This window comes from Felis catus, chromosome C1, assembly GCF_018350175.1.
Source record: "Felis catus isolate Fca126 chromosome C1, F.catus_Fca126_mat1.0, whole genome shotgun sequence".
NCBI lineage: Eukaryota > Metazoa > Chordata > Mammalia > Carnivora > Felidae > Felis > Felis catus.
Genome location: NC_058375.1, coordinates 110,510,571 through 110,579,879, shown reverse-complemented (window position 1 = coordinate 110,579,879; position 69,309 = coordinate 110,510,571). Strand labels below are relative to the sequence as shown.

The 69,309-nt window shown below is 54.5% G+C and overlaps 1 protein-coding gene across 1 annotated transcript; it reads right to left on the bottom strand.

Moving 5' to 3' along the window:
- Positions 1 to 9,350: 9,350 nt before the first annotated feature.
- HS6ST1 (heparan sulfate 6-O-sulfotransferase 1) lies at positions 9,351 to 55,968 on the bottom strand. Its single transcript, XM_023259197.2, has 2 exons — positions 55,142 to 55,968; positions 9,351 to 12,882 (listed from the first exon to the last, which is right to left on the bottom strand). The coding sequence occupies exons 1-2, from the start codon at positions 55,666 to 55,668 to the stop codon at positions 12,174 to 12,176; spliced, it is 1,236 nt and encodes a 411-aa protein (XP_023114965.1). The 5' UTR covers positions 55,669 to 55,968; the 3' UTR covers positions 9,351 to 12,173.
- Between the last annotated feature and the right edge of the window lie 13,341 nt (positions 55,969 to 69,309).

Here is a 69,309-nt window from a genome sequence, read left to right as displayed (position 1 = left end):
TTTCAAGCACCAATTCTCAACCTTGACAGTCCATAGAGAGAGGAGACTACATCCTATTTGAAAACCTGGGTGCCTGGGCCTCCCACTCAGGCTCAACCTGAATCACAGGCATCCCTACTTTTATAAGCTTACTATGTGACTCAAATAGATGATAAGAATTAAGAACTGATGATTTAGGGGCATCTTAGTGGCTCAGTTGGTTGAGCATCTGACTTCAGCTCAAGTCAAGATCTCACAATTCATGAGTTCAAGCCCCACATCGGGCTCTGTGCTGTCAGCTCAGAGCCTGGAGCCTGCTTCGGATTCTATGTCTCCCTCTCTCTCTGCCCCTCCCCTGCTCACTCTCACTCTGTCTCTCTCAAAAATAAATAAACATTAAAATAAAAAAAAAAAGAACTGCAGAGAAGTTTTGAAACTAAAGTGAAAACAGAAGAATAATTAGTGAGTTTGCAAATTGATCTTTATGTTTCATATATTTATATATATTTAGGGTTAGTATGGTGTCCTCATGATGTCTCAGGCTCCTTTTATCACATGGCTTCCCTTCCCAAGATCACCTCATTGTCTAAGATGGGTGCTAATGCACCAACCATCACATATGAGCTCCAGGCAGCAGGATAGGAGAAAGAAAGGTGAGGAACCTACCCTATCCCTTTTAAGGAAGCTTCCTGGAAGTATTATATAACATTTATGCTTACATTTATTTGGCTGAAAAGACCCCAAAATACTAACCAAAAAATAAATAAAAATTAATAATTTAGATTTTATTAAAATTGAGAACTTCTCTTCATCAAAAGTATTCATCAAGAGAATAAACAGCCAAGCTAAAGACTGGGAGAAGACATTCAGAACACATACATCTGACAAAGAATATCTATCAAGAAAGTATAAAGAGGAGCGCCTGGGTGGCTCAGTCAGTTAAGTGTCTGACTTTTGATTTTGGCCCAAGTCATGATCTCATGGCTCGCTGTCAGCGCTGAGCCTGCTTGGGATTCTCTCTTCCCCTGTCCCTTTCTCTCTGCCCCTTCCCCACTCTTAAAATAAATAAATAAACTTAAGAAAGGAAGATGTAAAGAGTTCTTACAAATTAATAAGAAAAAGACAACCCAATTTTAAAAAATGAGTAAGAGATACATTTCACAAAAGAAGATATCTCGATTGCTCATAGGCATCTGAAAAAATACTTAACATCATTAATTATCTAGGTAATACAAATTAAAAACCATCTGAGATGCTGTTATTTAACTGGTAGAATGACTAAAATTGAACGAAGGTTGGCAGGGATGGGTAGCAATGGAAATAGACATCCTCTGCTTATGACGGTGAATGAGTTCAAAAACACTTTCAAAAAGTGCAAGTTTGTTATAAAGTTACGATGTACTTTTAAATGGCCCAGAAATTCCACTTTTTGCTATTTACACAGGAGAAACGAAAACATAAACAATTTAATAGCAACTGTTTTTATAAATAGCTAAGAGTTTGAAACAGCCCAGTGTCCAACAAGAGGAGAATGGATGAGCAGATTATGGAACAGTCACAGGTCAGAGACATTAAAAGAACAAAGGTCCACTGCTGTGGGCCATGCTCTCATCAGGCCCAACTTTCTGCACAGCTCAAGACTCTGGGCCTGGCCTATGATCTTCTAGCAGCACTTGGCGGGCATACTCCCTGAGTTGAGGGAGCTCAGAGCTCGAAAGGGCTCGGTCCGCTGCAGCCAGCCCCACCTTCTCCTGGGACTGGACTCACCCAGCCAGTGTCTGCAAGGACTTGCATGTGACACACATAACACGTAACACATAACACACATATAGTATAAACTGTGCATAGCAAATAATTTATAGCATGTGCACATGTATAGCATGTAACACAGTGAATAATATTGCAGCATGTAACACACATAGCATATGGCATGTATCACATGTGACACGTAATAGAGTAATGCTATATGCTACACACAGTATATAACATGCACATAGCATGCGGCATACACACCACACAAACACGTACACACTTATAGCACATAACGTACATTGCGTCTAACATGTATAGCATGTGACATATGTGGCACAAGACAGGCACAGCAAGTGACATAGACAGCATGAAACACGTGGAACAGATACAGCATGTAATGTGCACAGCATAAGCCCACGGCTATGGTTTGCCCTTTCATGAGGGATGTCTGCTTTGGATGAGCTGGCCTAAAATGGGAGCAGCTTTGTTAGCGGGCGTAACCAGGCTTGGTTTTCCCTTCCCCTCCCCCTCTACCCTTTCTTTCCTTCCTGAGAAGAGGTCTGAATAAGCGGGGGTAGAGAAGGACCTTTTGTAATGCAACTACTGCCCCAGCGGCCCCAGAGGCTCCTTCTGCACTAGTCTGGGAGCCATGCAAGGTGGCCGCTGCTGGCATCTCCACACCTCTGGCCGCCTTGCAGGCCTGCTCCCAGAGCGAGTATGTGAGGCGGGCTGGCTTTCCTCTCAACAGCCTCCAGGGGGCCCCACGGTGGGGGAGAAGCAACACAGGAGGTGGGCGTCTGGTGGGTGCCCCCGGGTCAGGGTCTTCTTCAGGTTCGTGTCCCCAGAAGCAGCCCTGGGTCAGGGATTCAAGCGCAAGCAGCATACCCAGGTCGTGATCCCAGGAGGAGGGCATGTAGGGGTCACAGTCTCTGGGACCCTGGGACCTGCATCCCTTCCTTCTCCAGCTCCAGACACCGTGTCCCCGGGGAGTCCAGCAGCTGTTGGCTGCTTGCCTCTGAAATGGAATCCAGCCTTCCTTTTACAGCGGGAAAACACATGCTTGATGAAGAGTTTGCCTTGAAACCGCTAAGTGGAGGAGCTGGAGATCGCATTTCCACACTGGTTACTAGGCTGGGAAGCTCAGGACCCAGTGATGGCCATGGGTGAGGGTAAAAGGGGGGTGCGCAGAACTGCCTGAGGGGACACATGCAGAGCCCCTTCCTTCCTGATCCGCCAGGGAGGGAGCAGAGGCGGGCTGTGGCAGGAGCCTGACTCGGTTCCCTCCTGTCACTCCATCCTGTCTGAATGAGGCCCCGGGGTTGCCCAGCCCTGAAGGGAGACCAAGCCCCTGCAGGAGAAGCTGGCCAAGTACAGCTCACACCGTGGCCTTCCAAGGAACAGGTCCCTTAAAGGAGCTGTAGAAAGGACTGAGGGAAAGGATGGTGGCCGTCTGGCTTCTCGCCCAGGCACTCGGTCAGTTGGTGCTGGCTTGGCGAGGGTGTCGTCAGTCCTCCCTCTGGCAGGGGGGTCAGGCACAGGGCATCAGGAGGGCTGGGGCCAGAGGCTGGGTGGCCCCAGCGGTGCTTGCCGGGCTGTGCTGAGTTGGTGTTTGTTGGCAGAGGGAGGCAGCGAGGGCTCTGTCCTCACCCCAACTTTCCCAATGACTGTGCCTGAGGTCCATCTGTACGAACACGTAAACTGTTAGAAAGCTGAAGTTCCTGGATTCCTCCAAGCTGAGTCCCACCCTCCCTGTGTTCCCTGAACTCTGAGAAAATCACTGTCATGAACGTACCTCTTATCTTCCATTTTGCTTTTGGGTTTAGTTTCAGCCAGCTGTGTTTTGAACAGGTAATTTGTTCATGCTTCAAAATTCAACAGGTACAAAAGGGTACACAGGAAAGAGCCCCCGCCCTCCGCATGCGTATGAGTCAAGAACAGCAGGGGGCAGTCTTGAAGCAGTGCATCCCCAGGAGTGTCTGGAACGGAGGTGCTGCCACTTGGGTTGCAGACTCCAGCTGGGTTGCCTTTGCAGAAATACCACCTGTAGTGGCTGTGCCATGTAGCCTGTTGTTAGATTAGGTTCAGGTGAGAGTGACAGAAACCCCAGGCAGCTAAGAACTTAAGCAAAGGACTTGTTTATTTTTCTCTTACACATCTTGAGGTAGGCAGCCCAAAGCTGGTAGGGTGGTTCCATAATCATCAGGAACCTATCCTGTTGCTTGACCATCCTCAACACGAGGCATCTACTTCATGGGCCAAAGTGGCTGCTTGACCTCCAGCCATCACATCCTCATTCTAACCATTAGGTAGGAGTCAGGGAAGAAGAAATGTCCACTACTTCTCTTTCAAGATTGTGTCCCGAAGCTGCAAGCATCATCTCTTGCATACCATTGGCCAGAGTTTAGTAGTGTGGCCACATGTCATTGTGAGGGGGCTGGGAGCATGGTCTTGATCCCAGCTGGCTGTGGTCCCACTGATACGTGGAGGTTCTATTACTAAGGAAGGAGGGGAAGACAGATATCGAGGGACAGCTGGCAGGCTCTCCTGCGATGCCGGAGTTTAAGACTGTTTTTTCTTTATTTTGAGACAGAGGTAGCATGAGTAGGGGAGGAGCTGTGCTGCCAGCACAGAGCCTGATGTGGGGCTCGAACCCGTGAATTTGGCATCATGACCTAAGCCGAAACCAAGAGTCAGACACTTAGACTGAGCCACCCAGGGGTCCCCAAAATCCTTTGAAGTGAACAAATCACTTTCCACATGGAGTGCCAGCTGAAAACCAGCAGGACCTCCAGGCCACTTCCCGAGGGCACCTCTCAGCATGCTCGGGAACAACAACGTGAGAGTGATCCAGGCAGGTCTCGGTTCCTCTGGACACCTTAGTCCCCTGGAAGCCCTTCTTGCCAGAGCCACTTAGAACAGCCCTTGTGAGTGTGGCTTTGTCACACAGCGGGCCACTCCCTGGAGATAGCTAGGCCTCTCCAGGCCTCTCCAGGCCTCTCCCTGGAGACAGTGCCACTGTGGATCTCTTAGGCTCATGTGCTGGGCTCCTTACAAACCATGTTGTCTGGAGCTCCGGGCTGAATCCTGCCTCCTGACTCCTGGGGAAGGGCGGGCACCACCCAGAACAAAGCAGACTGCCGAGTCCCAGCCGCAAGGCTCCAGGCCGGCTCCCTCGAGTCTTAGAGAGGCTGCGTTCTGAATGCTTGGCTTTATGTTTGAGAAAGAAAAGTGGCTTCTTTCCCTAGGCTTCCTTTCACTGAGAAGTGTCTAGGGTTTTGATGAGCTATAGAAGGGGGTGGGAGGACAGGGCTGGTGAGGACAAGCCCATTAGAAGGGAGGGTGGAAAGCTACTGGGGGCACTGGGGTGAGGCGCCTCAGGAAGAGAGGAAGGGGAAGGCACCCTAGGTCGCAGCGCTCTGTGTTCACGGCCTTTGTTGGGTCAGGCACTGAAAACATAGTGGATGGGCTGAGAGCAAAGCAGAAAGGGGGACCATGCCCAGCCTGCTTGGGACCTCAGAGCCATGCATTTGCAAGAGGGGGCTGCTGCAGGGGAGTAGAAATGGCTGTGTGGCAAATTTAGACAGAAAAGCAGGCTTCCTGTGGCTGCTGGGAGGGTAACCTGTCTGGTGGGGGTGGGGGTGGTAGTTAAGCACTCCTGCCTGCTGTGGGGATGGGGGTCCCTGCAGCACAGGGTGGGGGCTGGAGAGTGGGGTGACAGTGCTGGGAGAACTGAGGGGGGTTCATCAGCAGATCACTAGAGGGGACACACTGGCTCTCGGGAGGGGTCTCTGTGCCTCACCTAAGACATGAGGCTAGATCCTGTGTCCTGACCACCCTGGCCACCCTGCAATGGAGCTGGTGAGGAAAGAGGCTAGCTGGTCCTGACCAGGGCCTGCTGGCCCTCTTGACAAGATAGCTGGGGGACAGTGGAGGGGGAGCCTGTGTGAGCACCCTGCCACTCATCACTTGGGGACAGGAGTGTCCTCTGGGCACGCAGAGAGGAGGGGAAGCAGAGGGGGGACAGGGAGAGCCATAACATGCTGGTTCTAACCAAGAGACACTGTTAGCTTGAATGGACAAATTAAGAAAAATTAAACCCATGTCAGAGGGAATGGAGACTTGAAGTCAGGATGTGAGCAATTTCTTTATAAAAAGCATGTTTTGGGAAAGGTCTGGGCAGTGCTGTGTAAATTCAAATTCCTCCTCTGAGCCTGCCCAGGAGCCTGGTCCCACCTAGAGCCTAGGGCCACAGCCAAGAAGGCCCCAGGACTGGGTGGGCTGTGCTGGGGAGGGAGGGAAGTGAGGGGTCCAGCAGGGATGCGACCAGGAGGGTCTTTGTATTTGTTTGGCAAGTAGAGAAGGCAGGGTGGGTGACTCACCCAACTTCTAGGAGCAGGAAACAAGACGGCGCTGACCATGTGGGGATGGAAGGGGCTGGTGGGCAGGGACCTGGAATATTGTCACGGTCCTTTAGGGAAAGAAAGGGAAAGGAGAGAGCAGGCCACAGTAGAGGCTATAGCCCTTGTGGCTTTGCTCTTTGGTGGGCAGCGTGGTGGGTGTGACCGAGCTGGTGGCGGGAAGGGTCAGGTCTCTGTGCACCCTCCCCTTGTCTGAGGTCAGAGCTGGAGCTGGGGATGACGGCCTAGTGTGTGATGTGTACTGCCTGGCCCATTTCACAGAGAAGGGCTGACAGCAGGTCAGTGGGCCAGGTGGAGTCCCAACTCTGATCTGACAACACGCAGTGCTCCTGAGAGGTTCTCTGGTGCAGCAGCGGGGACGGGACCCAGCGCCAGCTCCTTGTAGCAGGGGGGATCCTGGCACGGGGGGGTGATGCCCTTCAAGCTAGGCCATGTTGAGGGGGCTGGGTGCGCACCCTGATGCACTAAGGCGGGAGGATTTCGTGGGGAGGGGGCTGGTCAGCCAGAAAGGCAAGGGTCCCCGTGACACGAATGGATACAGCTCCCTCTGACGGCCTCCTAGTCTCGAGGTCCATGCTCCTGGGTGGGGACTGTGGGCTGCCATCCCCTTGGGTTGGATTTAGCTCTCAGGGAGCCCGTGTACTTGGGGCTGGGAGCACATGGGCTTCTCCCTGTGCCACTGAAAAGGGGACCGTGACTGGGTGGAGTGAGTAGGGATGACTTTCCTCCAGGAAGAGAGAAGAGGAAGCACGCAGGCCCTGGGGCAGGATGAGCTCTAGCCAGAAGGTTTTGGGGTGAGAATCCAGGTTTTGGGGTGCGAATCCAGGTAAAGCACGTGAGTAGCAGGCCCACCCCAGGAAGTGGCTGCTGTTGGTCATGGCGGGTGTGTGAAAAGGGGACAGCAGAGCGGGCAGCGGTGGGCTGGATGGGGTTGGGTGGTAGCTGGCCACAAGGAGGTGGGGGGCTGCTCTGAACCCAGGAACCCACAGACTGAAGGAGCCCGGTAGGACCTGGTGGGACTTGGAGTGGCAGGGCTACAGCCTAGTGCAGGGATGGGGTGAGCAGGGCAGGGCCCAGGAGCCTCCCTAGCCTCAGGCTCAGGAAGGCTTGAAAGGGGGCCTCCAACTTTAAATAGAAAGATGAAAACTCTCATCCTTGCGGGGAGGTATTTCCACGACTGACTTTGATGAAGACCCTGGCCCCACATTGCACAGTGGACACGTCCATCCTGTATTCCCGGATGGGGAGCCAGCCTGCAGACTCCAGATGAAATGTTTAGGGAGGGCCAATTCCAAGGTGTGTGTGGGGGAAGGGGTGTGGCTTGCTGCACAGGTCTTTCCACACTGGGGTTCCGTGTAGAATGCTTCCCTTGCAGGGACCCTGTTACCAAAGAGACACTCCCTCATGGATTCAGATGGTCAGCAAGGTTGGGGTTTGGATCTGAAGGTTGGGGTTTTAAGGGTTAGCCGTGTCTGTCCCTCACCCTCTCCCCCACGTGGGAAAGCTCTGGCAAGCAGGTGGCAGCCACTTTGCCCCCTGGGAACTAGTGGTGCCCCCATCTCCTGGGTTTCTGTCCCACCTCTCAGTTGTTCAGGGGCTCCTCTCTACAGGCAGCTGTGGGGGAGGAGGCCTCAGCCTCCCCTCCCCGCCCCTCCCCCAGTTCTTCCCCGACAACGACGATGTGGACAGGGTGAGGTAGGAGTGTCCAGATACAAATTCTGGCAGGGAAGGAAAAGGAGACCCCCTTAGGCCCACTAGCTCCAAGGTACATTTTCTAGGGTTTTCCATGTGACAGTCACTGGGAACTGATAGCCTCCTGGCTCTCCCCAGGACCCTTGTGGAAACGCAAGGTCGGTGCACTAGGGCCCCAGCTGTAACACTGTCCAGCAACAGCTGGCCCCCACAACAGATCATTTTCCTGAAGGCAAGGCAATGAGCTGACTCCTTTTATCAGCCCTGTGGTCACACTGAGACCTTGGGCAAGGGCCCTCCCCCCGTCTCATTAGAGAACTAAAATCCATCAGGGCTGGTGGCCAAAACCACCTCACCTGTGTTGCATTTGTGCCCAAATGTTTATCTTTTTAGTTTTTATTTTACAGAGAAAGACAGAACTCATGAGAGAGCAAGGGGGAGGGGCAGAGGGAAAGAGAGAGAGAGAGAGAGAGAGAGAGAGAGAATATGAATCCCAAGCAGACTCCACGCTCAGTGTGGATCCCAATGCGGGGCTTGATCCCACAACCCTGGGACCCTGAGCAGAAATCAAGAGTGGGCCGCTCAACCGACTGAGCCACTCAGGTGCCGCTGAATCTGATCATGAGAGAACCATTAGACTGATGCAGACATTTTAAGGGACAAGTGGCCTATGTTAAAATGTCAGTGCTAAGAAAGGGAACAGGTGGGCAGTGCAGGCTGGGTCTCTGCTTGGTGAAAGGAGATGGGAGAAGCAGGACAGCTGAGCAGCGCACAGTCCTCGGCTCACAAATAAGACTTTAGGACATCGTGGGCACAAGTAGGAAATTTAGACAGGGAATGTATGTTAGCTCGGATTACTGTGTTTATGTTAAATTTGAGGAGATGATAAAGGGTTGAGTTTCATAGCAGGATGTCATTCTTAGGATGTACGTGCCTGAGTATTCTGAGGACCGCAACTTATTTTCAAATATTTCAGAAAAACGTGAGTGTATGTGTGAGTGCATACACACATATCTGTGTGTACTCGTGTGCACGTGTTTGCGTACAGAGAGAGCAAGTGTGAGTGCAGGACAGGAAGACGCGACAAAACGTTGACCTAGGTAAATCTAGGCTAAGCGTTTACGGGTGTCCATGAACTGTTCTTTTGCCTTGTCATCTGCAAATCTTTCCAAGTTAAAAGTGAAGGAGGATGAGGTCACCGAGAAACACACGGTGTCTGCGTTTCTCAGCCTCACTTTAAGCTGGGCTCCTGTTCTCAAGTGTTGCAATTAAGGACCACTAACCCTTGCTTCGTGGCGATGACAGGTCGACTTCTTCCTTTTGCAAAGGGCTGCCTCAGGGAGAAAGTGCGTGAACTCCTCTCTTCCTGGCTGCCTGCACCTGAGGGAGCCCCCCGCTCCCGCGTCCATCCCCGTGCTTGGATGCTCATTTTGAAAATCAAACCCAGAAGGTCTGGCCATGCCACGCCGGGCGGACGGCTGTTACCACAGACCACAGCACACCCGAGGCTCCTTGTCAAGGGTTTATTTCATCTGCTAACATTCATTCTTGACCTAGACAAAAACAATTAGATGATTATGACTTGCTTTTCCATCATCAACTCGTTTTTCTTGTATGAATAACCAAAAGATTTCTTCTCAACACTTTTTTCTTTTTTTTTAATAAGAAGCTATAAATAAATAAAGCTTTAAACGCTCCTGGGTTCAAGTGAAACACTTCCAGTTCCCAAAAAGGTCACAGACTCATTGCTCGGACAATTTTGCCGTCCCTGTTTCCTCCTCCAGGAGGAAATGTTGCAGGTCTGTGTGAGGAATGGGTTGTCTGCTCACCGCGTGTTGCCTCTGTTTCCTCAGCCCTATGCAGAGCCGCTGGGTGGGGCACCCCTTCAGTGGAGGCCCGGAAGGTGGTGGTGTTGGAGGAGGCGCTACAGGCATGAGGAGCTTTCACCTCAATGCAGGTGGCCTGAGCAGAAGTGCCGGACTGGAAGCGTGAGGGGCCGAGGGGCACTGGCACCTGGTGCTGTCTCTGGGCGCCTTGGCCTGGGTGCTGGCCCCCCACGGGACCGCTTTCCAGATGCAGCAAAGAAACCAAGGAGAGACCCGTGTTTCCGTGTGAATTGGGACAACGGATCATAAGTTAAAACATTCCAATATGTACAAAACAGATCCTACACTCAAGGGGGCACACACAGGAAGCCCACTTCAGGAGGGCCGGGTGCCCAGGGGTTCAGGCAGAACGGGGCCGAGCTTTCCACCAGGAGGTAGAATTGACCACCTCCTGATGAAAGCCACAGCAAGCCCCGAGCACCCCACGTGCTTGTCCAAGACCCCAGAGGTCTCATGAACACGTCCCACCCTCCTCCCTGGAGCACGACTGCCCCAAAGGATGAATGTCAGAACAGATCCCCCCCCATGCTGACCTTCACTACCCCTTGAAAGAACTACTACACCACTTGGGCACTGGCCTGCTCAGCCTGACGCACCCACTCTGCGGGGTGATCCTGGGTAGGTGTGGTGCCCATCCCAGCCTGCTAACCACTGCCCTTGGACTAGAAGATGAAGTGGTTGGTGTAGGAAGCAGGAGGTATGGGCACCATAACCTTTGCCAGGCAGGCAAAGACTAAAAGCTACTTCTTCCTGGGTACCTCCCATTTGACAACACTGTAGTGTTTCCTGTGCTATTGAAGGTTCCTTGCTTCCACACCTCTGGGGTGGCTGAGGAGAACCTGGGGCAGGGAGGAGGGCTCCTGGTAGAATCTGCCCTCGAGGCTGCTGTCCTCAGCAGGCTGGCCGTGGCCCTCACTGCCCTCGTGAGGGAGGCTTGTAGCCCCCAGGCACGTGTGGGTCTTCACCTGGAGAGAGAGGGTACTCGTCCACCTTGGGTGTGGGACACACATTTTGATCCCAGAACCCAGGGCCTCATGTGGGGAGAGCACCCCCAGAGAAGACAGTGGCCTGGCCTCCTGGAGCACAAGACAGGTAGGGCATGGGGGAAGTGTCTACAATGGATATGGAACATGGCTTCTCCAATCTGCAGGGCTGCCAAGAACAGGGCCTGACCTGCTTGTGGTCAGGGGTTGGGCAAAGGGAAATGCAGGGAGAGGCCGGGGTGGGAAGGGCTGTGTATCTGGATACTAGGGAGCCACTGAGAGCCATTTCTTCCAACTCTGATAATCTGAAAGCCTGAGTCCCCTTCCCTGGCCATAGCAAACCACTGTGGCCCCAAGATATGATTCATGGGCAGCAGGTACAGTTGGCTGTGTTCTAGCCAATGGAGGCTTGATTGTACTTCTGCACATGCGGTTGTGGGAACAGTGGGGCATGAGCCCCAAATAAATGTCTAAGTGATGACCCTGGGGCCAGGGATAGTCTTACCAAATCTCAGAGGGTCAGAATGGTAAATGGAGCAGGGGAAACTTTCTGCCTGAGCTGGTCTGGCTTGGTGGCCCAAAGGCCAGCTTGGGTGGGGAGGTACATAGACACAGGTGGTAGCATCCTTGGACACAGCCTTCCCACTGTTTTCTTACTCTCTATCCACAGAGGGGGACAGTGCATGTGGGCCCATCTCCTTGCAGCCCTTCTTAGCCTGAGGACTGTGGGAAATGGGGGGGAAGGGTCCCAGGAGGTGTGCTTTGATCTCCTGACCCAAAGCAAGAAGCCAGACTGTGTGTTTTGACCTTGGGCCAGAGAGAGAGTGGGCTTCCCAGGGGCAGGCCAGAGTCTTCTCGGCTTCAGGAGGGGTGGGCCCTGACCATGAAGATGGGTGAGCTAGGAGCTCCATTCCTGAGGACACCTCAAGGGGCTACCTTTCTGCCCAGAGAAGGGGCTTCACTCAGGCCCAGGGGCCCTGGGGCCACTGGAGGCCAAGGGGCTGCCTGGGTGGCCTGATCCCGGAAAGGTGCCTGGAGCTGGTGTTGGGCCCCTGCTGGCCTGCAGGGCAGAGAGCCAGCAGGTGTGCACAGTGGGTGTGGGACGCGCTCCTGGCCCAAGAACGATCTGCACTCTCTGCTGTCTGTTTCTTGTTTTTAGACCTTCGGCTGGCCGCTGTGCGTCAGCTGGGGCCAGGAGAGGAGGGACAGTCCTGGCCTGCGCAGGCCTGCCTGCGGCATCCCTCAGGCACGCTTTCCTCTGGCCAGGGGGTGGGGGCGGTGGTTTGCACTGGCGGATTCCTCAGACCCCGCCGGGCCGCCATGTCCCCACTCCCTGACCCTCACTCAGCACATCTACCTTCTGGTGAGCGCATCTGGGACCCTCTTCCCACCAGAGTTCCGGTGGGTCAGTCCGTGTGTCTGACCTCACCCCCTGCGGGGCCACCCCCCACGACCGGCCACCACTACCACTTCTCGATGATGTGGCTCATGTAGTCCTCAGTGGGCACGCGGCCCGGCTCCTCGGCGTCCTCCCGCGGCAGCGCCTCCTTGGCGCGGTGCAGCAGGCGCTCCTCCCGGCTCTTGAGGCGCTGCTCCCTGCGCTCCAGCTGCCGCTTGTACTGGTAGCGCTGCTGGAAGAGGTCCTTGGCATAGTCGTAGAGCTGCACGTCCAGGTCATTAAGCTCCTCGATGCGCCGGATGGTGTCCTCGTCCACCTCCACACCGCCCGCCCGCGTGCTGTTGTACTGCATGAAGGGCCGGATGAACTTGAGGTTGAACGTCCGCTCGAACAGGTACTGGGTCTTGCGCTGGAACTCCGTCAGGCCGAAGAAGGCCATGCCCCGCAGGTTCTTCTTGGCACTCTCCAGCAGCAGCTGGGCCCGCTTGCCCTCGGGGATGAAGGACAGGTTGTAGCAGCCCACCAGGCTCAGGTCGGCCAGCATGCGCACCTGGCGGTTGTTGGCCAGGTTGTAGGGGCAGTCCATGAACTCCTGCAGCGTGCAGCCCGACCAGTCCGTGCCCTCATAGCAGGGTGGCAGCTCTTCGGGCGTGGGCGTGCGCCCATCGCACATGTGCAGCGACGTCTTCCAGGTGGCCCCCCGCTGCACGTGCCGCCACTCGCTCAGGTAGCGGGACACGGGGTCTCGCAGCAGGGTGATGTAGTAGAACTTCCTGTAATGAGATAGGGACGGGGGGTAAGGTGAGGGCACAAGTGCGGGGGGGGGGGGCAGTATCTGGGGGCCATTTGGCGGTGAAGGAGGGAGGAGGCTGGAGCTCCAAATCTGACTGCTTTGGGTCCACAGCGTGGGACCTCAGGCACCTCTGATACCAATCGTTATGTTTAGTTCTCCAAATGGCGATTTCTGAATGGGAAGCCTGGGAGCTGAGATGTGACACAACCTGCAAAGGGCACCACGGTCACCGTCACGTCTGCCAGGTGTGACTATCGCAGGGTCCTGCAGTGCCTGGCCTCAGTGCCTCCTGAATCCTGGCCCAGGGGCTTCCCCTGGACCCCAAGGCCATCCTCCTGTGTGCTCCCTCCTTAGGAAGGACAGCCTGTCTTTGCCCTGCACTGGGGCAACCTGCAGGAGCCCGTGCTCCCAGGAACCAGAGGCGTAAGGAAGTGCTCACAGCGGCAGGCTGCATGTGTGGGCCTGCTCAGGGCCTCCCACAGGCCCACTGCACACCTGCACCCGTGGAGGGTGGGCACCAGTAGACCACTCAACCCGGGACCCCCAGGTGACCCATAATTCATAATTATCTTGTCTCCCAGGAACTGTCTCCACCCCAGGAAGTTAGGCATCCCTCAAGATGCCACCTCCTTGTGCTATATGCAAGGGGTGTCCATACCATTGGAGAAGTGACTCCCCATGTAACAGGCACATCCCTGTCTAGCATGATGACTGGCCTGATGTCACCAAGACATAGCGGGCAGGGGGGCTTCCAGATGTTCCTGTGACAGGCGTGGTGTGTGGCGGTCAGCCCCAGAGAGGTTCTTCCTGGAAGCCTCTCCTCCAGGGCTGGCAGAACCGACAGCCTGTGCCTGGTGGGACGTCCCAGGCCAAGGCAAACCAGGGCTGGGGCAGGCAGCAGGAGCCCCCTGGGCCCCACACACCACTCCAGAGGGAGAAGCTCCAGGAATGCCCACCCCCACCCCCCTCCAGACAGCAGCACGGAAGCACATGCACACGAACCCCTCCTTACTGAGGCCCAATAGGGGCACCCGACTAACCCACCATCCCCCTCACTAACCCCTTGGGGAGCTGCATAGAGCACCTCGGGGGGTCTGCTGGCAGCATGCTGATCTGACTGCACATCTCCCAGGGGGCCCTGGGGTTGGCAGGGCGACTGGCAAAAGCAAAGGCAGTGGGGTACCTCCACATGTCCCCTCAGATGGAGGGAGGGACATCTAGAAAACTGCAGGGTGGCATCTTCATTAGGGAACTTGGGACCCCCAAGCAGAGCCCGGGCAGGGGGATAGTTAGCCAGTGGCTGGGGGGCAGGGGCCAGACGAAGACTGGTCCTGCAAAGCAGACTGCTGAGGAGGAGCAGGGCAGGGACTGTGCCACCGGGAGTGGGGTGGTGGCTAAGGCAGACAGCAGAGAGAGCACCTGGGCAGAGGGAGTCAGGGACTCCTTTCTCAGCAGGGAGTGGAGAGCAGGAAGGGCATCCTGACTCCCACCTGTTCCCTGAAGCCTGGGTTCTAGTCTGTGGTCTCTGCTCAGGTCCTTGTTTGATCTGGAAGCACCCTCTGCCCCTCCCCCCCCCCCCCCCCCGCCTCCAATACTGTGCCCCAGCCTAGGCTTCCAGCCTCTGCAGGCAGCTCATGTTCCAGCACCTGCAGGGGGGAGCCCTGCACCCCCACACTGGACCCCAGCTCCTGTGGAACACACCGTGGTGATTCTTGCTGCCCTTGAAAGATGAACAAAGGGCCACCTGCACCCGCTGTGACCACTGCACCTCCTTCCAACCCTCCTGCTGGCTCCTGGGGAGAAATTGCAGGGCCTTAAGCTGTGTCCTCTTCCCTCTCTGCTTCATCAGCTGACTCTGGCTCATCCTACAGACCTCAGACAGCACCACCTCCCAGGGAAGCCATGAGGTAGACAGGGCTCCCCCTTGGGCCTCTGTCACAGCAGGAACTTAACACTGACCTCTCAGCTCATTTGACCAGAGCCTCCCTCAGGGGCGGGAGTGGGCAGGAAGGAAGCTGGCTCCTGTGTGTGTGTGCTAAGCTGGCTCCCCAGGGTTGAGACCGAGATGAATCCAAGGATCGAAGACAGAATGTGCCTCAAGGAGGTCACCTCACGTAGCACCTTCAGCCCCTAGTGGATGAAACCAAGCCCGGGAGGTTAAGCAGTTGCCTGGAGGTCCCCAATGGCTTTGGCAGTAGGGTGGGGTGAGCGGTCAGGACAAGAAAGGTCAGTTCATTCAGGTGTCAACTTTGTAGGAATGAAGTATAAGACATTTATAAAGCCTGACCATGAGAAGTGCTTCTGAAGAGGACAAGACAGACAAGCAGACACAAAGCAATAAACACAAGGACACACCCGGAAACATGCATATAAAGAAATGCATCCACTGCTCTCACAGGTGTCCCAGAGGGGTCTTGCAGGTGTCCTTAGGCCCCTTTGGGAGGCTGAGGGCTACTTGGACCTCCTCCCATTCTGTGGGACCCTGACTCCTCATATGGAAATGGGCCAGTGTGGTAGTTCCTCCTGGACACAGAAAAGCAGAGTTTGAGGTGTCCACTGACACAGAGGCATGTCCACTTGGCCCCAGCCAAGGCCAGCTGGGGGTTCAACATGGCCCCAAAGATGACCTCTGAGGGCAAGAACACACTGTGCACACAGAGCACCAGTACTGTTCCCTGAGTGTGTCCTCAGCCTTCAGCCTGGGGTCCTGCGTCAGCACTGCCCTCCATCCCACCACAGGGGTGGGCTTGGGGGAGCCCCAGCTCCTTCCAGACCCTCACCGGTCCCTGTGATGGGACCAGGACTCTCAGCCCTGTCACAGCTGGTGCCTGCAGGTCCTGGGGAGGCCGGGTATGGATACCCCTGAAGTCCTTGGCCATTAATCTCTCTGACATGTTAGCCAGAGAGGTAACGTTCACTCAGTGACCTATAGCTGCCACCTGGACAGCCAAGGCTGATGGGAGGCCTGCTCGCCCACCTGTCCAGTCCCTCTGCTCACAGCCCAAGAGGGTGTAGGGCTTGCCCAGGGTCACATAGCAGGTCTTGAGGCAGGACGAGTCCAGGCTGCCTCCTCAGAGCCTGTGGTGTGAACTGCCTGGGCCTGGTTAGACAGCTGGACTTGTTCTGTCTGTCAGAGAGGCCTGGGTATTGGGATCGCTGAGGGGTCTCTAAGGGTACAGTCACTGCTGGTGTATCTGGCAGGCTCCAGGAGATGCAGACGAGTCTTCTGGTCCTCAGAGCTTCCTGTTCATGCTCTGTGGTGAGGCCTGAGAACCGACTCCCCTGGGCCCCTCGAGCTGATGCTGATCTCACAGCTCTGTGTTCCACATGGGTGCTAAGAGGAATGGCTTCTCTCCTGGCCCAGCTGGTACAAGTGGGGCTCACCCATGCTAGGGTGACTGGGAAGGGTATCAGGATGGAACATGTGGTGTCTTCTCTGTGCAGGACATTGCCATGGCCTGGGCACCCCCCGCCCCCATTTCTGTCCCCCAGGCATAGCCAGTGGTGGAGAAAAAGGGCTCAGGCAGATTCTGGAGCCTGTTCGAGGGGCTGGCTACTACCCAGCTCTTGTCTGGACAGTGTGGGAGCCGCTGCAGCAGATACACACACCCGTGGCCTGTCAGCCTCTTCAGGAACTCATGAGCCTGACGCCCACCTCCACCTTGCCCACCCTGGCCCTCACCCTGGCTGCTACCATGACACTGCAGACAGCCCTGCCCATAGGCCTGTATCCTGGCCTGCTCCCAACTCCCCTACTCTGCCCTGTCTGTCCATTACACACACTACCAGACACACTGGCTGTTTATGTTCTGGTTTACTGTCTGATGAAAAGAAGGTATGAAGGCATTGACAAGAAGTGAACAGAAGGCAGGGTGTGGTGTGGGGGTAGAAGAGCCCCCTGATCACCGACCACACCCCACAAGATGTGACCTGATGTACACTCTGTGAAGGTGCCGAGGGGCTCACGGCTCAGGGATATGAGGAACTGGGCAGGGGCCAAACAACACAGTCTGCACCCTCAGTGGTGTCCCCAGCACCTGCCCTTCCGTGCCCAGACAGCTGTCACCAGGCTAACCTAATCCCTGCCCTAGCCCCACCTCATGGGAAACTGGAGGGTCTCTGCCCCAAAGTTCTTCCTGCATGGACATCTGGGGTCCCCCATAAAACAGGGGGCTTTCTGCTTATCACTCTCCAGCAGGAGCTCATCCATTCAGATGGCCCAAGTACCAAGCAACAAGGTTTCCAAAAAAAGGGGAATGAGGAAGCAGAGGAGAGGAGGAAATAATGAGAAGTGCAGTATATGGTTCATTTAGCCTGAAATGGCCAAGTGCCCAGCAAGTGAGTGTGGGGACCAGGGCCAGATTACAGAGACGGCCCATGCAGCACCTGGACAGAAGACCAGAATACCTGCAGAGGACTGGCTGTCAGGAGACCCAACTTCTCCGCAACATCATATGCTAAAAATCAATGGAGCACTGGCTTCTAGATGCTGAGAGAAAATGACCAGCGACATGTCAGACCCCACCAAACTATCCAGCAGATGTGAGGACAGAGTGGAGACAATGTAGACATGCAAAGACTCAGGACATTTATTTTCCATGAATCTTGTTTTAGGAAGATATTGGACTACGAATCTCATTTAGTAAACAACAACAAAAGTGTGGGGGACAGGAGCTCCAACCCAGGAGAGAGGTGGAGGGTGTCGACCGCACATCCCGCTGGGCCTCCAGGAGCAGAGGAGAAGGGGTTCCAGGAAAAACGGGGCCAGAACAGATTACCTGATGCAACAGAGCATTTGTGGAAAAAAACGAATGGTAGGTACACAGCAGATCTTTGGAATCACTTGGAAAAAATTACGTCTATGAACACAGAAAACAATGCAAGTAAAAAAAAAAAAAGATTGGGCAATTATTAATTCCAGGAAAAGCAGGAAGTAATACGAAAAAGAAAGTATTCTACTAAAATCAGAAGTAAACAGTGCTTTTAGAGACATTATAATGTAAATACTGACTACTGATTTAATAAAAACTTGAGATTTTTACTCTACTTGGAGGATGGGGGGGTTATGGAGAAGGATGTGCAAGGGCTTAAGAACATTTAATCTTCATCTACCCAAACAGAAAGCAAATACACAATGTTTAAATCAATAGATCAAGAAATAACACTATAAATTATTTAGAAATACAGAAGTAAATACATGAAGAACACTGAAAAGAGCCGCAAGTGGTAATTTGGGGAGGTTGGAAAGGAAAAGCAGATCTGTTGGTTTTTACTATAAGCCTCTTGGAACTATTTGTCTTGAAGTGTGTATATAAACTGTTTTAACCAAAAACATGAAAAATACAACAATGAGGAAACTGGCCAAAGAAGCATATGGAAGGATGCTCTCCTTCCTTAGTCACGGAGGAAATGACACAGTGAGCCACAATGTGACTTAGACAGGCAACGCAGAGGTGGGGCAATGCCAACTTCCAACTGCTCATGGGACGCGAGTCGGGGACAGTTGTTCCGGAGTGTCTTCACTGGAAAGCTGTGACCCAAGACTCCTCTCACAGGCGTACAACCCAGGGAAACCCTGTTCAAGTGCACTGAAGACATGGACAAGACCACCCACGGCTGCACCGTTGCTGACAGCCTCACACGTCTGCCGCAGTGGCATGTGAACATAAACTGCGATATTCTTTCAACAGAGTGCGGCTCAGTAATAAATGAACAGAACAGACTATAGTTACAACAACTCGGGTGAATTTGAGAAATAAGATGTTGCAGAGAAAAAGCAAATAAAGAAAATGTAATAAAGTATGATGACACTGTTTACAGTTTCCAAATATAAACACAACCAAAGAAAATACCATTGACTGATACATATGTAGCTATCGACGTCAGTTAAAAAAAGAAAAAAGGCAATGAGGGGACACACATGAAAATTCAAGGCAGAAGTCAGCAGTGGTGTGTACTGGGGCAGGAGGGTCGCTGGGGTGGCACCAGTTCATGGTGGCTTCTGTCATGTGGATGGCACCCTCACTCTTAAGGCAGGCGATGGGGGTGTAGGTGTTTATGTTTTATTTCTTATGTACGTTATGCAAATTCTTTTGTAAGTTTAGAAAACACTTTGTGATAAATAAGTTTAAAAAAGTTTTACAAACAAAACCAAGATTCGTGCCAGCAGGCCTTGCAGGTAAACTGGCATTCTTGCCAAACCGGAGTCTTGGTTCCCCAAAGTATGCCAGTCCCCTCCATCTTGCCCCCATGCTCCCTCTGCCTGCAACATCCCCCCCCCTCCCACCGCCAGTGCCTCCAACTCTAGGGGTTTACTGCCCTTCGCCCTTCTTTCGTGCCCCTCTCACTTCCCCTTCCTACAGTGAGTAGGGAGAGGTCTGTGGAGGATCCCCCGTGGACATCACCTCTTGGGATGGTGATGGTGGCTAGTTTTCCAGGCTAGCAGGGGCTGCTTTTGGCTTGTGAACTAAGCACGCATTAATGAGCTGGCTGCTCCATGACCTCTAGGAGGGAACCACCACTTCTACCAAGCTGGAACATCCAGTTGGTGTCTGGCTTCCTATCCAGGGGGGCCTTGAGGTGCAAACAGAGTCAGCACCACTCCTGGGACTCTTCAGTGGGGTCAATCCCAATGTGAAGACTCTAGTGACTTGGCTGGCAAGTTAGGCTCTGTTGGGGTGGCAAGCTTCTGGCACCTTCTCTGAGCAGAGCCCTACACTATATCCTAGCTAAAGTGGGTGGCCCTGGGACCTGACCTCTAAAACAGGTCTCTGCTGTGCCCTAGGACAGGCCCAGGATCACCCAGAGCACGTCCCAACCAGACTGTCCTGCCTGTGGCTACAGAGCAGGGCTGACAGCACCGTTACTCCTGAACAGGGCGCACACAGGGACCGGAGGGGTGGTGACCAGGCCCTGCTACATCTCCCCTCACCACCAGCGGGTGCTCAGCACCACTCATCCGGTCAGTGCCCTGGCTTGGCAAAGGACACGAACTGGCAACGCCCCCAGGTCCCTCCCAGCAGCGACAGCGGCCAAGGTTACAGGCTCACGGCATGCCAGGCACAGCCTGGGGGCAGGCGCTTCTCGCCTTTCACCGAGAAGAGTCCCAGGCTCGCAGCTATTCAGTGTTCTAGCGCTCTGGGCTGGGTGGGGTGGGGTCAACAAGGGCAGTGGGAGGGGCAGGGAGGCTTCTCAGAGAGGGTGGGGGCACAGACTGTCCCGACCAGAGGGAAGGGCAATGGAGGCTCAAGGGGCAGGCAGGGCCAGACCAAGAAGGGTCTTGTTCATTCCATAAGAGAACGAGTTCCAAAGGGAAAGGGTACACAGTGCAGCGTCCACATGGATTTCAAAAATAAGTCATGGGACTTCAAAGACATTTTGTGCTGTGAAATAATTCTAGTCCGCACGCCTGCGATCACTCCTGACACCCTGCAGGGCTTATCGCCTGTATCATGCATTCTTGAGTTCATCACGTTAGTTGTAATGCTTTCTGTGAACCTAGCTGCTCTGACATTTTTGTGTGCACTGGTTTTAGCACGCCCCACAGTCACGCAAGATCCTAGAGGGCAAGGAATGTGCCTTGTTCTTGGGTCCTAACACTGCTGTCAGGCAGTGGCCAGCTCCAGAGTCTTAAGTGTGAGTTTTTATGGGACAACTGTAGCCCTGGCCTGGGAACCCTGCTTTGTTGACAACACACAGACACTTTGGGAAAGTTCTGCAAAATGCAGCAAATGAGCTTTGAGTTCCTTCCTGGAGGAAGGGGTGGGGGGCAGGTAGGTGGGCAGCTAACAGGAGGCTCCTGCTCTGCTCCTGCGCTGGGTCAGGGAGGTGGCACCCTCTCGCTCTGTCCTCAGGAGCCCCTCTCCCTCCTGCCACCTGCCTGTGGGCATCAGGCAAGTAGTCCACAATCCTGACTCGGTATAGCTCAAACTTTATCACTTATGTGAAACCTGGGTTCATGAGGCAAGGTGACAGGTCCAAGGCCAGAGCCCACACCTGTACTGTGTAACTGGACATTGCTGTCCCAGAAGCACCCACCTCCTGCCCCTCACACCAGTGGCCAGAGGATGCTTCATTTTCCCTTCTCTGCCCCGAGAGTGTGGATCTGATCTGAACACAACCACTCCTGACTCTCCTCTGGCAGCCCAGGGCTCTGACCAGAAACCAGACTTGAAACCTGGCTCAGGCAGAGAGAAGCCTGGAGCTGGGGGCGGGGGTGGGGTGGGGAGGGTGGAGGGGATGCACAGGATTCTGTGGCTGGGGGAAGGGCCAAGTGGGCATCAGCTTGCAAGAGTCTGCCCTAATGAGAAGGGCTGGGAGGCGGGGCAGCAAAGTCGCTGCAGAAAGCTGACGGAGTGTTAGCTCCTGCAGGAGGCATGGAAGCCAGGCAGGGAGGGGATGGTAGACACACAGCAGAGATGCCTATAGGCGAGGATGTGTGGACGAGCCCGTGCCCTCCCACAACAGCACTCTGTGATCACCACTCGGCAGGGAAGAAGAGCACGATTAGGTGGCTGCCTGAGGATGGTGAGATTATGGACTCTAACATTTCAGTGTAAAATTTTCAAACTTACAGCAATGTTGGAAGTCTAGGGAACACCCACAATCCCAAGTAGGTTCCTTTAACACTGTCTTTACACATTTCTGTGTTGTCAGCAATGAGTGCACTGTTATTTAAATAACTGAAATAAAGTAACAACTCTGCTCTCTGGAATGGGGTTCCGTTGCAAAGGGTCAGGTTTGTGCCGTTCGTCCTCTATGACAAAATGCCAGCTGGCTGATGTCTCGGAGTGGCACGCTCACCTCCTTCCTGAGCTGCTGGCTCCCACGGCAGGGCTTTTGTGAACGAGGGCCCAACCCACCAGTCTCTAAACCCAGACCATGAAATAAAGGCAGATTTTTCTAGCCAGTGCCAACAGTGTAGCTCCCTTATGTGGGTGAGGGCACTGTTATTTACGGTCAGAATTACAAAGTCTTAAAAAAAAAAAAAAAAGACCTGCTGTATTACTTCTGGATACATAGTCAAGGGAGAAGACTAATGCTATGGAGGACCGGCCACTTTCTCCCACCTTGGTTGACTCAGGGGGTCCCAGAGTGGCCAGGGAAGCTCCATGAGGGGTACTCACACCCCCTGCTGCCCTACCTGTCACATTAGCCCTCCCAGGGCCCAGGAATTCCCCTTCATGAGGACAGAGGCCACATGATGAGGTCAGGATCTGGAGGATTAGTGCTTCACAACCACACTGAGAGGTACCTGGGAATTCAGAGGGAGGACTCCAAAGAACCTGCCCAGGTGGGTGGGAGCTGACTGCAGCACTCCAGACTTAGCTTGTGGGCTGGCTGGGGCTGGTGTGCCAGGAGCCCCGCTTGCTCGGCTTATGGTCTCACCCCAGGGCCTATGGCTGGCTCCCTCAATGGGGCCTGGGTCCATGTTATGGGTTCAGGGGTGGCCAGAGCCAGGAGCTGTGGCCTGACCTGCTGTGATTAGCTCACTGAGCTAACCCCATCAGAACTGCTCTCTGCCAACACTAAGCCAGGTGCTGGTAACCTCAGGGTGCATGGCCTGGTGGCTCCTGCAGTCTGGTCCTGCTGTTCCCGTTGGCCTGCTGGCCTTGGAAAGGGCTGCATGTGCAGGAGGGCAGCTCTGGGGAATGCAGCTCACGCAGTAAGATGACCCAGCACCGAATCCAGATGGGGGACTGATTGCCTTACAAAATGCAAGTCAGATTTTAGCTCTGATTCTCCATGATTGCCCTATGTGGGGCTGGCTGCCTCCTCCTCCTTCCTGTGACAGGAAGAGGCCTGCAGGTGCGGCTCCCCCGGGTGGGCGCCTGGCTGGCTGTCAGCTGGGTAATCTCTCCTCTCTGAACCAGGATTCTCATGTGCATCATTAACAGGGCCTGGCTGGGTGAGCAGTGCAGACTGAAGGGAGAGGTGGCAGAGTGGGAGGGAGGGAGAGGCGAGTGCTGGCATGGGCTACTGCCCCCAGAGGATGGCCGGGGGAGATGAGCCAGTTCCAGGCAGGACAAGAGTTACCAGGAACCTGCGAGTGAACGGATTCTCCACTGGCTCTGGCCATGATTTCCGTCCCCACACCATACCCAGTGCTGCAAGAGCAGGCCCCACAGGGCCCAAGAGCATGGCACTCCTGCCAAGCCCCTCCAGGAAACACCTAGATCACCAAGTGCTGAGCTGGCAGTGGCAGGCTGGGGAGCCTCCTCTCCAAACGCACTGTAGAAAACGTCTGTGTAAGGCTATCCCCTCTTCGGTAACATGTCCACAGAGCAGCTGTGGTCAACTGACTCTGCTTCTAAAAATATCTGGGTCCAGAGAGTGGCCCCATGGCCTCAGTGATCAGTGGCTGGGTACGCGCAGCTGTGGCCAGGTCCCACCCCTCCCCCCAGCCCCTTGCGCCTTGGGACTCTCAGTGCGGAGCCCATAGCTCATACAGTTCTTGGAAAAACACCAGAATAGGCGCTCTTAGGTGAGCACAGGCTGACCAAGCCCCTCACTGATCACACAGTGACATTTGAGGTCCAGGTGACTGGGCCAGCTGGAGAGGTTGGGTGGGGGGCCTTACGCAGAAAGACAAATGGCTGGCCCAAGACTGGGTCCTGAAGGCTGAGCTGTGCTTGGGAAGGCACTGGCTGGGCTGGCTGGCCTCACAACTGGGCTCCCTGCCCTGCCCACTTCCAACAAAGTGAGGAGGGCCTCAGCTCGCCCGGTGAGCTAAATTCCTACAGTGGGAAGGGCATTCAGCTGCAGGGAGCAGCATTCACCCAGGACCCCAGGTGACTCCTCAGGCTTAGGAAACAGCACGGGAAGTCCCTGAGGAGGAAGAAGCCCAGGAAATGTTTTGTGAGGTGTGGCTGTGTAACTAAGCCTGGCCATTAGGATGTGAGGAGAGACACCTTCTTCCCCCTGTTCTCTGGCTGGCTGGAGTGTAGCTGTGAATGCAGAGTGCCAGCAGTTATTTTGGATCACGAGGCAGAAAGCCCTGCTCTCTGGGGATGGGAGAGCTTAGAAACAGAACCTGGGTTCTCAGTGATTCCTATGGCTGCACCACCTGGCCTGCCTACAGTGGGCTCCTTTTCAAAAGGAGAGGAAAAATGGCTTACTTTAGTCTCTGAAACTAATCCATCTATTCAGGGCCAATGCATAAGGACCTGGGCATGATCAGAGGGTAAGCTCCTGGGGTGGGGCCAGCCTGGGGTGTCAGGGACTCAGTAGTGACTGAATTAATTAATTTGGTGAACCTTAGTGCTTTACCCTGCTCAGCCTGGACACTCACAGACATTCTGTGGAAGGAAATATTCCCATTTTGCAGATGAGAAATAAAACTGGGCCCAGAGAGGTTAAATAGCAAACCTAGCCACAGAACTGGCTGGTGGTAGTGCTGGAGTTGGAGCTCAGGCCCACCTGGACCCAGACTGAAAGTGCCTGATGAGAACCCATGGAGTCCCAGCCCCCAGCAGGCACTTAAATGTCGCTTGGCAAGGCTGGCCCCCAGCCACCTGCTGACCGCTCACCAAACCACAGCCAGAGGCAGTGGTATTTTAAGTCAACTATGAATATAATTTACAATCTATTTCCTTTAAAGTACAGTGAGTTGAGAGTGGTCTCTGTAGAGAAAAAGACACATCCAGATCTGCAGCTAGGACGCAACAATGTGGACCTGAAAACACTTTATACAGCCACTGTGACTGTTCTCCTGACACGGTTTCCCTGGAGCGTCTGTCTTGGGGAGCAGAGAGCTGGAGCCCTGACTTTGGCTCAGCCCAAGCAGTTCCTGGCTGTGGGACACTGAGTGGGCCTCCTGGATGGGCTCTCCTATGGTCATGCACAGCCCTTCAGCTCCTCCTGCCTAACGACACATGGTCACCAACACTGCCGCAGGCACAGAGCTGGGGCAGAGACCTAACAGCCCTCCTGTCCTCTGCTGGGAAGCCCAATGGGCGAGACCTGTCCCTACAGGGCTGCAGGACACATGGCTGGTAAGCCTGACTCTCACAGGGTAGAGGCAGGGAGCAGCAGGGGTGAGAGCAGGGCTGCTATGAGCCCCCACTCCCTCCCCACTGCTGTCCCACAGTCCAGCTCCCAGGGAGGAGCCCGTGCCCCTAATAACCCCCATCTGAACGAGGAAGAGGGCCTGGTCAGAGGCCTAAGTGTGTCCAGGGTACATGAACCACATGGGCCCGCTTCTCCGGACAGGTGTCTCTGATCTCCCCCCAAACAACCAAATTCCAGGTTCTTTGGGACCCAGGGTCTCCAGGATTAGCAGGGTGTGTAGGGGAGGAGTGGTACGGCTCTGGCTCCAGCATGCAGTGCACCTCCTATACCCCCTGGGCTGGTGTGCACACCTGAGCCTGGTGTTGGGCCCTCACTATTGGGAGGGGCTGTCAGAACAAAAGGACACAGAAGCAGAGGTCTTATGTTCTTATGTGAAAGTGCCAGCAGGCCAAGGGGAGGGGACTGTGCGACTTGGGACACTGGAACCTGAGGGTGGGTTCTTCCAGCAAGCTCCTGACAGCAGAGGGACCTTCCCAGGCATCCCCTGCCTGCAGGTTCATGCACTGGCTCATCTACCCACATGGGCATCCCTGCCTGCTGTGGGCTCAGGCTGAGGCTCCACCCACCAGAGGGAGTGGTACTGGGAGCCGGGAGCTCCCACCCCTCCCCTGTGGTCCCAGGAAGCCTTCCTGGTCATGAGGCTGGGAACATAAAGGTGAGAATGGGGTGATATGAGGGAGCTCTCTGCATCCTGTCAATTGGATTTGAGGCATCTTCATGGAGGGGTCCATCCAGTGTCAGACTCTGCCAGCTCTCTCCCTACCAGGGGGCCTGGGGAGAATGATGACCCCCACGAGCCTTACTTCCCACCTCCTGGGCCTCCCAGGTTCCTATAAAGACCTGGTGAAAGCAGTGTGTAAAAGAGCATTACAGCCTGGATGCTGAGGGACCCACAGCCCCAGGCAGATGCGAGGAGCCCAGACAGGTCCAGGAGGTGTGAGCCTGGTGGTCTGTCCCCTCTGCCTCAGGGCTTAGCACCCTGGCCTGGGCTCCACGGTCCCCTCTGTCTGCCTTACCCTTTTCTCCTTAACGGGAGCACCTGCTGCATGCAGGACGCATACTGCTCTGCCCTCCAATAGCACCTGGAAGGGTGGGGAACGTGGCCAGTGCCAGAAGCAGAAAGGGGGGGTGCCTAATTCCAACTCTGGGTCCACTGGGGCCTCGGAGGTGTGACATGTGACCTGACATCTGAAGGACAGGGAGGAGCAGCGTTCCAATAAATCCGCAGAGGAGGAAGTGGAGGGGTGCCAGGGGAGGAGGGGATGTAGGCCAGGGGAGGGCACAGCCAAATGCAGAGGAGCTCGTGACTTCAATAAGGAAAGAACAGTTATCAAACAGTGGGGAAAATGAAGTTTCTGTCTTTGTTTCAAAATTCCCAGGTGACAAAATATGAAGAAAAACAAGTTGATTAGTTTAGGCTTAGAAAATAACCTCCATAGCCTCCCTCCACCTCCTCTGGCAACACGTGCAGTTCTGTGAGCGGATGACAACATCCCATCTACAAACAAGGCTAGCAAAGTTTCAGGACAGCCCTACAGGCTACTCAGCCTCTTGGCCCTGTGGCACAGAGAACTGAGGCACAGCCTGGCTGGACCCCACAGCAGGCGGCTACTTTGTGTGCATTCTAGGGGCTTGAAACCCTCACCTTCCTCTTTGGGCCCTCCTGACCAGGCAGCTTTCCTGGGGGAAGCCCAAGCTTTTTCTCCCAGGACCTCTGACCTTGGTGATCCCACTGGATCACCCACGGGAGACCCATGGGGCAGGAAGTGACTTAATCATCAGGCCAACGTGCTCTATTGGGTGCTGTGGAGGCACACCCACTACACCCAAGCTGGCACAGACTGGGAGAAGATGCTAAGCCAGGGCTGGGGTGCCATGAGGGGCCCTCCTGGCCCAGCCTCTGTGCTGCTCACTCTCGGTTCTTTTTTTTTTTTTTAAAGTTTATTTATTTAGTTTTTGAGAGAGACAGTGCAAGCAGGGGAGGGACACAGAGAGAGGGAGAGAGAAAGAATCCCAAGCAGGCTCCACATTGCCAGCGTGGAGCCCAATGTGGGGCTCAAACCCACGAACCGTGAGGTCATGCCCTGAGCCGAGACCAGAGTTGGATGCTTTAACCGACTGAGCCATCCAGGTACCCTGCTCACTCTCCATTCTTGACCAGGGGTGAACCCTAACAGCATCTCAGGACACCTCTAGGACCTGGGGCTGGGCGTGCTCTAGCACGAAAGTCTGGGTAAGGCTGCTTACCCTGGAAATGCATCTCCCAGCCAAGTGCAGGGACAGGTGCCAGCATGCACAGCCAACGTGCACGAGCCCCCAGCAGGCTTCTTGCTGGGGAGCTGTTTTCCTGATAGCACTGACACTGAGGTACTCAGAGAGCTGCACAGTGAGGGCTGGGCCAGCCAGGCTCACAAAAGCCCCTCCTGGCAGGTGACCACAAAGGCTGTGACTGCTTGGCATTCTGGAAGCCCTGCTCAGGGAGGGGGCCACAGCCTCCCAGTGAGGCCAGGCTTGGGGCTACTCTCCGACGAACCAAGTGAAGGCCTTTCCAAAAGAAAGAGGTGGCTGATGGCATTCTGGGAGACTGCCCGCTGTCCCGAGATCCACCATGGCTGGGGTCAGCTCCCGCCCTGGACTCCCTCCTGAGCAGCACTAACGACATCCTTCTCCGACTGCACCCAGCTCCTGCTGGCTGCTCCCCGGCAGTGCCCTGCCTAAGTGGGTGCTGACCTGCAGGTGAACCCAGCCAGGCCTCCAGGTGCCATCGGGCTGTTCACGCTGCACGACGGCTGCCCGCCTGGCACCTTCTGGCTTCTGACCCCCGGCAGGCGAGACTTCCGCCACACATGCAGACCTCAGGGTGAGGGGAAGGTGAGTGTCTGCTCCTTCCCGGGTAGGGCCGGGTGCTTGCGGACTGACTCAGCCCAAGACCTGCCTCCAGAGTCTTGGCCTCTGCTGGTTGCCAGCTTGAACACCGGCCGATGGCTCGCAGGCCTCTGCTGAGGCTCCTTCCCCGAATCCTCACAGCCTGTACTTGCAGACCTGCCACGGCCACCTGGGCCCAAGGAGGAAGAGGCGAGGGCCCGTGAGTAAGGCGGGAGGTGGTGTCAGGCCCTGCTAGGGTGTGCAGCATGTGTGTCAGGAACGCCCGCTCCTGCCGTTTGCCAGGCAATAGCAGCTTCTGGGTCTGTGCGCCAAGATACACCCTACAGCCAAGACAGAGCACGGAAGGCCCGCGCAGCACGCTGCAGCTCAGTGGACACTGTCCCTGCCAGGCTGCAGACAGCTCAGGGCTTAACCCGAGCTCAGGGCACACGGCTTGATACCTGTGCCCAGCAACTCCATGCCAACTGGACACACAGCCTTTCTGGGGACTCTGCAATGACACAGAAGAAGCAGAAGCATGTGCTGGCTGAGGAGAAGCACCACTTCAGGGCTCGTGTCATGACTTGATGCCATTTTGGAGAAACATGAAGATGGGACAGAAATATAACAGGCCAAACGCAAATGGGGCTTGTCCCAGGGCCTGGAGCTCTCGGTAGCTTTGTCTTTTGCTTTTAATTTTTCTCATATTCTTCCAATTCTATACAAACAAGACACAAAGATTAAAAGCCCTTTATGTACCTGATCTAATAGGATTTTCTCACAGGAGGGGCAGAGTCAGAAGCCTGGCAGGCTCTGGGCCTCCCAGGAGCCACTAGGATGTCTCTGAAACCATGAGGCCACCAGCTGTCTGCTTTTCTGGGGGTCAGGAGGGCCGGAGCTGGTCTGAGGACCACTGGGACTCCCTTTAGGCTCCACCCGCTGACCCCACAGCTGGTGTCCAGTCCCACGGAGCCTCTGAACAGACAGGAGGGGGCTGATCCCCCCTCTCATGCGCACACATTACCTGAACAAGCACACAGCGTGCTGGGGAAGGATGGCTTTATGTGCTCTCTGAACGTAAATTATTTTTCCCCAGACACAGAAAATCAGATGTCAATGGCACACTCTAGACAGAACCATCTGATGCCCAAATTAACTGCAGTGTCCCACTTTCTGCCACCCTGTGGTCCCTGCTGACCCAGCTCTGCTCTCCCAGGTAGGGCGGCTACCTCTGGCCGATGTGCTGGGAGAGCCGCCACCTCAGCAGCAACCCCTGGTCCTAGGGACTGGGGACACCGATGGATCTAGAACCAAGAGACCCTCTACCAAGTGCTTCAGTGGGGGTGGGAGGAGAGAGGCTGATGCTTGCTGTAAGGAGCAGGGCCTAGCAGGCACTCACTCGCTCTATCCTTACGACTTCTGGGGTGAGCACCACTATTCAATTCCCTCTGGCAGATGGGTAAACTGAGGCTCAGGAGAGCTTCCTTAGCCAAAGTCTCCCAGCTACCAGGGGCATCCACCCTGCTGAGCAACCCCAGATGCAGGGTGTCTGAGAGGAGCTGGGCAGGGTGCCCACAGGTACAGTGTGTGGTCTTTCAACTTGTCATAGGCTCTGCCACTTAGCAGCTGCGTGGCCCTGATAGGACCCAAGGAATGCCTCTACTGTGTTTTCTCACTGCACAATATGGATACCATGCCTTCTAGGGCGCATAGCACAGTGCCTCACACAGGGACGCCCATGCCAGGGCCCTTGAACCCAGCCATGAGGGAAGGAGAGAAAAGCTCTAGAGAACAAACGGACAGAGGAACTCACCTGCTCTCGCCAACCGTGGGTGGGGGCACCAGGGGGACATGCAAGAGACAGAGAGAAAAGCCATCAGCCAGATATAAAAGGCATAAGTTGCCCTATCACCTTAACAACAACAACAAAATCAAAGAGGTAGTTAAAAATCCTCCCACAAGTGGTCAAATGTTGAGAAGTGTCTGCAGCTTATTTTCAAATCGTTCTGCTGAAAGAAGAACGAACACACACACACACACACACACACACACACACACACACACACACCTATACGTATACACCCAAGTACCTGCATACACAGATACGCACAGATACGTAGTGCAGGGGAGCACGTGTGCCCAGATGGCAAAAACAATAACAATCCGTGTGTCTGGGTGTAAGGTCTAAGGCTTTACTACTCTGTAGGCTCCACATTTTTCAAAATAAAAAGGTGGGGAGAACTCTTACAAAGACAATGCCAGGCTATCTCTACCAAATTTTTAAAGAACAGAGTATCCAACTATATGCAAATAGTTTTAGACAACAGGAAAGAAGGATACCCCACCCCGACCCATTCTAAGAGGTCAACATAACCCTAGTACCAAAGTCAAACACATGAAAAGACAAGAAAATTACAGCCCTTTCATTCACAGTACAGATGTAAAAAACACACACAAAAATCTTACCAAATCCTATCCAGCAGAACACAGAGGATCCCACACTATGACCAAGTCGGGTTACCCCAGCCAGGTACCCCATGTATGCAAGGATGGTTTAATGTGAGAAAATTTGCTTTAACAATTTTTTTTTAACGTTCATTTATTTCTGAGAGAGACAGAGAGAGAGAGAGAGAGACAGAGCATGAATTGGGGAGGGACAGAGAGAAAGGGAGACACAGAATCTGAAGCAAGCTCCAGGCTCTGAGCTGTCAGCACAGAGCCCAATGTAGGGCTTGAACTCACAAGCCGTGAGATCATGACCTGAGCTGAAGTCGGATGCTTAACCGACTGAGCCACCCAGGTGCCCCTAATGTGAGAAAATTTGTAAACGAGATTCATCGTATCCATAGGTCACAGACCTTGGCAGATGTGTAAGAAACAAAATTTGCTAGGATGTGAGGGCGATCTGGCTGCGACATCTGTCACCCCATTGATTGCCAGGGTTGATTCGGCTATCTGGCTGGCTAGGTGGGTGTCCCCTTCCTCCCTCACCACTCCACGTGCATCCCTCCCAAAGCTGCACGTTTGGTCGAAGAGGACGACCTCCCCTGATAGAGGAGGACCATTGGTCAGTCAAGGGTATACAAGTAGCTGCGCTCCCCTGCTAGAACCTCCAAACAAGCTCTCAAGAAACAAAATTTGCTAAAATTAAACACCTGTTTCTTTTTTTTTTTTAATTTTTTTTTCAACGTTCATTTATTTTTTTGGGGACAGAGAGAGACAGAGCATGAACGGGGGAGGGGCAGAGAGAGAGGGAGACACAGAATCGGAAACAGGCTCCAGGCTCTGAGCCATCAGCCCAGAGCCTGACGTGGGGCTCGAACTCACGGACCGCGAGATCGTGACCTGGCTGAAGTCGGACGCTTAACCGACTGTGCCACCCAGGTGCCCCAAACACCTGTTTCTTATAAAAACTCTCAGTAAAGTAGCAATAGAAAAGAATTTTCTCTCTTTTTTAATGTTTATTTTTATTTTTGAGACAGCCAGAGCAAGCAGGGGAGGGGCAGAGAGAGAGGGAGACACAGAATCTGAAGAAGGCTCCATCCAGGCTCTGAGCTGTCAACACAGGGCTTGAACCCACAAACTGTGAGATCATAGCCTGAGCTGAAGTCGGATGCATAACTGACTGAGTCAGCCAGGTGCCCCTAGAAGAGAATTCTCTTAACCTGATAAAGTATCCTAAGTAAACTAGAAGCAACATGGTCCTCGACGGAAGAGTCAGATGTATTCCCTTTGAGACAAGAACAGGTTGAAGATGCCCACATCCCACCCTGCAACTCTCCATTCACTGGGGAAGCAGGGCAAGGGGTGTTTCTCACCTCACACGATAAAATGACAAGATGGACCTGTCTGTCCACCTCATCTTTGCTACGCACCCACGTGCAAGCACCGGTCTGGGGGCTTCACCTTCAGAACCCCAGCTGCTGGACGGAGCTACTTCCCACATCCAGTGTCCTTGTCCTGAGTCCCAGAGTGTCTGACAGTAAAAGATCTGGGCTGCTCTCAGAGCTCTGCAGGTTCTGGAGGTTTGGGGCAGCCACACCACTGGAAGAGTGGCACGAGGCAGCAGCCTCATCAGCTGGCATCCTCCCTGCTCCCAGCCTCCTGGGGACCAGGTCTCAGGCTGGGAGGGCCCCAGGCACCAGGTGAGCTCAGCAGATGCGTCAGCCAGAGCACCTGCTTCCAAGTGAGCTTAGCAGGCCAGCCTTGGGCCCCGAGGGGGAACCCCTGGCTGCATGGCCTGGGGTCTCTGGAGGCTGACACCCTTCCTGGACAAGGTGGATTGAGAGGACCCACATGTAGGCAAGATGTGGGGTCAGGGCCTCTCCAAGCCTCAGTTTCCCTGTTTCCCTTCTCTATCTGTGGGAGATGTGGGTGTGCTCAGGAAACAGGTGGCAAGCAGGATCCTGAGAAAGGCCTCTGGACAGATCTGGAGGAAAACCATCCCCAAAAGGACATGTGCTAACAGCTCTGCCACAGGGCCCTGAGCATGGACAGAGGCCCTGGGCCCTGCTCACAATTTTATCTGATTTAGCAAAGGGCCCACAGGCTCATCTCCTTGAAAGTGGTTCTTAGTCTGTCCAACTCCCTCACTGCTCAGGGTCCTTCAAATGCACACTCCTCCTATCCACCTGGGTAAGCCTCTGCCAAGCTCCTGGATCCCAGGACAGCTTCAAGGAGAGAGGGTCTAGCCCTGAGATGGCCCCTGCATGCCTGACAGAGGGACCAGAGCTTCCTGGGGTAGAGGAAGCCAGCGGGGGGAGGAAGCTGGGCGAAGAGAGCAGGGACAGGGCCACACCAGCCCTGAGCCCTCTCACTAGCACTGGAACCAGCCTGGGTGAAAGGGGAGGGACAGGGGACCTGAGAGGGACTGTTCCCAGGGGCCTGCCCACCCTTCTGTGAAATCCAAGCCCAGCAGGACACTGGCTAGGACAGGCTCCTGGCCTGGTGTCTGAGGCAGCCTGGCAGCCCATGGAGCAGGGTCACCCATACCATGTGCAGACAAGGAAGCAGTGGGCCCTGGCCCATACCAGCCTAGACACAGACACAAACCTTGAACCAGAAGGGAAAGTATGTTCTGTGTCCAGGAGCTCAGAGACCTTGCTTCCTCAAGCAGCAGCAGAGGGAATCCATCAGCAAGGCTTTCTGGAGCATGTGATGCGGGGTGACAGAGGAGGATGCTGGAGGGTCCAGGGTGGGGGAGATGCCTGCAGGAAGTGGAAGCGGTAGCACGGCAGGGCGAGAGTTCTGGCTGTGGGCACCAGGTCTGGGCTGTCTTGCGCAGGATGGGGCTAGCAGGTGGCTAGCGGCACTGATACAGAAGGAGCAGCATCTGAAGACTTGCAGCCCTCTGAGGGCCGAAGGCCAGGGAATGTGGTGCAAGGAGAAGGGTCAGTGACTCAATGGGCACATGTGGGGGGCGGGCTCAGGGGGCAGATGGGGTGCTGTCAGCTGACGGGCTCCAGCTGGAAAAGATGGCTTGACTTGCACAGGAGGGTGCCTGAGATGCAGGAGATTCTGAAACAGGCAGTGAAAGGGAGGCAGCTTCCCTGTGGGGCTGTGGCCGGGCTTCGGCCTCTCACCAGCGCTCCTCCTCCCTGGTAATGATAGGCCCCTAGTACCCACAGGGTGCCCACCCTGCCTTCCCACTGCTGGCAGCAGTTAGAACTGGGGGGGACCTCCCTCCTTGGCTCAGAGACAGGATGTATGCCAGCATGTGGGAGCCGGGGAAGGAGGGCCACAGCCTGGACCTAGCGAGCAGGATAGTGTAGGGTGGGCCCTGACCACAGAAAGTCACATACCCCTGGGTGTCCACAGGCAAGACCAAGGGGCTTCAGCACAGGGTTGCCATGTACTGGAGGGCAGGCCCTAACAGCCCCCTCCCCACAGCCACACCCTCCCACCAAAGTTCCTGTCTGGATATGTCTGTCTCCCCAAGCTTCAGAGTGGGCAGAACTCATGGCCAAGGCCTGTCTGTAAAATTCCCAGTAGGCCTGGCCAGCTCGGAGCCCAGGTGGGTCCAGGGAGAGCCATCTATGGCCACTGACTCTGTGCAGCTGAATGCAGGCCCTCTCAACGCCTCTGGGGGGCTGCAGGGGGTCCCAGGAGTTATCTGAAGACACATGTTCCTTTCACAAACAAGGTCTCAGACTGGGCCATAGGTACCTACTCAGCCCTGCATCACCACCTTGGAACACGTCAGGATGCAACCATCGGGTGTGGCCAATGATTTCCCTCTGCACGCCAGCCCCTGGGGGAAGGGGCTCCTTAGGGCTCTGAGCCCAGGCTGGTCTCCCTCCCCTGGGCACGTCCCTCCTGTCTAGCCCTGTGTTCTCCACATCTGCCCCCCCGCCCCTCCCATGCCTGTCCTTCCCAACTGCATTCCCTCTCCTGTTGCAAATGAGCCTTAGTGGTCACCCTGGGTGCTCACCCCAGCCCATGTCTTGGGTCCTTTATGTGGCTGCAGGCCCCTCCATTGGGCAAGGCGACTCCTCCATTGGGTTCCGTCTCCATGGGCCTTGGAGGAGCTGCCACCCTGTTCAACCCCTCTCTGAGCTCTCCTCTCTGTCCCTGTCACACCTGCCTCCTGTCAAAGAGCACAGTTTGTCCAAGTCCTGTTTCAGAGAACCTCCTTTCCTCTTAGACCTTCCTGCCCTGGTCTACCTCTCAGCCACGGGTGTATCACACTACACGGTGTTTCTTCCTCTCCTGGTCTGTCTCTCACTGTCTCCAGGGCCAGCCAGCCTGGGGCCTGGACAGAGTGACTCAGACAAAAGCCGAGGCTTTGAATCTTGGAATGAAACTGACAAAAGAGCATTTGTTTGCTCCATAAAACCAAGAGCGAAAGCAGGCAGTTGTGGCTACCTCGGTGGCCATCACACACCTATCAGACCATCTCCTTGCACAGAGTCAGGGAGGTCAGGAGGACAGCTTCTGGATTTCCCAGAAACCACAGCTCCTCCCCCTCCTCTCTGCTGAAGGAGCAGTGGCAGCGGCCCTAAGGGACCTGGAGGTGGGTTCTCTGCTTGCTGAGGTCACAGCTTTAGGGTTCGTGGGTCTGGGCATGGATGGCACCCAGGGGACCCAGGAGAGGAAGGCCTGGAGATATGTGGAATTAGTCAGTGCATGCTGGAGGGCCCACACCTTTTGTACTCCACGGCTAGTCCTGCCTGGGGCTCTGGGGTGAGGGTCCACAAGGAGGGGTGGCCTCACCAAGCCCCAGGGGGACTCAGAAGTGGGCACACACACACATACATACTTCCAAAACTTCTTACAAGGGGGAAATAAAAACGTGGTTCAAATAGTTGGAAGGTTAGCCAAAGTACAGTGGCCTCCACCCCTCCAGGTGCACTGGGGCCCTTCCTAACAGCTGAGAAGGTCCCCTCTGTGCACCCAGGGCCTCATCTGCTGAGCGATGGCCTTGGAGCAAAGGCCCCTGCACTGTCCCCAAGCTGACACCAACCTCGGTGGGAATCAGGAAACACAGGAATGTGAAGGCAGCAGGCCGGCAAGCGGCGCCAGCTGGGTCATAAAAACTCTGCCTGTCGTCCGGAACCCCCACATCCAGGAGACAAGCACTGAGTCCATTACAGCCCAAGACCTCCAGAGTCATAAATGACCCCGTGCAGGCATCCCTCATAAATCCTGGGTCTCTGAGGCTGTGAGAACTCGGCATGCACCCCCAGCCTCCTACAGCATGGCCTGCACAGGGCCTACGGGGACAGACAGGCAGAGAGGACATGAGCCCATTTGTGTGTGCAGCCTCAGGCCACTGGTAAAAGAAGGTACCTTATATACCTGAGCACAGACATGGCTGCTTCAGGACTGCCCATGGGGGCTGAGGAATTAATGATCAACCCTCTGAGGCAGGAAGTTACACAGAGGCGACTGCTGCATGAGCAGGGGTCTGCGGCCATGATGAAGCCCAGCGAGTCCCACTGTGGGCCTCAGACCATAGGATGGCCGTGCTGAGCCAGGCAGAAGCTCAACTGGTCATGTTGGACTTCTCAGGTGGGAAGTGGGGGGGCTTGACCAGGTGGGGGGGTTCTCATTGAGACCACTGTAGGGATAAGCCAATTGTGACAGGGGCCACTCCTCAGCTCAGCCCTATAGCCAGTGGGCCCAAGCTCCATGCTTCTCATGGGTGGGAACCTGCCCAGTCCCTCTGCTTGACACCGTCCCAAACTCTACTAAGTGCTGTCCGGCACCTCTCCCTTCCCAGCCTCTGGGTCCAGAGTCTGAGGCTGGCTTTGTCAGATTCCTCCCGAGACCCCAAGTCTGGACTCTCTGCAGTAGGAACTCCCACCTTGGCATGCTTGCACTGAGATCTGACTGTCCTCCCCTAGGTCGTGACAAGTCACTAACCAGAAAACGAGAAATGCTGCTGGAAAAAATGGACCCCTGATGCATTCCTGGTGGGCAGGTAAAACAGTCAGTAGATCCTCAAAGAATTAGACATCAAATTACCATATAACCCAGAGAGTCCACTTTTGGGTATACACCCAAAAGAACTGGAAGCAGAGGCTTGAACAGATACTGTGCACCAATGTTCGTAGCAGCATTATTCACGACAAGAGAGGAAACAACCTGAGTGTCTATCCACGGTGAACAGGTAAGTGAAATGTGGTATATGCATACACCTGCACATGGTTCAGCCTTAAAAAGGGATGAAGTAGTGACATGCTCTAACATGGATAAATCTTGAAGACGTTATGCTAAGTGAAAGAAGCCAGCCACAAAAAGACAAATACTGTAGACTCTGCTTACGTGAGGTATATAGAATCATCAAATTCACAGAAACAGACAGTAGATGGTGGCTGCCAGGGGCTGGGGACAACAGGGGGGCAGTGTTTCATGGGTAGAGTTTCAGGTGGGGAGAGAGAGAGGATCTGGAGATGCATGGGGTGGGGAATGGCTGCACAGCAATGTGACTGTGCTTAAAGCCACTGCACTTTTTTCTTATTGACTGTTTATCTTATTTTTTTAATATGAAATTTATTGTCAAATTGGTTTCCACACAACACTCAGTGGTCATCCCAACAGGTGCCCTCCTCAATGCCCATCACTCACTTTCCCCTCCCTCCCACCCCCCCATCAACCCTCAGTTTGTTCTCAGTCTTTAAGAGTCTCTTACGGTTTGACTCCCTCCCTCTTTTTTTCTCCTCCCCCTCCCCCATGGTCTTCTGTCAAGTTTCTCAGGATCTACATAAGAGTGAAAACATATGGTATCTTTCTCTGTACGACTTATTTCAATTAGCATTAACACTCTCCAGTTCCAACCACATTGCTACAAAAGGCCAGATTTCATTCTTTCTCATTGCCACGTAGTATTCCATTGTGTATATAAACCACAATTTCTTTATCCATTTATCAGTTGATGGACATTTAGGCTCTTACCATAATTTGAAAGCCATTGCACTTTAAAAAAATGGTAAGAATGGTAAACTTTATGTTATGACCACAATAAAAAAAAAAAAAAAAAAGGCTCTCCTTTTCCATATCTCCATATAATGGGATATCTGCAGCCAGCCCCAGGCCAGGCAAGTCTTCAGGAGCAAAACCATGGCAGGCTTCTAAGGACACAGCCACCCCCAGGGGCCCTCAGTGACTGCATAACAAGGGGAGCCCACCCACTTAAGCCTATCCCCAGTGTGAGTGTGTGTGTGGGGTCCATCCTCAGCTCTCTTGGGGAATGACAGGACCAAAGAAAAGATACAGAGCACCAGGCTTGGCCTTGGATGGGCCAGAAATGCAGGCATACCGGGCTCAGGACTCCAGTGTGAGCTGAGAATCCGTTTCTGTTCTTCAGCTGGACAGAGCACAGGCTCAGTAAGCACCCCTCCCCACTGTGGGCACAGGGAGCACACAGCCTCTTCTTCAGCCCCTGTGCCACACCTCATACCACATGTGATACTGGTGATGCTACCTCCACTGCTGAGGGGCTCTCAACACCCCACCCAACCCTGAGGTGGTGCTCTGCTCTCCCGTCCTATGAACAAGTGAACAGGCTCCAAGAGGCTCTGGTCTGGCCCTCAGCTGCAGGACCACCAGTAGAAACTAGGCCTCTGCTCCAGCTCACAACAAACTGCAAGAAGTCAATACCAACCACAAGAACTGTGAATTCAATCTTATCCCAAACTTGTGATCTTAAGGTAAACACAATGGATAGCCCTCTCATCCAGGACCCTTCCCCTGGGCTCTGTCTCTGGAGGTCACAACCTACGCTGTGCCAGGTGTTCAGCAATGGGTGAAGACCCATACATGAATCATAGTGGCCCAGCCTGTCTTGAGGGGCTCCAGCTGTCAGTGGGACAGAGTCAACAGGGTGGGGGCTGTGGTGGAAAGAAGCTCAGGGCCCCTCATCCACTCTCAGCCCTGCAAATGCTGTCCATCTGCCAGGCAGTGAAACGAAGTCTATGACAGCAAGAACACCAGCCCCCAATAGGCAGAAGGCTGCACCCCATTTTGGGGCTGGGGTCTTACTGGCCCCTTCCTTCCCACACAGAACGAATGTCAGGTTACTCTTTTGAGGCCCAGGCTGGGGCCCCAGTATGGGTGATCTATGCTTGCTCTGTCGACCTGGCTCCCTCCTTCTGCACAATGGGGGATTTCTCCATGGCCCCCAGACTTCAACCCTGAATGTCTGCACAGAACCACAGGCACACATGGCACACGCTGAGGGCAAGGCTGTGACCTTGGTCCCCAGCCCACCTCAGCAGCCCCCCAAGTCCCTCAGGTCTTTGGGCTGATGCTGGGGTCTATCAGGTGGAGAATGCTGCTCAGGGCACAGCCCACAGCCCTGCTGGAACCTGGCAGGGATGGGGGCAGGGATGGAACCTGGAGCAGATGGGGGGTCCACCCTCCCCAAACCGACCTCACGGTAGGGCCCTCTCATCACCATGGGCCATGCCCAGGAGATGTGGCATCCTGGATATGCCTGCCCCCTACCCCTGTACCTCTGGTCTACCTGGGGAGTGGTGTGGGGGGCGATGGGTGTGTCTACCTGGGGTGGGCTGTTGGTATGGGGGTCATCGGTGTGTGCCTACCAAGGGTCTGGTGGCATGGAGTCTATTGGGGGGCAGCAGACATATGTGTACCTGGAGGCTGGTGGTGTGGGGTGTGTCTGGGGCTTCTGGCCCAGCAGCTGAGCAGCTCCTGTATCTGGAGGTCTGCAGCCCCTGTCCCAGACCTGTCCCTTGACACTCCCTATCCCCTTGCTACCACGAGGAAAGGAGAGGCAGCTGGGCCTCCAGGCCCAACTGTCTGGCTGCCTGTTTGTATTAATCTCTTTAAGCAGGCCTGAAAAACACCTGGGGGAGGGGGAAGGAAAGGGGGAGGGGTGGGTCACCTCGAGTGACAGGCTGATTCAGGTGGACAGGGGATGCTCCATGATCGACAGTCACCTAAGCCCTCAGTCGGGCAGCCACACACATGCTCCCAGGCCCCCTGGGTGCCAGATGCTCCCACGGTTACTCCATGAGGCCACCCCAGGGATGAGCCCCAGGCAGCCGCTACAGCACCAGCTTCAGCCCGCCAAAGCTGCACAGTCCCTTACCCTGTCCTGGGGCCCTCGCCTGTGGGAGAGTGACCACTGTGTCTCAGGTGTGGTGAGGACAGCAGTGATGGCAGAGAGCACTCAAGGTACCCTGCTTGGCACGCCTGCCTAAGGAGCAAGGACGGCTGCTGCTGCCATTAGCCAGGGCCCCTTCTCCTGGGAAGGCTGGTGACTGAGGAGTCTGCTCTTTAACCCCCGACAGACCCTGCTGCAAAGCCTGGCCCCCCCCACCTGTTTGGGTGGGGGACCTGAGGGGCCACCTGGCTGGCTTCAGGCTGCCCCTACCGCCGCCCTGCAATGACAGCAAATCTTCCTTGAAAACACACTTCCTTAATGTCCTGGCCTGTTCTAAGGTGATGGGGATGGAGGGGTGGCCTGGCCATGGGGTGGAAAATTGCTCAGCTCTGAAGGGGGCTAAGCAGGAAGGAATTTCAAATGGAAGGAAACGTCCCAAAGTGCCCACTGCTTGTAAGGAAAAAAAGGAATTCTTGTTCCAGGATGTTTCTGAGTCACTGCTGGCTCCACAGCTCGAGCTGTGCTCCCAGCTACTGCTGGGAGTGCGTGTGAGTGTGGCTATGTCAGAGTGTGGGTACCTCGTGCAGCCCGTGGTCAGCCCTGGGAGCCCTCCAGCCTCTCTCCCTCCTGGGGAGGGGGTCCAGTATCCCCAAGGCCCACATGAATCCAGCCCCAGCCTGAGGCTGCTGCTCTGTGAGGTGGAAGATGGCCTGTGGTTGGCAGTGACACACAGCACAGATCATAAAAAAGGCTTTCAAACTGGAGAAGGGGCCACGCCATGTGGTCAGCCCTGGGAAGCCATGGCCTGGAGCCCCCCAGCAGCAGTTGCCAGTTACCTCTTACCCTGGGTGACGTGCACAGCAGGCATGAGGGTGGGAGGGGGCCCGGAGCCCAGTGGAGACACAGTGGCCACCAGACCAGTGGCTGCAAGGTGTGTATACAATCTTTGCATAGGATGGAGGTGAAAGTGCTTGTCCCAACTTCAGGGACACAAGTGTGCAGGCGTAAGGCCTGTGGGCCTGTCCCCCAGAGCCTGGCCTTCCTGGCATCCCCTGGTACTTACGGAAGCAATGGCTGAATGTCCTCGGGGCTCAGATGGCCTGAAGTGCCTGTTTCTCCACCAGCCCACATGGTTGGTAGCTGATGAGCAGTGCTGCTGGCCTGTGCCTCCCCAGCCAGATCCACTCAGGTCCCAGCTTGGCCTGAGGGCAGGGGAGGGCAGAGAGCCAGGCCTTCCATGGTACCTACTGGGCCTTCTCCCTAGATAAAGTCAAGCCCCACTCAATCAACTAGCATTCCTCCTGAGTCACAAAGTCAATCCTGTCCCTCAGGAACACCTGTTGGCACTGGGAACACGGAAGGCTGCCAGGCCTCCTGACCCGTTGCTGCACACTGCACGGCCACAGAGTGGAGGCTTCCGGCCAGGCCCTGCATGCTCAGCGGGCACTGCTGCTTCAGAGAGACTCAGAGAGGCACAGCCAGGGGGAGGGTGCCAGGTCCTGGGCCCGGACTCCCTGGCCAGATCCCGAACTACAGTGTGTATCGCTGTTCCAGGAAAAACCCTGAAAATAAAGACTTAAAACGAGGCTTCCAGGCCAAGCACAAACTTTTCCATAGCCTTGAGCTTCCTCTTTGCCACATGTGAGATGGACCAGGTGAGCTGTGGGTGACATGTGACCCTGCCCAGGAGGCTGGGTGCGTCCCATGGCTGTCTGCTCTCAGCAAGGGGGCAGAACCGGGGCCTACCCTGACCACCATCACCTCTGAGGACTGGCTCTAGAACAACAGCTGCCATGCAGGGGCAGCCTGGGGTGTGGGGAGGGCCCAGATGGGGCTTCAAGGAAAGTCATCTGGGCTCTCGAGGCCTCTGCTCTCCCATCTGTAATGGGACAGCCGAGCCACCTCATAGTGACCTGGGACAGTGCCTGCACCTAGGCCCACTGGTCCCTGAAGGCCAGTGGCACGTCCCCAGCACAGCAAATGGGGGTCCAGGGTGCACCCAGACCAAAGCCAGAGCCAGATGTGTATGAAGGGCCCCCAACTTGATATCACCTGGAGAAGACTTGCATCTGGCCTGGCAGATGGACAGGAGAAACACCACCCCAGGGGTCAAGGCCCTCATAGTACCCCTGTTATGAACTCAAGGGAGCCGACAGTACCACCCGTGGGACCTGCCAGCTGCCGAGACTCCTGGGCACTCCCACCTCTGGGCTGCCTATCAGACACAGCTGGGCAGCCTTGGCACAGAAAGGAGGGGACCACGATCTGATGTTGGTGCCCCTCTCAAGACTCCATGGAATGAAGGCTCAGTAAAAATTTGCAAAGCAAATTAAAATGAGTCACAAGGCTCTATACACAAAGTCCATGCTGGTCAAGGCTGGGGTTTCCTACGATCTCAGCAAGGGTGAGGCCCCTATGCCAGCTGGCTCAGTGGCCCAAGCAGGGATGGGAGCTGAAGCAGGCTGGGGAAGGCCACGTGTAGCTGCAGGCCATCATCCCAGGCTCTCTGGCAACCCACTGACCCCTCTAGGGAGGCTTTCCTGTGGAAATCACCTGTAACAGTTCATATGATGTTCTGAATGGATAGGGGCGTAAATCTGCAGAAGGCCTGCTAAGCCGGGGTACAATGTTACCCCCAAATCTGCCACTGCATTTGTGCACACTGTGAGGACCAGAGTCAACCTTGTCTGCAGCCCTGGGAACATGTCAGGCTGCCTCTGGCCTGGCAGCCAAATGGACACAGTGGCCAGAGACAGCAGGGCTCAGGCTGGGAGAGCATGCATGGTTGGGGGGCGGGCAGAGAGAGGGATTACAGGGGCCTGCTCAACCTTGCTGTGCCAAACAAGTCTCACGTGGGGTTCTTTGGTCTGTGGGGAGCCCCTGCCAAATGCAGAACTGCTCTGGGACTCAGACAGGGCCTCATAGAAAGTGCCCCCCCCCCCCCCCCAAAAGATGTGGTGGCATGTGAGGGAGCCCAGGGCCCTGGTTGCTGGTCTCTGCTTCTGGAGTCTTCTGTGCATCTGATGAGCAAATCAAGGGCTCCACGAGGCGAGAGGGCCCATGCTGTGGAATGAGCCAGAAGGACGCATCAGCCCAGCAGGGCCTCCTAAGCTCTCACATTCTGGGATTCTACTGGCCTGATGGGCATTCTGTGCCTCTGAGGGAAGCCCTGCCTGATGCCCATTGGGTCCCCTTTCCCCTCAGTTGCTTGAGGGTGGGGATCTGCTCCTGCTGTGAATAGCCCCTCATCAATCCCATCACCCTCCTTTTATCCGCTTGGCTGAAACCTGACCACCTTTTCCTTGGTAAAAATGGTGTTTTCCGGGGAGCCTTTGTGGTTCAGTCGGTTAAGAGTCCGACTCTTAATTTTCTGTTCAGGTCATGATCTCACAAGCCCCACACTGGGCTCTGTGCTGACAGTGCGAAAGAAGCCTGCTTGGGATTCTCTCTCTCTCTGTCCCTCCCTAGCTTGCACTCTCTCTCAAAATGGATAAACTAAAAAAAAAAAAAATGGTGTTTTCTACTGGGCACACTGTCAGCCCAGCTTCCAGGAAAGCAAAGGAACAAACTTCTGCTCACAGGACTGGGCTTCCTGACTGCTTGGGTAGAATGGAGTTAAAGCTGGACTTGGTAGGCCCTGAACTTACACAGGCTCAGACGGTGGGCCAACAAGCAGTCTTCTGTCTGGACTTGTGCCAGTAAAACATACTGCCCAGACCTGCTTGCCTGTCTGCCTGCCACGAGGGAACAGAAGGGGGGGGGTGGTCTGTGCTCCTCTTTGGGATGAGGGGCCCCAGGCCCAGACCTGCTTGCCTGTCCGCCTGCCATTAGGGAAAAGAAGGGGGGGGGTCTGTGCTCCTCTTTGGGATGAGGGGCCCTGGGGAGGCTCAGTGGGGTGGGCGGGAAGGAGGCTGTGGCCAGGGTTTGAGGCAGGACAGGTGAGGCCTTGGCTCTCCAGGCAGGGCAGGAGACACACTCAAGCAGTGGCCCACCTCCTCCCCTGCTTTGTGCCTGCCTGGGCAGGGCCTCTCCTCACAGGTGACATCAGAAACCTCCATGGGGCGCCTGGGTGGCGCAGTCAGTTAAGCGTCCGGTCAGCCAGGTCATGATCTCGCGGTCCGTGAGTTTGAGCCCCACATCAGGCTCTGGGCTCATGGCTCAGAGCCTGGAGCCTGTTTCCGATTCTGTGTCTCCCTCTCTCTCTGCCCCTCCCCCGTTCATGCTCTGTCTCTCTCTGTCCCAAAAATAAATAAAAAACGTTGAAAAAAAAAAAAAAAGAAACCTCCAGACTCCCCTGGGAAGTTGTCTGCTGTGCCCTCCCTGTTCCACCTGCCCTCAATCCCCACTATACCATCTTGGACTCCTGGGAAAGCCGATCCTCGGAGCAGCCACTCTGCTTCCCCATAGGTAGGCAGCATGTTGGGCTTGAATCCTGTGCCCAGGTGACGCCTGGCTCTCCCTCCTGGGAGGGGATCGTGGGGAGGGGTCAACAGGAAACCCTGTGGCCGCAGACCTGCGTGTGAATGTCACTTCTGCCAGGTGTGATCTTGGGTGACAAGTTATTTAGGCTCTCTGAGCCCCAGTTTCCTCATCTGTGAGTGGAGTCCCTGACAGCGAGGCATAAACAAGGGTGGCCTGGCCACGAGCGAGAATGGAGGTTGCCGCAGTCACTCTGTGCTGTGCCCTCCAGGCTAGGACACCTGCTCGTCGCTCTCCCCAGCACAGCGTATGCCCTGTAAGCAGGCTGCACGCGGCACAGCAACTTCCCCTCCCCCAGCCCTGCTCCATTAGCTGCGATCTGGCTGGAGGACTTCCTCCTGCTGCTGGTGCCAAGTTCCCCCCACGGGGACTGTGAACCAGAGAAAATGCCCCCTGCCTACTACTCCAAGTTGATACCCCATCCTGCCTCATGCTGCTGTAATGCAAACGTGAAACTTGAGTTTGCTGCTCCTCCTTTCCCAAGGACACCGATGCTCCAGAAACGTAAATATTTACACTTAAGGCTTTAAGGCTCATAACTCAGAGGGGAGATGCTCACCCGCTGCCCATGTTTGTTCTTGGGGCCCTAAGAGCCCTGCGGTGGCAGGAGTGAATTCTCAGATGGACGATGATTTATGGGCCACTCCTCCCAGGCCAAATGGGGACGTGGTCCAGAAGCAAATGCTGCACATAAGGGGCTGGGGCCACGTGGGGAACATTCCAAGGCCCCTGGGATGACAAGGGGGGGCGGTGCAGGAAGCTCACCTACAGAGGAGAACCATGTAGAGGTAGCTCTGGTGTGTGGCTACAGCAGATGGGACTAGGCACCAGGCTGGAGGCAGTGATGTCTGGCTCCTCGGCCAGGCTGCGGGGTGACACAGGTAGATCTCACCCCGGGAAAGCCCTGCCTAGATTTCCATCGTGTGGGAAGGAGGCTCCCATGATTTCAGAGCAGGGGGCTCCAGGCTCCGTTTTTGACTGCAGGATCCTTTTTCCAATCCAACCTCACAGGAACCAACAAACCAGGATCAATGGGTGTGAGACGCCAGGCAGGAAGACTGACTACTTGTTTGGCCTTCTGGGCTGGGCTCCCACCACCACTGGCGAGGTGCTGCTGAGGGCTTCCAAGGAAGGCCCTGGGGGTATTCCTGCTGCAGGAAGGATGGCTGGTTAGCCGGCCATCTGTCTATCTACTCAGTCTGCTGGGCTTCTGGCTGAGCTCCAACCACAAGCGGCCCCAGAGGTCACAAGGTACACTCCCTCCTTCCCCTGCAAGTGCACTTGGTGCCACTGGCTGCAGAACAGAGGCCCACCTGGCCCGCACCTGTGCATCAGTAAACCAAATGCCCAGGACCATAGGCAGTGTGGAAGGACAGTTAGAAGGAGAGGTCTGGCCAACACACCATGCACAGGGCTTCAAACTAGGATACACTAAGAAGACAAAGCATCCCTCAGGGCAGAAAACAGCCTGGGGACACAAATAGGTAGATGGCAGGGAGGAAACCTGCCACGTAACAGAATGCCCGTCTCACCAGTCACGGGTACATGTGCTAGGACCACAGCGGTCCAGCTCACAGCTGCTGGCCTGGCAAAGAGGACCGTGTCTTACAGGCCCCATGGTGGGGAACCTCAGGCATGGTGCTGGGGGTCTGAAGAGCCAGTCTGGAGAGCAGCAGTCATCTCTAAGAGGGCTGAGGGCAGACCACCTGCCCTCCAGCCCACTCCTAGGGACATGTGAGGAAGGGTGGCCAGGCCTGGCCACTGCCACCTGGCCTGTGAGACGCTACTCCTGTCTGCAACAAAGCATGGGAGAAAAAGAGATGTGTCTAGACAAACTCGATGTTAAATCCAGCAGTCGATGAATTAAATATGCATGTCATGGACCAACGTGGATAAATCTCAACAACAAGGATGAGATTTCTTCAGAAATCAAGTAGAAAGCAAGTAGCAGAAGGTCAAGTACAGTCTGATGCGGGTTCTGGAAAGTGCGTCAACAGCCCTACGTGCTGTTCAAGGGATACACATCTGCAGTGAAAGTATAAGAAAGCGTGCTGAAAAGCATGAAATGCAGACGGTGGTGACGGGGGTGGGTGGCAGCCGGGAGCCACAGCAGGGCTCCCTTGGGACCCCTGTGTTCAACTCTCAGCCTGCAGTGAGGACAGGGGTGCCGGTGACACAGATCACAGCCACCACCAAGTCAAAACATGAGCCTGCCACATCATACCCGTCAACGCCTGTGGGTCAGCAGCACAGCCCAGGCGCAGGACAGATGGGGGTCCAGTGAGGAGGAAGAACTACCACATCCCTTGGATCCTCCGGGAGGCAGGTAGGCCTCTCTGTGCTTGGCCACAGTCCCCCCGACCCTCATTCCTGCCCTTGTCACTGAGCAAGCAGCTCCAGGCTGCGTGTCGAGGGTTCTCAGAGGAACAGTCAGGCGAGCTGCTGCTGACACAAGCCGCAGACAGCAGGGCCAGCCTGCACTGTTCCCACAGGCCATGATTATAGTGCCACTTGTGTCCGGGCTGTGGAACGGGGGCGGGGGCTTTCTGGACATCCAGGGAGCAAGCTCGGCAAAGCCCTTGATGGGAAGGAACAGGGTGGTCCCCAATGCCACAGCCCGGGGTGAGCAGGGGCCCTTCATGGTTGAGGCACAGCACATCTCAGGTTGTCACATCAGAAGGCCAGTGATACTTGGTGGCTGTCCCAGATACTGGGACCCTAGCTACCTAGACCACAGATGCTGTAAGGAAGCCCCCTGCCGGCCCTCAAGCTGACCCAGACAGGAGCCGAAAACCTAGCTGGTCCTGAAGGACCCCTTCCCTAACCCCAGAGAGAGGGGATGCACCGTGGCCTCTTATAAAAAAAGTCTCCAGCACCAGGCACAGTTCCAAGTACCCACCTCTGAGGCAGGTACTGTCACTATGCCCATTTTACAGAAGGGGGAACCGAGGCACAGAGGTCACATGGCCTGTGAGTGGCAGAACTGGGATTTGACCCAGCTGGTCTGGCTCTAAGCCTGAGCCCCCACCCTTGTTCTGCTGTCCACCCTGGCAGCCTGCTGTTACTGCTCTCCCATCTGCTTTGAGCTGTTTCCTCCCAGCTGGCTTCTTTGCTGCTGGGCTGCCTGTGGACAGCCTCCATCCTTATGTGCCATGGTGGGCGGTGAGAAGCTTCCGGAGCTGGCTATCTGCTGGGGTCTGGCTCGTCCACGGCCTCTTGCCACACCCAGGCAGGCAAGGAAAACGAGGCTCAGAGAGTTCTGGGTGTATGCAGGTTCCAGACTGGTGTCACTCAAGAGGTCAGATGTCCAAGTGTCCACCCTGGTGCATCAGTCTCCAGAGACACCTGGGTCCCCAGCTCCTGCCTAGCCACTGACCTCCTTTGACTCCACAGCTTTATAAACAATTAGCCCCAGAGTTTTAATCTCTCGAGTTACTATCTTTCCAGACAATTATTGATTTGCTGCGATGCCTGCCCCTCCCCCCGCGTTGGGTCTTTTAACGTTGCCTGTGTAAACACGCGGAGGCAGCTGTGCTGCTCACATGTGGCCCTCACAGAAAGGCTGGATGCACGGCTGTCAGGGGCTGCCTCTCCCCAGAGCCCCGCCACCACGGCCCTGACACCACAGCTAGCCTCATGCTGTGCTGTGGCAAGCCACTGGCACTCCACTTTATAGATGAGGAACTGGGCCCCACTCCTGGGCCATGAGGCCTGTGTCCCACCTGGGATCACAGAATCTAAGGGGTTAGAGTGACCACAGCTCCAACAAGACACGAACACAATCTGGGGCTGGATGAACCGTGTGGCCACAGGAGGTCACGGATGACAAGTCCCTGGTTCTTCTACAGAACCAAACAACAAACTCCATACCCCTGTTTTTGAGATGCAGAAACAATCTCACAGAGATGTTTCGCTGTGCCCACGAGACCCACTGGCTCAGACCCAAGGTGAGAGAGGCTGCCCGAAAGGAATCCAAGAGCATGTCCCCACATGTGCCCGTCCTCCCCTGCGGCCTCAGAGACCCATCTACGTAGAGAGGGCCCATAAGGTCCTGCAGTGGCCATGTGGAACTCGGTGTATCAGTCCCCACAGGTGACCCTGGTGAACTGAGGCTGCAGCCCCAGCGTGGCTGGCTGAGTGAATGAATGGACCAACAGCCTGTATGGGGGTGAGGCCTCTGAGCGGTCCGGCCACTCGGGAGGGAGCCTCAAGAGTGGTGGAAAGCAGTCAACACTGCAGGGAAGGGCTGCTGGCTGGCGGGAGTCTGGCCAGAGGCAGCTGTAGCTGTGGGACAGAAAGGATGCCTGGCTGGCTTCTGTTCCCTCATCAAAGCAAACAGGCCCTAGGCCCAGGCCGGGGCAGGACGTGTGTGTGTGTGTGTGTGTGTGTGTGTGTGTGTGTGTGTGTGTGTGTGTGGTCATCAGCGGCTGGACAGCCCATGCCCACCACCCGCCTGCCCGACACAGACATCCTCTAACGTCTGCCCAGGTCCTGCAGCCCGGGATTAGCACAGTAACTCTCTGGTGGATGGGTATGTGCATGCCACACTTCCAGAATAGCAAGCCCTGCCAGCTAGCGACTTGGAACACAGCCACACCAGGGAGGGGGCATTTTACCTAGTGAGGAACGGAGAAATGAGACCACAAGTCCCATAGGCAGAAAGTGAGGCCTACATCCAGGGGCAGATTGGACCCTAATGCCTGGGCCCCTGTCTGTCTTTCTGTAGCTGGGACAGCATCTCACCCCTGGCAACCCAAACAGAGAGCAAAAGCTTAATAGGAAGAGAAGGAGCCAATGGAGTTCCGGAAGAGGCAAGAACGAGAGTCTGGAGAGATAACTTTCCTGCAAACACATCTCCTCAGCTGTGAGTGCTGGCAAGTGAGGCTGACGTGCAGACCTCAAGGAAGAGGAGAGCAGGGCTGCCAATGAGAAGCGTCCACATGGTTATCGGTAATTGCTGAGAAGAAGTACTCAGAAACCATCTTCTTGGGAGGGAGCCTGAGTGCCCTTCCCGCCTCCCATCCTCTCCAAAGACCAGCTGAACTGAATCCTGGCCGGAATCACACCACCTCTCCAGCAGGCCCAGGTGGCGGGCTGCTGGCTGCGGGCCCTCACGACCACCTGGGAACAACCTGCAACGGGCACTGGGTGGGGGTGGGGGCGGGCCCACTGGCCGGGCTGCGCTGGGGGCCCCCCCGAGTGCTGCCAGCAGTGCCAGCATCGGCTCTCCCTTGCTGGAGCCAAGAGGATGCGGCCTGATTCTTGTCTTGCTGCTACTCTGGTGAAGGCCACCAGATGTTTTCCAGTAAACTAACGACACAGGTCTGCCTGTGAAATTGGCTGTGTCTGCTCTGGGTCTGGGGAGCTGCATGTGCTGAACCTGGCTGGTCTGACTGAACTGCTGGCTATTGTTCTCACCCAAAGACAGTCTTCCCGCCTGGGGGTGGGGTGGAGCGGGACACCCAGGCTTCGGAACAGACATCTCAGCATCAGCTCCTGGCTCTGCAGGCTGAGGGACTCTGCAAGTTCCCCAACTTTCTTGGGCCTTGACTTCCTTATGTGGAAAACTGGGACAATCATCAGATACCTGCATTATTGGGGTGGTGGGCCACATAAGATGACCCATTCCAAGAAGCCACCCAGTGCTTGGAGGACAAGAGCTAGCCTATCTGCACCCTTCCCTCTCTGGACTCTGGCTTCCTTGGATTTGGGTCCCCAGAGCCCACCACGCCTTTCCTTCAGACCCCAGATGTCAGAGCTGCACCTGGCTCTCCCAGCAGGGGCTGAAGCCAACAGCTGTGGCCAGATGAGCAGGTGTTTGGGGAGACTGGACATGACCCCTCCCCAACCCCCAAGAGTGCATGCACCAAGCAGGGCTTTTAGATAAAAACCACAGATAGACACATTTTGCTGGTTTAAAAAATAAACTCTTTTCACACCCACAACGATATCCAATACCAACCAAGGTGCTGCTCAAGTGGGCACTCAAATACCACACGCTGCAACATGGTAAGGGCAGACTTTCCGAAAAGTAACCTAGTGTTTATGCTGAGAGCATTTAAACCTGCAGATCATTCAACTCAGAAATTCCACTCCTAGGAATTTACAAAGGAAATCAGAGCTACGCAAAACATTTGCACACAACGACACCCACTACAGCATTACTTATAGTAGCCAGAGACAGGAAATCTGCACATTTAACGACAGAGCAGGACTAACAACACACCCGGCTGGGGGGGGGGGGGGGGGTGTCACCTGCAGCTACTAAAATAGTAAATTTTTAATAACAAAGAACAACATTTATAGAAAATTTATATTATGGTTTCAATTACAGTGTAAAAAAAAAGATGTGCGTGAGGAATACAGTGAGTTTACTTTTCTCTTTTATGTTTTCCTCTCAATTATCACACAGTCATTACAACAACAACAAAACCATGAGATGTGAAAGAAAAAGACTCCAGGTCCTTTAAGGATGACAAAACCAAGCCCCCCAACCACCCTGACCTGATCACCTGCTACTCCTCAAGATCAGCAGCAAACCTCTCAGACCTCCAACGGAGAAAGAAAGAAAAAGACAAGGAGCCTCACAGGCCCAGGGGCGGGAGCTGGGCCACTGTCCCCAGGGCTCTCTGACCCAGGAGCGACAGTCCCCACAGCAGAGCAGGCCCTGCCACAGTACAGTGGGCCAGCCCACTCTACACAGCCCCAGGTTTTACAAGTGAGGTGCCTAAAAGGACAGGAAGCCCTGGTCTTGCAACTCTCAGGTGCTTTAAAGAAAACACGAGTTACAGAGAGAATTCTACAAACTGAAGAACCATTTAAAATAATCATCAGTAAGCTATCTAAAAATTTGCCTTCTCATGCATTTGCCTAAAAAGTTTTGTTTTGAATATGAATGAAAATGTAATTCTGAACATCTTTTCTTTTTTAATGTTTATTAATTTATTTTGAAAGAGAGAAAGATGGAGAGAGGGCGAGCACAGGGGTGCATCCGTGCAGGAGAGGGGCAGGGAGGGAGGGAGAGAATCCTAAGCAGGCTCCATGCTGTCGGCAGAGTCCAATGTGGGGCTCGAACTCACGAACTGTGAGATCATGACCATTAGCTGAGATCAAGAGTAAATCAAAAGTCGACACCTGACTGACTGAACCACCTGGGCACCCCCTAATTCTGAACGTCTTGATCTCAGATTCCCTTCATCTCCAGGCAAGGCCTCCGCAGGTGATTCAGGCCATGATGACAGTCTATCCAGGTCCCCTAGGGGGCTAGGCCCTATATATGGGTCCTAGTCATGGGCTCTGGTTAACATCTGTCCTGCTGTAGGCAAATGTGGGTTTTGTCCCTTGATCGCACGTAAGAAAGTAACTGTGAAGGCAAGTTGGGTGTGGAGTGCCACAGAAAGAAGTGTCACAGAAATGCCCAATCTTAAGTCTGCCCAACCTGGCTGGTCCCACTGAGGGCCCCTGAAGCCCTGTGGGACTGGCACTGTACTCAAGGCTGACTTGAACCTGATTCACTAAAAGACTCATGGAAGGGCAGCTCCTGCAGAGGGTGTGGGACCAGGAAGAGAACATTCTAGTTGGTACCAACACGTGGGCAGTACCCACTCGTCATCTGGCCAGTGCCAATGTGCTGTGGACATGCCAGCATAGCAGATGAAGGACGGCCAGTGGCATCTAAGGCAGCAGGGTGCTGGCAGCGAAGGCTTCCTGGAGGAAGGGACAGCAGAGCTGAGGCTGAAGGGAGAGGAGGACCCAGCAGCAGTGGGCAGAGAGCACAGCATGCTGGGGCCCAAGGTAGCAAAGGCTGAGCTGACAGCAGATTTCTGGAACACAGACAGGAATTCAGGAGAGTGGAGGGTGGGTGACCAGGGCTAAGAGGACACAGGCTACCAATGCTGCTTCTACATGGCAACATTATAGATTGCAGGGAGCCCACCAGGGGCTCCTGGGGTGGGGGTGGGGGACTGCTGCACAGAGGGCCTGGCTGGGCCAGGGAGGCGGCCTGGAAGTCATACTCGGGACCCAAATGCCCAAGGGGGCTCCAAATGAAGCCTCCACAATTTCAGGAACATTTCTGGGGCAATCCAGACAAGGCCCTGACTGTCCCCTTCAGGCACATGGGGAGAGGTAGGAGAGACATTCTGGCTCTTAGGAGCACTTCTGCGAGTCTCTGAAGCGACACAGGAGCATGGGGTGCTGAGACTCTAATCAAAGTGGCCCCTGGCAGCAGTTGAATACCTGTCTGTTGCGCTGCTCCAAGGTCAGTGCTTCCTGGAGTGGGGCTGGGGGTGGGGGTGGCTTTCAAGCACATTGGCTGATGCTAGGTCAGGTGTGGCAGCCCCCTCAGTGGACACAGGACATAAGAGGGACCTACAGACACTTGGCTCATATGCCTTTTCCTCTTTTAACTCAGGAAGCACTGACCACTGTTAGAAATTGAAAACTGTATTCCGGGAAGGTGTGTTTCTTCACCTTGAAGTCTGTCACCTCAACACCTGCCCAGCTTAGAACCCCCGAGGCTGACGCCGTGTGATGGGGTAGTTCTGGAGCCGTAGAAACCCCCACTTCCCTGAGCCACAAGGCCTGCCTCTTCTAGGCCCCTAAATACTGCAGACACTAGCACCAGGAGCTGCAAGAGGCTTGGCGGAGTTTCTAGAAGCACACCTCATGGCAGGGAGGCATTCATCCAAGCCCTGCAACATGCTTGGCCCTGGAACCCAGGGAGAAAGGAAGGGTCCTCACCCTAGGCCCAGACACCCAGGGACCTGTCAGGGCAGCTCTTGGAGGCTCCCCCCCCTCCAGTTAACCAGCCATGTGGTCACTCCAGCACCCTCAGGGCCATGGGGAAGGCAAGCCGTAGCCTGCTGGAAGGAGGGTGAGGGTGAAATCTGGAGCTCCCGAAACCAGAGATCCCACAGAATCTGGGCACTGACGAATTCATCCAGAGAGGTGCTGGGCCGGGGGTCGGGGGGCAGATGGGAGAACTGCATGCTGACCTTCGAAGTACCTTGGTCCAGCTCCAGATGAGGGGAACACTCAGCAAGTGAACCTCAGTTGGATGGGCTTGTAAATGCACAAAGCCAAGATTACCCTGGGCTCTCAGGGAAGCTCATTAAAAAAGCAATCTACCTAGCACCTGGAACAGAAATGAAGGGGGGGAGAGCACACAGAAGATGATGCTCTGTCACCTGCCTCACACCACAGCCCACTCCAGAGTGGACAGCAGAGGGAGGCCTCCTGCGAACCCCGGAAACCCCTCCTCCACTGGGCCAGCATGCTGCTGAGCTCAGCAACTTCTAGGCAGAGGGGCTGGCAGCCCACCACAGCAAGAGGCATCGGCTGACTAGGCACGGCTTTTTCTATTCTTGCTCAGACACCCACCCTGAGTGGGGCGGTGCTGGGCCTCCCTCGTGCAGCACCTGGGGGGCCCCATCTGCTCCACTTGGTCCCCCCACTCTTGTCTGGAAGGGTGGCTGGGCCTCCCGCTCTGGTGGACAGACTCCAGAGAAGGGAGGTCAGGGGCCCTTCATCCTGGTGACCTGAAGGGAAACAGCCTCAGGAGACAGGCTGCAGGAAGGGCGTCCGGTTGTACAAACTGGATTCAGGCCTCTAGGCAGCCCCCAGAACAGGTTCTGCACACTGTCCCCTCTGGGGTTCGCCCAAGCTAATTCCCTCTAGCAGACAGGATGGTGCCCACCCCCATCCTCACTCCTGCAGAAAAGGAGGAGGCCTATGTGGCTTGGTCAGTGCCTAGTTCTTAGAGCCTACAGCTCTGGTGTGTCAACCCCAGACCTGGCTCAGTCTAGTACAGAGTGGCTGGATCACACCAGGAAAGCACACCAAGTGCTGTACAGGAAGCAAGGATTTAAGGCTTTGGAATGGTAGATTTGTAACCACTGGGGCCTTAAGAGACCTGGAACATCACCTCCCAGGTTCCGAGCTGCTAGGAGCAGGGGATGGGGCAGCCAAGGCAAAGTAAGATGACCTGTGCCCTCAGCTCTAGGGCCCTCATTTCCTCACAGTCCGGGAAAGACCACATGAAAAGGACTGAAGAACTGAACAGGAGAGCAATGCCATGGACCACGTTCAGCTCTGGACTCGTGAGATACCCAACCTTTATCCTCCAAACACACCAGGGACCCTGCACCCTCCTGACCCAAAAGTATGCCAACAAACATGATTTACAGAGGTCACAGAAGCTATCCTACCCCCAGCCTGTCTGTAAGTGCAGTCCTGAGGCAAATATGGAAGATAAACAAAAGGCAGGCAACAAGATCTCACTCCCGGCCTTCCCCAGCCCTGACGTCTTGGGGAAAAGGCCCCTAGGGCACTAATATGAGCTGGAGGAAGAGAAGTCAAATTTTAAGCACTGGAAACCCAGCCTAGCCTCCAGGGTTGTGGCTACAGTGTACTCAGCAGGAAAGCTGTCCCCCAGAGGTCAGCCCTGTGCCTCTGACCTCCACAGAAATGGGGGGCTCCCAAGCAAAGTATGTGGCTGTACAGGTCCCCCTGACCAACTCAGCTCCCCTAACCTAGCTGTTCCTTTGCACTCCTCTTTGGGAGGGAGCTGCCAACTGGTTCTGGCCCAACTGTGAGCACAGGCAGCACTGCCTCCTCCCCGCCCCCAGCCCCAGGTCACACTCAGGCCTTTGTTCTACCTGCACACACGGGCAGGCAGAGCCAACCCCCTTCCCTGGCAGCTCCTCCCCAGCTCTCTCAAGGCAGGTTGGGGGGCTGGGGGGCTCACAGGTGCAGGCGGAAAGGCACTTCACTTGTCTCACTTCTGCTTTGGGTATGCGAGCGGCCATGGTAAGCGAACACTGCAGGTGGGCTACACACACCAAGGAACCCACTTTCCCACCCGACCCACGCAAGGCCAGCCTGGACCCGCTGCTGGGGAGAGCCAGATTATACACTGGCCCGCGGTGCAAGGCAAGTGATATCCCCAGGGCAGTGGCCAGTGACCCGAGGGAAACCGAGGCTATGCGCACCCGGCGGGGCGCGAGCGGTGGAGGAAAAAAGTAGAGAGGCGACGCGGAGAAGGTGAGAATAGAGGGCAGGGTGACTACGGGCTGGGCTGCAGAGGACCAACTGGGAGCCTTGGGCTCCCAGCAGGTCGGGAGGGGGTCCACAAGCGGCCCGCGGGGAGGACAGGAGAGGGGGGACGGCGAGGGCAGTGCGGGCCCAGGACAACCCGGCGGGGGCATGGCCCGGGGCTGCAGCCGCAAGCTGGGACCCGGCCGCTCCGGGCGCTCACCTGGGCGTGCGCAGCGCGGCGGGGTCGCGACGGTCCAGCACGCCGGGCACGCAGTTGGTGAGCTCGGTCCAGTCGGCGTGCAGCCCGCAGCTCCAGCCCGTAGAGAAGCGAGAGAAGAGCCAGGTCTCGCGGCGGTTGGGCCGGTAGCAGGTGCACTTCTTCTGGCCGGGCCGGCAGTCGCAGGGCACCTCAAGGCGCACGTTCTGCACGAGGTGGCGGCCGAAGGTGGTGCCACCGGTCTTCTGGATATGCAGGAAGACGATCACGTCGTCGCCCTTCATGTCGAAGCGCAGCGAGCGCTCCAGCTCGCGCACCGGGAAGTAGTACTTCTTCTCGTAGTGCGGGTCGGGCGTGGGGAAGAGGTCCAGGTCGTCGGGCGGCGCGCGGCCGCCGGGCGCGCCCAGGCTCAGCCCCGGGCCCGCGTACTGGTACAGGATGAGCATGAAGCACGCTGAGCCCGCCACCACCAGCACGAACTTGCTGGCGCGCTCAACCATGGTCCTGCCGCCGGCGCGCCGCCGCCGCATGTGTCACCATCGCCGGCGGCCCGGGCGCGGGGCGCGGGGCCTGGGAGGGCGGGGGGGCGCGGGCGCAGCTGCCTCCTCCGCCGCCGCCGCCCGCGCTCCGGCCCGGCCCGGCTACTCGGCGCCCAGGCCGCCCGCAGCGGCGCGGGCCCCGGCCCTGCGCGGCGCCATGGCTGCTCTCCGCCCAGACCCGGCTCCGGCTCCCCGGGCCCGACCCCGGCTCGGCTCCGGCTCTGCTCCGGCCCCGGCCCCAGCCCGCGCCCCCTGCGGCCCGCCGCCGGCCGCTCTGCTCCGCGCCGCGCCGCGCCGAGAACGCTCTGCGCCGCCCCGCGCGCCGCCGCGTCTCCGCAGTCCGCCGCCGCCCCGCCCCGGCCCGCCCCCGGCCCGCCCCCGCGGCGCCTCTTGCCGTCGCCGCCCGCGCCGGTTCTCGGCTCCGCCCCCCGGAGCTCGCGGGGCCTCAGGCCGGTGCTGGGCGCGGGACCCGGTCTCGGGCAGCGGCCAGACGGGGAACTGATTGCTGTCAGGGAGGCCGGCGGGGGGCGGGGGGGGGGGGGGAAGCGACTGGGGAATCGGGGAGCAGGCGCGCGGCGGCCCTTCTGGGCAGGAGCGGGGAGCGCAGCGGCCGGCACCTCTGGCGCTTGGGGCTCCCTCCCTCCACGTTCCGGCCGCGCGGGGACTACCCTTCCGCGCTCCTCCGGAGGAAAGCCACTGACCTTGCACGCTGGGCGCTTCAAAGTTCCAAGTGCGAGAGGGCCGAGGCCGAGCTGCCATTGGTGCGACCTGCGGGCGGTGGGGCCAGAGCGAGAGGAAGAGAAGGGAGGGCTGGGGGCGCAGAATTCTGGGCGCGCGCTCGCGATCGGGACCCCCTCGCCCTCGTGGTTTTGGGACAATGACCCGGGGTCCCTCTTGGAGAGATACTGAGGTGTCCGCAGAGGCCTAAGGCCCAGTTTTATGCGGTCCCTTCTTTGAAAGGAGGTTCAGACAATGTGCATTTCCCCCCTTCATGTTTATTAAACCCCCAACGAAAAAGTTATAAAGTGTTGAGCCCATATTTAAAATTGTGAAAGTCCACAAAACATTCCAACTTTCATCTTTGGGAGGTCGGTCTGTCTGGCAGCCCTGGCCCTGTCCTGTTTTTGGTGGTGCCCTCAGGGACGCCTCGGGCCTCCCTGCCCTGTGGTCCACTCTCCGCTCAAGCCTCCTGGCTTACCCACGTGCGGAGTTCCTCATCAGACCGACCCCTACCTGGCCCACCACATTTAGGGTAGGGCACTGGCCTTGACGTCCTCGGAGCAGGAGGTGAGCTGGGGTGTGAAATGACCTGTCAGAATAGAGCTGGGGTGGGTTGGGACACGCACATCATCGTCCCCTGCCAGGGGCTACCCTGTTTTGCTTCTGTTGGGGCTCCTGAAAGCATGGTGGATTTGGGGGGATGGGAGGGTTGTGTCGATTATACCTCAGTAAACTGTTAAAAAATAAATCACAACAGAAAGCCCTCTTGGAAGCAAACCCAGAGAGCTGGAAAACAACCACCAATGCTCCAAAACCCACCTAACAGAGAAGCATGCGGTTTTCACAAGGGGCTGGAGGGCCATCAGCTCCAGATGGTCTGGTGCAGCACCCTGAACACGATGCAGAGTGAGCTAGAGCAGCTGGGGCGGGGTGGGGGTGGGGGGTCCAGGGCCCAAGTCCCTGCCCAAACTGAAGCTGCTTTAAAACCGACCCTCCCCCTGGGGCCAGGGGCATTTGGGCCAGGCTTCCTCAGTGATGATTCATTTTTGCCAGGAGTGGGGGCTGGCTCTGTGCTGTGCCTGCAGCTGCCTGCCTCTGCCTGCACTCACTGGTCGCTGTTTTGGGCTGAGGCCTAGGGAGTCTCCCTTCATTGGCCTGAAAGCAGCAGCCCAGATACCGAGGGCAGAGCTTCCCTGGGTCAAACTCCTAGGCACCCAGATGACAATCCTCCACCAAGTGGTAAATCATGATTAAGCCTGCTTATTATCCAGAACTACTGAGTAGTAGGCATCATAGGTATGTCATTTCCAATCTAATTGGCAAGCCTGTAGACCAGACTATAATACCCATTTCACAGAATAGGAAAATGAGGTTCAGATGGGTGAAGACCCTGGGCAAGGTCACATGGCTGGCTGGTGGTCTCTCTTCAGTACAACCTCTTCCTGACCCACAGCAGCAGGATGGTTAGAGCCTGAACAAAAGACTGCCGGATATGCCCCCTCATCCCTTGAGGCCTGAGTATCTGGGCCAGGCATGGAGACCACAGGGTGGGCCAACCCTCTCTCAGTCTTAAGAAAGTCAAGGTTCTGATCCTGGGCTGTCTGGCTTCAGAGTCCAGCCCGTATTCACCCCTGTAGTCACCTCAGCTCCCCCAGGCTAGATGCCAAGGCTGAATGGGGGGCCAGTGAGACGGTCTAGAAAGGCCACTCCTCAGCTCCCAAGGACAGTCTCTGTTGCCAGATAGGGAATTGGGTGCAGAATGTTCAAGAGAGAGCTGGAGTATTACTGAAAGGCCACTGAACCCATCTGTGCTTGTCCTGGGTTTCTGTCTTGTGCCTCATGGAATGGGGAAACTGAGGCCTAGAGAGAAAGAAGGAGAAGAAAGGCCTGACACAGGGTCCCCCGTGGGTGGGTGCCCCTCCTGTGAGCTGTGATGGGAACCAGAGCGGCCAGGTCCCTGGATAACAGCCCCTCTCCCCCCCCACCCCCGGAAGCTGTGTAATTCAGCTTCGTACTTGCCAGCATAGCTGACAGGGAAACCCCCTATTTAGCCAGGAAGCCTTTCATTCCTAGAATTCTCCTAGGAGGAGAATCCAAGTTGCCTCCAGGATTTTACTCAATTTTCCCCTCTGACTTAAGTGCCGCACTTGCACTGTGAGACCCCCAAGGCTGTAGATTCTTTCCTCACACCTCCAAGTCAATCCGATGAGCCACTGATCCTAAAAGTCAAGTTGCTTCAATGAATCAGTGGACATCTGGGAGCAGGGTGGACACGACTCTGCCTAACCCTGGGGAGCTGGGTGCTCCATCAACCGACTCCGTGTGTTGGACCCTCCGTCTCATCCCGACAAATTGGCAGAAACACACACATTGAAAGGCAGTTGTGTGTTGGGGCACCGGGTGGCTTAGTCACTTAAGGTCCGACTCTTGATTTCTGCTCAGGTCATGATCAAGACCCGCTAACAGTGGGGGCCTCCTTGGGATTCTCTCTCTCTCCCTCTGCCCCTCCCCCTCTCAAAATAAAGAAATAAGCTTAAAAAAAAAAAAAAAAAGGCAGTTGTGGATTTCAGGTGAAGTCCCAGCACAGCCAAGTGCCTTCCCACTTAGTGGGTCCTGTCACTTGCTGTCTGTGTTCTCCCACTGTTTGACCTGCAGGTACCCAACGTTCCCCACAGTCCTAAGATTGCCAGTGACTACAAGGAGGGCTAATTGTTTGCTGGAGGCAGCGCCCAGCCCTTAGTGTTTTCAGAGTTCAGGGAAAAGCAATTGCAGCTCTTCCGCTCTGTGACTATCTTTGTTCTCTGAATATCCACTTCATAAATTCTTTAATATATGATCTCTGACTTACTGTAGAAGAAAAAGAAAAGAACACGGCTAGTGGTGGGATGCGATGATCAAATAAAGCAAGTCATTGTACTTCTGCTCCGGGAAAGTGCAAGCCGCGATACGATTTCGGGCTTCGGTAATGAAATGGAAATTCTTTTGAATCTAAAATAGCCTCAGAACCCAAACGCAAGCTTTCCTTCCCTACACGCCACGCGTCCTCAGAGTCTGAGAACCAGGAGATCAACCCACGGCGCTCCTCCTTCCCGGGCGTGCAGTCCCACGGAAGGGCGCGCGGGGGCAGCACGGCCGCCGCTGGCCGGCCGGCCGCCCAGCAGTTGACATTGCAAGACTGGGGGATTTTCCACGCTTGGTTCCCTGCTTCTCTTTCGTCCGGTCGCCCATTGTTGTTTCCGAAGGGGTGGAGGAGGGCAGCCGCTCCTGTCCTCAGAGCCTCCGTCGGGGATGGCCCCGATTCTCACGGCGGGGCGGAGAGAGGGGTTTTGTTCCGGGACAAACTTTTAAAGGGGACTTTGGATCGCAGCGGAATCGGCGTCGCCTGCCGTTAGACCCGCTGGAGGGGCCGGCCCACGGCCTCGAGCGGCCTGCGCTGACCCCAGTGGCTGGCCAAGGAGTAGCTGGGGAGGGGGCGCCAGGGCCCTGAGCGGAGCGACTCATGACCACTTTAGTTGAACCTTGGCACCCTCCTCTATGGAGGCCCATCTCTCCTGGGGTGTCCACACTTGACCCTTGGTGCCTCCTGCCTTTGCCCCCGCTCTGTACCCTCTGCCCTGGTCTCCTTGCGAATCCTACCCACTTCAGGCCTCCTCCTCCAGGAAGCCCACCCCTTCCCACAGAAGACCTGTCCCTGTGACCAGGTGCCTGTCCTTCTGTAGTACCACTGAGTGCCAGCACCCTGGGCTCTGCGAGGTACCGGGTTCCCTCCACCCCAGCCCTGCACACAGGTCTGCCTGGTGTCTTCCAGGGTGGCTGTCTTGTGGGTTGAAGGACTCAGGCTTGAATAGGCCACCAGGACAACGGACAGGCCTGCTGCCCCCAAGTTCGCCTGACCTTCAGAAGTGCCTGGGCAGCCCAGCATTGGGGAGGGGCGCCCTAGAGCAGCCATCTCTAATTGTCGGTGGCAGTCCTGAGCCCGGTGGCCTGCCTTGTTAGTGGGCAGTGGCTGGAGGGCAGAGCACAGCCAGCGACAGCAGGACCCTGCAGGTCCCTTCCTTCCAGCTCCTCCTCCTTTGGTGTTGTCCCCTGCTGAATTTTAAGGCCTCCTTAAACCCTTTTGGAAAGAGGGTGAGAGTATAAATAGGTTAGTGAGAAACTGAGCAATTCAGATGGAAATGACGCAGCCCTGGTCTTCTACCTGCCCCCAAGAGCAGAGCTTTATGACCCGGTTGTGGCCCTAGCGTGGCCCTTCCACAGCCCTTGCCCTGCTGGACCTGGATGACTGTCTGATCACTCACACTCAGCCCCGCCCTTTCTAGCTCCCAGGCCTGATAGGGGGTGGGTGGGTCGTGCAGGGGGCCTGTTTGCCTGCTGCCTGGTGGGGACTCCTTGTCCAGCAGTGGGACCCTGTTCTGCATCTCCCTCCCCACTTGGACCACAGAGAAGGCACTGAAGCCCCCCTTCCTCCTCAGCATGTCCCTGCTATTGGGGTTATTGACAGGGCAGTTCCTGAACCCTGCAGTGGCAGGTTCTGCCAGCTTGGCCGGGTGGATGGGCATAATGTTATCCCGAGGCCATCACCCTCATTCTTACACTTGGAACTTCTCCCAAAGGGACACACCTTTAGAAATTCCAGAGCAAAGTCAGCCTGGCAAAGCCTGGGTCACAGGGAGGGGTGGGGTGAAAAATGAGAGGTGTGTCTACATAGAATCCAGCTCCCAGTGGGACCTCATCCCTGATTTATGCTATTGTATTTGCTGCCCAACCCAGCTGGGATGGATGGGCTGCCAGAGAGGGTGGTGGGGGCACTTTGGAAAGATGCACTGCTGGGAATATTCCCTGGGGGGGTGGGGTAGGGGCCCTTCTGAGGGCTTAATGGTGGAGGCTGAGATAAGCCACCAGGACCTGCTGTCTCTGCCCCCAACCCTGGCTCCCTGAAGCCACATGGGGCGGGACATGGGGTGAGAGAGGATCTGTGCAGAGGCCCTGATGCTTTGCAAGGCTGAGGTGGGATGGGGGGGGGTGGGCGTCAGGTCCTTCCAGGCAGCTTCATCTCTGTGTTACTCGAGGGACCAGCTTGTGTCTCTTTCTCTGCCTCCTGCGCTCAGCTGGGCACACCCTCCCTCAGGAGGCCTGCCCCTAGCACCTGCTTCTGTCACACTCACCCTGTGGGTTCTTCCTGGTTGGGCTGCAAGATAGCAGCCTGCCCCCTCCTTTATCTGGCCTGTCTCTTTTTAACTCGATTCATCTTGACTGTTATTAACAATTCGCTGTCCTGATAGATTCAAGTTCACATGACAAGTCAGTTGACTTTTTCTGACGGAAGCTGCTTTCCTGGGCAGAGCCACATGGCCTTTGATGGGGTCTGGGCCCTGAGTATGTGCCCAGAGGCACAGAGGCAGGGGATACAGGCAGCTTTATGGAGAGCACCTGGGTTTCAGAGAGGTCGCTCGTGTGGCCTGCCTGCTCCAGGGCACTGTGAGAAGGGGGCTATCTCTTCTGGAAACCAGGCCTTGGAAGGCACTGCCCTGTGTCCCCCAGTGCCAGCAGCTGTGAACCTGGCTAGCCATGGCACTTTCTCCCAGCTCTGTAGTGACCACCTTTCTTTTTGCTCCAAATGGGAATGTTCTTGCTGTTCATTTCTCTCACTTTCCCTCTTTTTACCACCCTCCTTAAATAGAGGAGCCTTTTGTGGGAATTAGACACTGGCCCAGCCAGGCCCTGGTGGTGCTCTGAGAAGCCAACAGGAGGAGGGAGCCTTTCCCTCTGGGCCACCACCAGGAGGGTGGTGGGCATACAGGGAGTCTGGCCCACGGCCACAGCTTTTGCTTCAGTCCCACCGCCCCCAGGAGTGGGGGGGGCACGCTGTGGCACAGGGTGCACCAGGATGTCCACTGGCCGAAAGCCTGGGCTAGTGACAAGGCCTTGACATGGCTGTCCTGGAAAGAGCAGGTGTGCAGGAGGCATACTTCTGGCAGAAGCAAAAGGGGGGCGGGGCTCACTCCCTGTGGGCAGTAGGGTTGGCGACCACAGCTCAGACCTGCCCACTGCCGGAGGTCAGCTCAGAGCCCCACGCTGTGTCTGTGACAAGACCCATCTATGCCAGTGGTGCTGTACAGACAGCCTCCCGGGCTGGGTCTCCTTTCATCAATTTGCGTGCACAGCAGCGCTGTGAGGGGGTCCTGTGGCCACCCCCTCCTTACAGATGAGGCTGCCAAGACTCAGGGAGGCCAAGTCACTCTCCAAGGCCACAGAACCAGCTGTGAGACGAGGCAAGAGGTGAACAGAAGCCTCTGCCCCAGTGCTGAGGTCTGCCAGGCAGGTAAGGAGGGCTGGGGAAGAGAGGGCCTGTGACGCCTGCCTTCCATGTCCTGGCCCACCCTGGGGCTGGGCGATGGCCTCCTTATAGGTGTTTGGCTCCTGACTTTGGCTTTTGGGTCACTGGGGATTGGGATACACCTTCTTCCCATCAGGCTGGTCCCTTGAGGCTCACCTGAGCTGGGAGCCCAAAGAGGACACTTGGCCTTAGCCGTATAAAAAAAGTCAAGTGGGTGTTAGGAGCAAGGGACACTGTGTTCACACCCCAGCTCTGTCTACCTAGCTATGTGACCCAGGGCAAATTACTTAACCTCTCTGAGCCTCGAATTCCTTGTCCATAAAAGGAGGATAATAATAGGACCCATTTTATAGGGTTGTAAGGATAAGTGAGCCTCATGTAAAGGGCTAGATCCTGCTGACCTGTGGTAAGCACTGTGTTAGTGTCAGTGTATTAAATAACAGCTGATCAGATGGCCCTGTGGGACAGGCCCCGTGCTGGTCTCTGTGCACTGATTTATTTGGTTCTCTCAGCTGCCCTGGGGGTATCATTCCCCCATTTCACAGATGCTGAGGCTGAGAAAATATGAGAGGCTTGGCCAAGGGTACTCTGTCTCAAGCCTGGCAAGAGTCTTGGCTGAAGGTTCTCTTCACTGTCTCATTTCTGGGCAGTCCAGACCTTGGGGACCCAGGACCCCGGTTCTCTCAGGTTCTCCCTGGGCTGGCCTGACTCTCCTTGGCCTGGCAGGGTTTGCAACTTCTGTGTTCCTACCTGGGACCCACCTGCTTGTGCCCCTGAGACCCTAGCTCCCCTCACACAGCCTTCCTTACTTCTTTATTGGGACAGTAGTTCTTGAAATATGTTAATATGCCTGTCTCATTTGCATTTCCTGATCCTGACTCTCCCCTCTTCTGCTGGAGGCATCCACTTGCCTCGGGTGGTTTGGGCTTGCAAGAGTGAATATTCAGTTTCAGAATTTCACAGTAAGGCTTTCTGAGTTTGCACTTGGACAGTGAGTGGGCTTGAAAGGCAGACTTTGTTGAGAGACAAGGATTTTCTAAATCTTTCATCTTCTAACGTTTTCAGGATGGAAGTGTGTGTTCTTGACTACAGAGGTGTCTGTAAGGGCCTCTCCCTCTGGAACCGCTGGGTGTGGTCTGCTATGCAGGGCAGCCTCTGCCAATAGGGGGAAACCTCAACAGGATAAAGTAAGGTGGGCTACGTGCTCAGGAGGCCTAGAGGCTCCTGATGCCTCAAGTGGGGAGGTGTAGAATCTGACTGAGACCTGGGCTGGGCAGGGTGGCTCCCCGAGGACCACTGGGAACAAGCTAGTCCTGTGACAGCCGGGACCGGGGGCTGCAGCAAGGCCTCTGCCTGTGCTTGCCCAGTAGGCTCCACCAGCCTTCCCATACCGAGCAGTGACTAACACACCCAGCAGCACCCGGCAGCTGGCTTGCAGCCTGTGAATCTCGCCTGCCCTCTTGCTCTGGGGTCTCTTGAAGAATTTTGAATTCTGAAACCAAATGTTTACTTGAACCAGGCAAGAGGGACCAGGGTGTGCGAGGAGAGGGTTTGAGGATCACTCTTGGTCAGAGATGCAAATGGAGACACTTAGGGAACTTGCTTTAAAATGCCCTGTGGTGAGGGGGTGCACGCCTTGAGGCGTGATGGGCACGGGCTGCTAATTGTAGACGCTAGAGAAGAGCCGGTGCATGTTCATTATGCTACCATTTCTACCGGGTGAATCTAAACTTCTCACAACCAAAAACTAAGAAATAAAACAAAGGCTTAACAATCACTGGATTGGAAAGGAGTGACCAGGTTTTGTCTGTTGCACACTGCGATGGTGCTCCAGCAGGTCAGAGCAGACGGAGAAATACAAAGCAATGGCTTAGCTTCTGGTCTGGACAAGGTGGTAGAGATGTGTGTCTCCATGCTCCTCGCTGTTGAGTATTGCTACAAACCTTGGAAATGGCACAGGAGACAAGCGAAGGAGGACTCTGGAGGGTGGAAGAGGAAGGCGAGCCTGTTGGAGCAGAGCTGCTCACAAGCCTTCCTGACAGGGACCAGGCCTGGTGCTCCCCAGCCCCCAAGCTAGCAACAGAAGGAGGCCTGCTGGGCTCATTCCTCACCCTGGAGGTAATGCTGAAAGCAGGTGAGCAAGAAAGGCCAGCCAGCAGGTCTGACGGACAAGAAGGACAAGAAGTGACTGGGGGAAGTGCTCTCTGTCCCTGCTGGGCCTGACAGTCTCCTCTCCTACCCAGAAACAATGGCAGCAGCAAGGGAACCCTATCACCACTAGTGCCCTAGTTTAGGGAGTTCCTTAACCCCTGTGGGATGGAGAATCCCACCACTACCTACAGGCATCAGGTGGCTGGGCCTGGGCCAATCTCATCTGTCCCTTAAGCACCAGCAGGGACCAGTGGGAGCCCCAGCAGCGACCAGCATGAGCCCCAGCAGCACTAGATGAACTCAAATGGACCAAAAGAGTGCCATAAGCTCTGAAAATTATATTCTCATTGGAAACAGAGCACAAAAGTAGGCCTGCATGCTAACCCTAAACCAGCAACTGACTGCTAAAAGTAAACGTTTAACCATACACTCAGTGTCCAAACATTATAGTCGAGGAATGATAGAAAGTCACCCATTATACCAAGAACCAGGAAGATTGCAACTTGAGTATGAAAAGAAAATTAATTAATGCCAACACAGGGATGAATCAGATGTTGGAATTATCTCACAAGGGTTTTAAAGTAGCTGTGATAAAAATGTTTCTACAAGTAATTACAAATTCTCTCGAAACAAATTAAAAAAATAGAAAATCTCAGCAAATAGTAGTTAAAAAAGTCATATCTGCAAAATACAATAATGGAAGTTTGAAAAAGTCCATTGGATGGGCTCAATAGTAGACTGGAGGTGACAGAGAACAGGAAATTGTGAACTTGACGGCAGAACAATAGAATTGACCCAATCTGAGTCATGTAGAGATAATAGATTGAAAACAAAACCAAAAACACAAACACAAAATCAAAGTCAAAGCCTCAGGGACCTGTGGAACAATAACAAAAAATTGAACGTTTGTGTCATATATCACTGGACTCCAGCTGGAGAAAAGAGAGAGGTACTGATGAAACCTACTATATTTGGCAAAATGCATAAACCTACACAGTCAAGAAAATGAGCAAACCCCAAATATGATAAGTCCAAAGAAATTCATGTTGACACATCATAATTGAACTTATGAAAATGAAAGACAAAGAAAAAATTCTTAATGGCAGTCAAAGAGAACCTTGTCTTCTTTTCTTTTGCTTCTTCCTGAGACCCATCTTTTAAAAACATTTCTGCTTATCAGAGAGAGGTGAACCAAGAAACATACTTTTAACTATAGAGAACAAACTGATAGTTACCAGAGAGGAGGTGGGTAGGGGGATGGGTGAAATTGGCCATGGGGATTAAGGAGTGCACTTGTCATGATGAGTACTGACTAATATATAGAGTTGTTGAATCACTGTGTTGTACACCTGAAGCTAACAAAACACTGTATATTAATTATACTGAAATTAAAATATCCATTATCATTTTGGTGGGTCTTTTGATTTTGAAAACATTATTTCTAAGTTATGTAGATAATACATAGTGACTGCAAGAAAATTAAGCATGTTATTCATTAAAAGGATAAAAATTACTGCAATTCTATACAGGTATACAAATGGCCCACAGACACATGAAAAGATGCTCAACATCACTCATCATCAGGGAAATTAAGTCAAACCATAATGAGATATCACCTCACACAAGTCAGAATGGCTGGTATCATAAAAATAAGAAATAACAAGTATTGGTGAGGATGTGGAGAAAGGGAACCATCGTGCACAAATGGTGGGAATGTAAATTGGTGCAACCACTATGGAAAACAGAATGGAGTTTCCTCAAAAAACTAAAAATACCATATGATACAGTAATTCTACTACATTACTGTAATTACCCAAAGAAAATAAAAGCACTAATTTGAAAAGATGTATGCATTGCTATGTTTGTTGCTGTGTTTATATACAATAGTCAAGATATGGAAGCAACCCCAGTGTCCATTGATAGATGAATGGATAAAGAAGTGGTATATACAGACATAAAGAAGAATGAGATCTTGCCATTTGCAGCCACACGGATGTTGGGTATTTTGCTAAGTGAAACAGGTCAAGCAGAGAAAGACAAATACCATATGATTTCTCTTGTGGAATCTAAACAAACAAAACAAACAAACCAGAGACAGACCCATGAATACAGAGAGGAAACTACTGGTTGCCAGAGGTGAGGGTGGGGGGGGGGGGATGGGTGAAATAGGTGAAGGAGATAAAGATAACAACTTCCAGTTATTACTGCAATCCCACCACCCAGAAGACACTACCATTAATATTTTGATATTTGTATTTCCAGATCTTTTTCTGTGTATATAAATGCATATGAACAAACATTTCAGTTAAAAAGAATCATAGAATGCATATCATTCTATAATCTACTTTTCCATTTCAAAACATGTCACCTTTTCGTGTCAAGAAATGGACAAGTATATCAATTGTTCTTAATGACCATATAGAATTTCATTGGATGAATATGCTATAATTTAAATAACCAAAAATGTTGAAAATTTAGATAACTAATTGTAAATAATTCTGTAATCAACATTTGTGTATGTATATCTTTGTACACTCATCTGATTATTGCATTAAAGTAAATTCAGAAATTTTGAATTTTGGAGTCAAAAGTGTATGTGTGTCAAAGCTTTTGATAAATGTTGTCAAGTTGTCTTTCAAAAAGTTTTACCAATGAATACATCTGCTAGCAGTGTATGAGAATACTAGTTTCCAGGAATACCATCATTGCATGCTCCCCCTAGGTTCCAGACAGGACAGCTCCCCTACTGGTATCCTGAGTGTGCCTCGCATGTTCTCCCCTCAGGAACCTTTGACTTGCTGATCCCTCTGCCTGAGATAATTTTTCCCAGACATCCAAATGGCCTTCATTTTCTTTTCTTTAAAAACATTAAAAAAAATGTTTATTTATTTTTGAGAGAGAGAGCGAGCGAGTGCAAGCAGGGGAGGGGCAGAGAGAAAGGGAGACACAGAATCCAAAGCAGGATCCAGGCTCTGAGCTGTCAGTACAGACCCCGATGCAGAGCTCAAACTCACGAACAGTGAGATCGTGACCTGAGCCAAAGTCTGCTGTTTAATCAATTGAGCCACCCAGACACCCTGGCCTTCATTTTCTTTGGGTCTCTGCTCAGATGCCATTTGGCTGGAATTGCCTTCCCTATCAATCTTATGTAAGAGAGATATCTCTCTTCCCTATTGCTTTCTAGTCCCCTTTCTTTTCCTTATCTTCCTCTTTTACACTTATCACCTTATCTTCTCACACTAGGTCCTAATGTCCTAAAGGCAGAGACTGTCACTTCACTTCTGGATTCTAACTGTCAGGGATATATGAGGATCCTGCATGTAGAAAGTTTGAACAGATATTTAGTGAATGAAGGACTAATATTTTAAAATTGTAGTAAGTTGGTGTTGAAAAATGGTATCTCACTTGTTTCAATTGACATTTATTTAATTACTAATTAAAATGGTTTTCATTTTTTGCCATGTATTGTCTTCTTTTGCAAATTACCCATTCATTTCATTAGTTTATTTTTCTATTGAGGTGTTTATCTTTTTGATTATTTTATTTTGTTTATTTATTTTTTTAAAGTTTATTTTGAGAGAGAGAGAGAGACAGCATGAACAAGGGAGGGGCAGAGAGAGAGAGAGACAGAGAGAGAATCTGAAGCAGGTCCTGCGCCATCAGCACAGAGCCCGATGAGGGGCTTGAACTCACAAACTGTGAGATATGACCTAAGCTGAAGTCAAGAGTTAGATGCTCAACTGACTGAGCCACCCGGGCACCCCTATCTTTTTAGTTTCTAATAGTTCTTTAAATATTAATAGTATTAATCTCCTATGTATCATATGTCTTAGAAATAATTTCTCACAGGTTTTAATTTATCTTTAATTCAATTTTTTTGTCATATATAAGTTCTAATTTTCTGTTTAGTCAAGTCCATCCATTTCTGTTTATGTTTTCTTATCTTAGTGTTTTGTTTAGACCATTTTTCCACACCACTGGACTATATGAAACTCATCTTAAATAAATTCTTTTGGCATCTTTATTGTATCTTTTTAACATTTAAATTTTAAATCCATCTGAATTTATACTGCTATAATGTATGAGATAGAGATAATTTTTAAAAATCATGTGTCAATTTTCCCAATGACATTTGTTGAGAAATTCATTTTAGCTATGAGAACAAGTTGATAAGGTACAAAATTATAGTTTAAAGAAACCTACTGGAGATCCAAGGTTATAAAGAAACTTAACTACCAAATTCTGGAAAGTGGAAGAAGCCATGACTATTTCCATCCCTGCTGAAGTAAGGAAGTGGGAGAAATCTGTTATAAATGGGAGTAAGAAGGAAATATCCAGATGCATAGAAGCAGAATAGAACAATAAATAGAAAATAGAAGACAAATAAGTAGGGTAAAAACAAAACATCAGCTGGGCTTGCAGAG

Bases quoted from the DNA above. Each gene is read 5' to 3' on its own strand.
- HS6ST1 (XM_023259197.2), bottom strand. From the start codon at position 55,668: ATGCGGCGGCGGCGCGCCGGCGGCAGGACCATGGTTGAGCGCGCCAGC. The intron at 12,883-55,141 runs GTGAGCGCCCGG...ATCTCATTACAG, and splicing joins GCCGCGCTGCGCACGCCCAG to GAAGTTCTACTACATCACCC.